The 67,425-nt window shown below is 32.5% G+C and overlaps 1 protein-coding gene and 1 long non-coding RNA gene across 3 annotated transcripts; one reads left to right on the top strand and one right to left on the bottom strand.

The window, feature by feature from the left end:
- Nucleotides 1–1,267: 1,267 nt before the first annotated feature.
- Nucleotides 1,268–4,555, top strand: LOC139775400 (uncharacterized). 2 transcript variants are annotated; one of them, XR_011718825.1, is made up of 7 exons: nucleotides 1,268–1,857; nucleotides 1,999–2,163; nucleotides 2,431–2,627; nucleotides 2,801–2,928; nucleotides 3,185–3,357; nucleotides 3,465–3,511; nucleotides 3,794–4,555. It is a non-coding gene; the product is annotated as an uncharacterized lncRNA (long non-coding RNA). The 2 variants fall into 2 exon arrangements; XR_011718824.1 differs by having other exon boundaries at nucleotides 1,271–1,857; nucleotides 3,465–4,555.
- Nucleotides 4,556–17,395: 12,840 nt separating this feature from the next.
- LOC139775404 (uncharacterized) lies at nucleotides 17,396–58,968 on the bottom strand (the record flags this gene model as incomplete). Its single annotated transcript, XM_071711334.1, has 11 exons — nucleotides 17,396–24,404; nucleotides 26,390–26,668; nucleotides 26,734–26,856; nucleotides 32,229–32,367; nucleotides 36,819–38,708; nucleotides 38,789–38,962; nucleotides 43,592–43,723; nucleotides 43,842–43,942; nucleotides 50,317–50,412; nucleotides 55,922–55,985; nucleotides 58,690–58,968. Coding segments are annotated over 11 exons (3,321 nt in total), but the record flags the coding sequence as incomplete, so codon positions are not given.
- Nucleotides 58,969–67,425: the final 8,457 nt, after the last annotated feature.

Here is a 67,425-nt window from a genome sequence, read left to right as displayed (position 1 = left end):
GAGCCTTTATGAAATTCGCACATGGGATATAACACATGTGAATAAAGTACGAGTAATATCACGCAAATGAATCAGTGCAAGGCTGTTAGCTCGAATAATGTTATATAGTAATCGGGAATCGAATACAGATAAGCGTAACGGTTGCTCACAATACAACAATTGACGCGACGAGGGGGTAAGTCAAATCAAAGGCGAGGCTGCCGACGAGAATGTAAACAACTGTAAAGATCTCGAATCGCGTCGAGGCGGCGAGATGTATCGGTCACGACAGAACATACGAAATCATTCAATCAAACGGAATAATTGCACTAACGCAATATTACTCATCAGTCATGGCCATCGCGGGCCCGATAGAATGCATACCGAATAGGATCGCACCTATCGCGAAACCGACTCAACCGAATGATGTCGAAAGAGATACAAGAGCTTGTCCGATATTGCATAGAAAATAACACGTACAGAGTACTTAGCGTTCGTAGTCTTATCGTCAAGGACGATGTCGGCAAAGGATGGAACGTCCTTTCTCCTGGATATCTCGTACGGAGAGGAAACCCGCGCACCCTCTCTTCCTCTATAGCGGGCGCGAGAATTGCACTTCGCTCTATCGCAGGTGTAATGAGGCAACGCCGAGGCCTCGCCGGCTTGCGCGCCCCAAGATCGCTCGATAAATGCCGCGCACCGTGAACGTTAACGTTAATGAGCAGCAAAAGTCACTATTCGTGTGAATTATAAGACGTTTCTGATAATACTGCCAAATAAACTTTACAACGAGAGGTTACTGAATATCGCAAGTCCGAACAAAGAAGAGAATATATCTCGCGTGTTGTCGCTTCCGCGTGCTTCGGCTGACTACGCAATTTAACGCGTTGCTACAAGAATCGTGTCGCGAGCGCGGACCGGTAAGACAAAACACGATCGGGCTCGGCCCCTCTCGCCGCGTCGCTTTCGCTGTCGCTATCCGGGGTAGCTTCGCGAGCGCGCTATTTTTCAAACACAATTATCAGAAGAAGAGTACTGAAAAGACACTGAAATTCGAAAAGATATTATATGCGTGAGCTAAAAACTGAAATAAAAACCAAACTTTCTCATCCGCCTTTGTGCATGCAAGTTTGGCGCGCGCCGACCGTCACACGTACTCGTACATTTAGTCAAATTCCAGCGATTCAAGGCATCTGATCTTTCTTTTTATTGCTCAAACCGTGTAATACTTATATATACTTACCTTGACACTGGTTTCAAAGAAAAAAAGAAAGTTTCAATCGAAGTTCTGTGAATTCGGTGACTCATATGCACAATCACTGATAATTAATATCAAGAGACACGGTAGTGTCTCGCGCCAAGTACACGCGGAGCGAGACCGACCGTGACTCTTTTACGCGACGCGACGGGTTGCGAGTACTCGAGATGTTGAGATCTCGATAAACGAGTGAACGGATCAAGTTCTAAGTAGGCTTGATCGACAGCTTGGGGTCGAAATAGGGGGGGGTTTCTCTTATAATATTCCGCTACGTGCCCTACGAGCGGAGATATTGCGACGCAAAGTCCAAATGTGAAAAATTTTATTTAAGATACTCCTCCTCCTAACGCCGCGATATCTTGATCACGTGATCAGAGAAAATGTCCCTTTCACTTTTTCGCCACTGGCGGCGCTTTCGCGCAGTGCAGATATAGTGCGTTCATATACGTGTTTGTACTGCGCTCAGTGCAGATGTACTGCGCGCAGTGCAGATAGTTAGTGCGTTCAGCGTGCTGTCACGTCACAGTCAGTTCACTTAACCTATCGAGAGATACGGTAGTGTCGGAGCGAGACCGACCGTGTGACTCTTTATTATTACGCGACGCGACGATTAATTCAAGGTAATTGTTTTATTTATATTATTATCTATTATTCTATATATTACTGTTATTTTATTTTATTATTATTACTAATACTAACTACGTTTATGCGATATTACTAACTATGCGAGTGTTTACATTTTCTTACAAATATTATTACAGAGAAACGAGTCGGATAGCTACGACGGCACATTCAATACTGTTAACGAGATGCTACCATCTACAGCCGAAGCGTTAAGCGATTCGGAAACATCAAAGATCAATTTTATATTGACGGCAGGGAGCTCTGATGCCGAGGAGTCCTCCCGTTTACGCGAAGGAATTATCGTAAGTTATTAATTAATTTATTATTGTACTACAAAAGTAACGGCTCGCGTAAAAGTAGTAATAATCAATCTTGATACGTGACGGATATCTCGTAAGTTACGACTTTGAATAGAATATTTTCTCAATACTGAATTCAACATTATGCATTGAGAATTAAAATGTCTTTGCAGATATACTTGAATCGTTTCAAGGATGTAATATTAATACTTCTGTCTGATACTTATATTAATAGCGTTACCTAATAACACATATGTCAAACTTTTACAGGAAATTCCACTTCTGCAGTTTTGGATGGCATTGCTGTATTAACAATGCTGCCAAGAGGTGAAGATTATACAATGACAATTCCTTATGCACATTGCAAAGGCATTTTTATGGGAACGTTGTCTATGGAACTCGGTGGAAAAGTCAACATAATATGTGAGAAAACCGGCTATCAAACTGAATTAGAATTTAAACTTAAGGTAACAAATAGTATATTTTGCTGCTTTTTTGCATAATTACCAAAATTTTTAATAAAATCGCGATTTAAAAGCTGATAGATCTTAATTATTTTTTACGTTACAGTAATAATGTTTAATTATGTTAATTTGATGTTAAAAATAATGTTAATTTAATTATATGATAATATTTTTAGCCGTTTCTTGGCGGTGCGGAATTAATGAACCAAGTTGTGGGACGAATACGCTTAGGAAAGGAAACTTTAGCTACTATTTCAGGATATTGGGATGGATTGATTTTTTAATAACGGACAAGCGGACAGGAGTAAGATTTTAATTTACTGTTATTTGCGCTTTAATTAACACATACGTTTACTATAATCCAGAAAACATTTGTTTAGATAGTTTGAGTACTAAAAACAGCTTCTTAGCAAAAAAGTCAAGACATAGCTTTCAAAAATTAATTTAAAAAATTTCTAGCTAATGTTAGCACCTCATATTAACCACGGATGAAGCTTTTAAAATATATCATTGTGCATATTTAAATTTGATTAATTATGTAAATTACAAAATCATTGCAGATTCTATTATTACAAGCTGAATCACGTTCCTCCTTATCAGTCCTCAAATCTTCTAAGAGGCAGCTATCAAATAACATGCCTTTGACAGAGACTCATGATTCTGGAAGCTCATCTGCAGAGGCACATACTGATTCTAGTCAATCTTTAGGAAAAAGAAGACGTTCAACTGCTAGGTAAGAATATTAAAATATAACAAAAGCATCGTGAATTAATAACTTTATAGTAATGCGCGCAAAATTTATAATCGATGATAATACATAATTAAATATATTAATTTTAGGATAATTGACATAATGAAAGAAGTAGAGCATCAAGTGATAGAACATGGTGAGAAATTGAATTGTATACAGCAGATTGTAGAACAAGTTGTGAGGAAGCAAAGAGAATCTGGTGAACAGAATCATAACATAAATATGTTCAAGAGTTTTGTGGATACTATACTCATTATTGTTATCGTTTTTTCCGTGCAATATTTTGTAAACGTATGGAATAACGATCGTACTAAGGGTTAAGAGATTTAGTAAGATTGTTCTCCATATCTTTTGTGTTATACTCATTTTTTTGAACTATATGTATCACTCGTTTTCCTATTCCCTAAAATTCTTGCAGCGTGGTGTCGGTACTTCATGATCATGGTGAAGTGGATCATTTTGCAGAAGAAATATAATGATATAATTTTTATTCCAAACACGATATATATATAATATATATGTGACGCATTCTCATTGATATATTGCAGAAGTAAGAAAATTACAGGAACTAACAATCTATATGAGTTTATACTGTATATAGGGCTTAAGTATAATACTGTAAGAGCTATAACAGTTCTCGAATTATTAATGTAATTTTTATTGCAACCAGCCAGTACCAAATTGTAATATAATCACGTTATTGTTGTAAAAATATTGTTCAGATGTTACTTTCGCAGCTAATTTATTATAAATCCCGCTATATTTAAATCTGTATTAATATATGATGTATAATAGCATATTGTAATTTGATTCTAATGTGATATCAAATTTATAATAATCTATATTAAGCTGTTTCATTTATATTTTTAAATCGATTATCTTTGTTACGACTATCAATTAATTTGTGTCGAAATATTCTACGTAATATTGATACAAATTTTCTCTAAAACTTCGGTATAGAAAGCTTATGATACTTTATATATTTTATTTATCTCTAAGCTTGTCATGTGATATCTCGATAATGTAACAATAGTATCAGACTTGTACATATAAAAGAATCTATCCAATTCGCTTGACTTACATCGGATACAACACAATTTTTTTTAAATCAATAAATAAGCATATTTATGTAATTTTTGGAAACTTTAAACTCAATAAAATAGTATAGTTTAATAAACTATTCTGTGACATGTAGTTACCTAATTATGTAGTTAAGAATTACGCGTGGATGAATTATTTAAAAATTATAAAACGTGTAATAACTCGCCAAAAAGCTTTTTGGTATATTAATTTATAATAATACTTTTTAATTGTATTAAAAAATAGTTTTTTATCTGGTCATTGTCTATCCATATATTTTTTTGTTATAATGATGTGTTTTTGGCTGTAATTTGTTTTTTGGTAAAGAGAAAGAAGCGAAGCTTTTCTTGATATATTTATATAAGCTATTATCTCTCTCTCTATCTCTATATCTCTAAGCTAATCAATAATATATGCACAAAGGAAAATACATATGTTAAAATCCAAGCTAAACGCGCATGTAAATTTCTATGTGTAATATAATTAAAATTGACCTTTTCGAAGAGACTATCATTTTAGTCAATTTATCAAAATAATGCTATTGTAGTTACAATTTGTTAAAAATAAATTACTGGTTTTATATATTTTTTGACAGAAAGTTACAATTGGGTAAGAATTTTAAGAATGTTATATACGTGACTTATTTTATACATTAAATATGATTTTATTACGAATATTTTATAAAAAAATAGTTTATTTTGCACAGTTTCCAACTTAAATCACTATCTTATTCTACGTTGAAAGTGTTACATTTTTATAAAACAGATATATTTTGCAAAGTATACAAAAGAGATTTATTATATTTTTTGACAAAAAGTTACAATTGGGTAAGATCTATCCGTACAAAATTACCTTTTTCAAAAAAAGGTAAAAAAAAGGCGCCAAGTACACGCATAGTAGTATATATGTAGTATATATGTATTATGTTGTTACCTCGAAAACAACAAAGTGGTAGTATTATACCTCGAAATAACACTCTGTACATAATGTTTATAAAATGCGTAATACTACAAAAAGGCGTGATATCCGTACAAAATTACCTTTTTTAAAAAAAGGTAAAGAAAGGCGCTAAGTACACGCATAGTAGTGTATATGTTGTTACCTAAAAAAAAAACAGTGGTAATATTATACCTCAAAAAAATCTAAGTAACAAGTGGTAGACCTAATCTTTGTATCTCGAAAAATCTCGAAAAAACCTAAGCAGTAGTATCTTTACCTAAAAAAAACCGAAGTAACAAGTGGTAGACGTAATCTTTGTATCTCGAAAAATCTCGAAAAAACCTAAGCAGTAGTATTTTTATTTCAAAAAAATTATAACTCAAGTGATACACACCTTATCAAAAATGAGTCGCGCTTCAAGTGATCTATTACAATTACAAAAAAGAAATAATATCTTTTTTTAAATTACAGCGCCAATTACAGAGAGAATATACATTGAGAATCTTTGTATTTCGAAAAATCTCGAAAAAAAACCTAAGCAGTAGTATTTTTATTTCCAAATATGTTGTTATCTAGAAAAAAAACAGTGGTAATATTATACCTCAAAAAAATCTAAGTAACAAGTGGTAGACCTAATCTTTGTATCTCGAAAAATCTCGAAAAAACCTAAGCAGTAGTATCTTTACCTAAAAAAAACCGAAGTAACAAGTGGTAGACGTAATCTTTGTATCTCGAAAAATCTCGAAAAAACCTAAGCAGTAGTATTTTTATTCCAAAAAATTATAACTCAAGTGATACACACTTTATCAAAGATGAGTCGCGCTTCAAGTGATCTATTTACAATTACAAAAAAGAAATGATATCTTTTTTTAAATTACAGCGCCAATTACAGAGAGAACATACACTGAGAAAAAAAATTTGTCAATCCCAAGAAATATTTAGTCCGATACGTTCAACTAAACATTTTAGTTAGTTAACTAAACATTAGTTGAATTAATTAATTCTTGATTAAGGAAACGAAATAAATTGTTGAAACAACTAATATTTAGTTAACTAACTAAAATGTTTAGTTGAACGTATCGGACTAAATATTTCTTGGGATTAACAATTTTTTTCTCAGTGTATTTTTCGAGATACAGACTCACAAAATTGTCTCACAAAAATTGTCTCACAAAATTATTAAATTACAAAATTGTTACTTTATTCAATCCAAGTGATATCTACCTCGAAAAAACCTAAATAACAAGTGGTATCTATTTAAAAAAAAAAATATGTGAAATCTTTTAATACTGCGCCAATTACAAAGAGAGAATATATATATTATATATATACCTTAACAAAATTATTATTATATCACGAAATTGTGTTACCAAACTCTCAATCCAAGTGATATATATATTTCAAAAAAATATATTAAATCTTTAAATTACGCCAACTACAAAGAGAATATATATATTGCTTTGAAAAATAATTGTAGTGCAACTACTCTTAAAAAATAAAACAAAATTGTGTTACCTAACTCAACCCAAGTGGTATGTATCTTTGTATTCCTGAGGATCTTTCTATCAACCCAAGTGGTAGTAGTTTTAATTCTCCTTGATAAAATTATAATATTACAAAGAATCATTTAATCATTTTAATCACAAAGAATTAAAGAGGTAACATTATAAAATAAAAATATTTAATTAAAATAAAATAAATAAATTTTTCTTGTAAAAAACTTGGCGCTGCTTTTTTAACCCTTAACTGGAACGCGGGGTGTCAAACACCCCAAAACAACTTTCGTCAAGTTTAAACATCTTTCTCGGTCGGATAATCTATGAATTTCGCTTCCAAACACAATTCGAATCTGACGTATAAAATTGATACCTTCACATGGGGTGTTGAACACCCCAAGAGCAGGAATTTTTTTGAAGCCTCAAAACTAAAAATTTCATACTTTAGGCTAATGGGTATCATTTTCCAGTGTTTAATGTATGTACTTGATTTCTTTCAAGCCTATTGGAGCCTCCATTTCGCCGTACCCAACGTTCAAAGTGTGTGGGGTGTACAACACCCCGTGTGCAGATAACGTTCGAAATCGCGGACGTGTGCCAGTTAAGGGTTAAAGTCTATCCAGACAAATTTGCATCGCGCATAAACATAAGCGTAAGAAATTGATTGGTTCAGATATATGTGCAAAAGGAAATAGACCAATCCATCTCTTTATGCATATGCTTATGCACCTATGCAAGTTTGTCTGGATAGACTTTAAAAAAGCAGCGTTAAGTTTTTTACAAGAAAAATTTATTTATTTTATTTTAATTAAATATTTTTATTTTATAATGTTACCTCTTTAATTCTTTGTGATTAAAATGATTAAATGATTCTTTGTAATATTATAATTTTATCAAGGAGAATTAAAACTACTACCACTTGGGTTGATAGAAAGATCCTCAGGAATACAAAGATACATACCACTTGGGTTGAGTTAGGTAACACAATTTTGTTTTATTTTTTAAGAGTAGTTGCACTACAATTATTTTTCAAAGCAATATATATATTCTCTTTGTAGTTGGCGTAATTTAAAGATTTAATATATTTTTTTGAAATATATATATCACTTGGATTGAGAGTTTGGTAACACAATTTCGTGATATAATAATAATTTTGTTAAGGTATATATAATATATATATTCTCTCTTTGTAATTGGCGCAGTATTAAAAGATTTCACATATTTTTTTTTTTAAATAGATACCACTTGTTATTTAGGTTTTTTCGAGGTAGATATCACTTGGATTGAATAAAGTAACAATTTTGTAATTTAATAATTTTGTGAGACAATTTTTGTGAGACAATTTTGTGAGTCTGTATCTCGAAAAATACACTGAGAAAAAAATTGTTAATCCCAAGAAATATTTAGTCCGATACGTTCAACTAAACATTTTAGTTAGTTAACTAAATATTAGTTGTTTCAACAATTTATTTCGTTTCCTTAATCAAGAATTAATTAATTCAACTAATGTTTAGTTAACTAACTAAAATGTTTAGTTGAACGTATCGGACTAAATATTTCTTGGGATTGACAAATTTTTTTTCTCAGTGTATGTTCTCTCTGTAATTGGCGCTGTAATTTAAAAAAAGATATCATTTCTTTTTTGTAATTGTAAATAGATCACTTGAAGCGCGACTCATCTTTGATAAAGTGTGTATCACTTGAGTTATAATTTTTTGGAATAAAAATACTACTGCTTAGGTTTTTTCGAGATTTTTCGAGATACAAAGATTACGTCTACCACTTGTTACTTAGATTTTTTTTAGGTATAATATTACCACTGTTTTTTTTTCTAGATAACAACATATTTGGAAATAAAAATACTACTGCTTAGGTTTTTTTTCGAGATTTTTCGAAATACAAAGATTCTCAATGTATATTCTCTCTGTAATTGGCGTTGTAATTTAAAAAGAGATATCATTTCTTTTTTGTAATTGTAATAGATCACTTGAAGCGCGACTCATTTTTGATAAGGTGTGTATCACTTGAGTTATAATTTTTTTGAAATAAAAATACTACTGCTTAGGTTTTTTCGAGATTTTTCGAGATACAAAGATTACGTCTACCACTTGTTACTTCGGTTTTTTTTAGGTAAAGATACTACTGCTTAGGTTTTTTCGAGATTTTTCGAGATACAAAGATTAGGTCTACCACTTGTTACTTAGATTTTTTTGAGGTATAATATTACCACTGTTTTTTTTTTTAGGTAAGATTATACTCGCGATCGAATCATTCGGTCATTCCGAACAACCTCGCAACGTTCGGGCGGCGTGCGAGACGACCTTCGCTCGAACATCTTCGCGCGGCTCGGCGATTTTCGTTCGGTTGGTTCGGAGGGCGGACGATTACGCGCGATCCAAACGAGAAATCGTTCTCCAAACGTTCGCCCGTCGTTCGCGTGCTGGTGGGGATGTTTTTTGATGCTCAACAACATATTCAAAGCGCATCCAAATCGGGTTTTTTCAACCAATAAACGTCGAGATAAGCAGCAAAAAAAAATACGAGTCGAATATTTTTTGATGCTCAACAACATATCCAAAGCGCATCCAAATCGGGTAGGGACACTTCCGACCGTTCCCTTGTTAGTCTTTTTGGTACTAGATTAGAGTCCGATGTCAATAAGTGTTTTCTCATAATCTCCCATCTAGCTGGTGATCCAGAAAAAAATACATATATATTTTGCACAAATAAAAAAAACCTGGTGGCTTCTGGACAACAATCAGCTCCGCAGTTTCCAACTAGATTTAAGGAATGCGCCGCGCAAGGGAAATAAAAAGCCAATTTGTTTTTCTTTGCAAGCCATGCCTGCAATCCATTATAACACCCAGACATATTTGCAGCGTTGTCGTATGATTGACCTCTGCAGTTTTGAAAATCAATATTTAAATCTTCCAAAGTTTTCAAAACTGCGACACCCATTTGCTCTCCTTTGTGTTCAACATTTGGTAAAAATACTAGAAAACGCTCTGCAGGACAACTATTGGCAGAAACATATCGAATAACAATAGTTAATTGGTCAACATTTTCGATATCTGGCGTTGAGTCGACAATTATAGAAAAATATTTCGCATTTTTTAATTCGTGAACAATAGATTTTCTAACGTGTTCTCCTAAGATCTCGATAAATTCATCGCAGATTGTATTCGATAGATATGAAACGTGTCTTTTCTTTTTGTTTCCATGCTGTGCAATATGGACCTTTAAAAAATCGTCGTATTCCGCCAATAGCTCCAAAGTTCCAAGGAAATTTCCATTGCGAGAATTAAAAAATTGCTCATTACTACCACGGAAAGCCAATCCACGTGAAGCTAAAAAAGATAAAATTCTTTTTAACACCATACACCAATAATTTTTTTCTTTGACCAATTGTATTTCGAGAGCTGTATCTATAAATCTATACGCCTTTCAATTTCAGATCTTGTCAAGAACAATCCAGCCGATTTTTGATGAGAGGAAGATATCTCGTGTTGAGCAATTCTCTCTTCATGTTTCCAATCTTTAAATCCTTTGCAGAAGCTATTTTCTTTATCACCAAAAAGCTTGCAATATATACAAAATATTTTTCCGCTTGTTCGAGAATATATCATCCAATCTCGTTTTCGAACTTCCATATTTTTTAATTTTCGAAAAAACAAACTTTTTCTTGCATATCTATTTTGAGTAGCTCCAACGATAAGCGAGGTTGAAAAATCTAATGCATCTATGTCTTGATTTGGCTGATTTTTTAATATATAAGTAATGAATGCGTGGCCTTCCTTCCATGTTTCCGGATCTTCAATGTCAATTTCATTATCATTGATTTTAATTTCTTCAGATATCTTTAATGTATCAGATGTCGTGATATCAATATTCAAAACTTTAGATTTGTTTTCAATCTCGTTTTGTCCTGTCAATTCCTCCACACTCACGCTATTAAAAATGAAAGAAATATTTTAGTTTTCGAGAGTTACCAGAAAATATATTGATCATATGATTCAACGTATAATAGTGTGAATTTCATAAAATAACAAGTCGATCTATTGATCTATAGATAGATTAATTGGATATCATAAAACAGAAATATAAAATAAATACGGACGCTTTATAAATCCAAAAGAACGGCCAGACAATACATCCACTAAATGCGAGCGTCTGATTACTCAAGAATTTAAAAATACGAGTATTGTACGATAAAAATTAAAGAGTAACTCACTTTTCAACATTATTATTTGAATTTTCGGTTTCAGACACATGTTTTTGTGTTGGCACAAAGAAATTCTTCAATTTTGGAACTTTATCAAGCACTTCTTGTTCCTTTTTAGACTTTTTAGCATTTAATTTTCTTCTTGCACTACCACTCAACTTTTTGTTAAACATTTTGTATTAGTTATCGATTAAAATTACTTTGAGGTATACCAAATGTTAGTTAAACGCAACAGAAGAATATAAAAAATCTAAATAAGTAATTGTGATCAAGACGCAACACGTTTGCCTAAAAGCTGCGCTAGCTGCGGTTTATCGTGGCAGTCTGCTACTACGTTTACGCGAGCGTTACTTCTGTAGTAACGTAGTAACTTACGATAATTCACTCGTTTACGCGGAGTAAATTATCGTAAGTTACTACAAAATCCCGTTTACGCGAAGGAATTATCATAAGTTACTACAGAAGTAACTTACGATAATTCCTTCGCGTAAACAGGATTTTTCTTCGCGTAAACGGGATTTTGTAGTAACTTACGATAATTTACTTCGCGTAAACGAGTGATTTATCGTAAGTTACTACAGAAGTAACGCTCGCGTAAACGTAGTAACAGAAACAATTGAATGTTCCGCTCGTTCATTGTTTTTCCGCTCGAATCTCTTTCGCTAGTAAAATGTTAAACAAAAGCCGCGAGTCAAACTAAAGATTCAGGAAAAAGGGCGAGTAAGAGCCAGGCGCGAAAATAAGGCGTAAAAAAACTTGTTCGTTTTTCTTTAAATTTCTTTATTCTAAAAAATGTACGTTTTGATGCTTTCTTCAGATTATCCTCAAAGCAAATTACAAAAACTATATACAAAAATATACATCATTACTTGATCCGATTCACAATTTGCTGAGGATGATCCGAAAAAAGGATCGAAACGTACATTTTTTAGAATAAAGAAATTAAAAAAAAATTTTAATTTTTAATTTTTTAAAGCTATGACGCCCTTGGCGCTTGGGCGCCCTAGGGCTCCAGCCCCAAAAGCCCATAGGTAAACGCGCTACTGACGTGACGAGTTCGCCACTCTCTCTCTACGAGGCTCTCTATTGTATAGGTACGGATAAGTTGGTTCGGCGATCATTTAATTCACGCATGCGTAACCTACAGCGCAGCCGCGTAACAGCAGACGAAATACGTGACAACTAATCCCATCTCATTTGAGACAACTTACCCCGAACGGTCATTTTGAACAAAGAATATTATATTTATAAACTATGTTACAATTACGGTTAACTAAATACAGGAAAAATTACCTAAAACTATAATGTTTCTTATGACTAAAAAAAAATTACGACTAGTAATTCCAAAAACCGACGGAATAATAAAAATAGAGGTAAGAAAAATTTACTCACAACCAATTTTTAAAAAGTGCTCGTAAATATCACATGCGATGTTTTTGAAACGAGCTATTTCGTACATCCGACTAACACGATAGGAGCAACCTACACTATAAAGAAGAATATTCCACTCAATCTATTAAGTGAGATATAAGCTTTGTGACAACTTACCCGTGTGACTTCTAGCCCCGGTCTTCCCTACATGATTACGTTCACTACTTACAATTAGTCTGAACTGTCATGACTTCCGTCGATTTATTTTCTAAAGATCGCAAGCTCTAATTCCCACTCTTTAAGTCTCACATTAATGCTGAATTAGCACAAAACAGTCAGCGAAAAAAAGTAAATCTTATTATCTGTAAAATGTCCGAATATCGAAATATACACATATTATTAATATTATGTATTATTAATATTACATATATTATATACATATATTTCTCTCTCTTTGTCCTGAAAAAGAGAATTGGCTACAAAAAATATGGAATTACATATCGATGAATGTGTTATCATTCAAGTCGAGAGATACCTGAGATCTATATAATAAGTAACAGTAGGATGAGATACCACCGCTTTTCTAATAGATCATTATCAAGATTTTCTCCCGAATAAGATAATCAATGTTTATTTATAGACTCAAGTTAAATTTTTCGAGTAGATCACAAATTGTTGAAAATCGCCTTTGATTACGTTCAAAATAAGATAAAACGTAACGTTTTAGGATATAAATTATAAATTTAATATTTTTTGATATTGAAATGAATATTATTTGACACGTATAAAATATATATTTTGAACACAGCGAAGTTCTCCATTTTTAGTTTGCATCAGTTTATTTGTATCAACTTATATTTTATCATACAATTACAGTTAATAAATATTATATAATTACATTTTAATATAAGGTTATTCAAAAGATATCTTTATTATATAATTTGATATAACACGATATGAATAAATAAATAAATAATTAAAATTTTGCAACTGCAGCAAAAAGATTGTAAACAAAAATTATAATAATAGAAAACAAAATACAAAAAACAAGAACTTAGAAATTAATTGGTAAAGAGTTAGTTTAAAAAAAAATAGACTCCCGACTGCTGCCTAAAGTAAGTTAAATAATAATAAAAAACCAAAAATTTAAAAAAGTTAAAAACAAAAACTTTATATAAAAAAATTAAATAAAAAAATTGTTTAAAAAAAAAAAAGACTCCCGACTGCTGCCTAAACTAGGTTAAATTAAATACAGAAAATAAAAATTAATAAATAAAAACAAATTTATAAAAAAAATAAATTTAATAACTAAAATTTAAAATAAAATGTAAAAACAAAAACATACAAAAAAATTTAAAAACAAAAATTTATACAAAAATAAATTTAACTAAAAACAAGTTTAAAAAGTTAAAATAATAATTTTAAAAAATTTAAAAACAAAAACTTTACCAACAAAAACAGGTTTAAAAAGTTTAAAATAATAAAAAAAATTTAAAAACAAAAACTTATACAAAAATAAATTTAACCAAAAACAGGTTTAAAAAGTTTAAATAATAAAAACAACAAGTCTTAAAAATTAATTGGTATATAAGACAGGTTTATTTGGTAATAAAAATGTAATACACATATAATAATAAGTATAAAGTACAAAATTAAAAACTTCTAAAAATTTAAAATAATATTAATTATAAAATATTAAGACAATTGACACACTATTAGGAAATATTATCTAATAACAAATATGATTGAAAATATATACAAATACTTGATTACTTACTACAATTTATTCTTCTTATTATTATATTAGGCATTACAGATATAATTATTAATTGCATATTTTAAAAAAGCAGTCGGGAGACGCCATGCCAAGTGTTTCTCAATCATGTTTTAGATGTTAAAGAAAATTCTGTATTTAAGTTGTTTAACTGCGTACAGAAAAAGAGAAGCAAAAATATATGTTGAAATATTAAGTATAAAACTTGGCGTGGCGTCTCCCGACTGCTTTTTTAAAATATGCAATTAATAATTATATCTGTAATGCCTAATATAATAATAAGAAAAATAAATTGTAGTAAGTAATCAAGTATTTGTATATATTTTCAATCATATTTGTTATTAGATAATATTTCCTAATAGTGTGTCAATTGTCTTAATATTTTATAATTAATATTATTTTAAATTTTTAGAAGTTTTTAATTTTGTACTTTATACTTATTATTATATGTGTATTACATTTTTATTACCAAATAAACCTGTCTTATATACCAATTAATTTTTAAGACTTGTTGTTTTTATTATTTAAACTTTTTAAACCTGTTTTTGGTTAAATTTATTTTTGTATAAGTTTTTGTTTTTAAATTTTTTTTATTATTTTAAACTTTTTAAACCTGTTTTTGTTGGTAAAGTTTTTGTTTTTAAATTTTTTAAAATTATTATTTTAACTTTTTAAACTTGTTTTTAGTTAAATTTATTTTTGTATAAATTTTTGTTTTTAAATTTTTTTGTATGTTTTTGTTTTTACATTTTATTTTAAATTTTAGTTATTAAATTTATTTTTTTTATAAGTTTGTTTTTATTTATTAATTTTTATTTTCTGCATTTAATTTAACCTAGTTTAGGCAGCAGTCGGGAGTCTTTTTTTTTTAAAAAAATTTTTTTATTTAATTTTTTTATATAAGTTTTTGTTTTTAACTTTTTTAAATTTTTGGTTTTTTATTATTATTTAACTTACTTTAGGCAGCAGTCGGGAGTCTATTTTTTTTTAAACTAACTCTTTACCAATTAATTTCTAAGTTCTTGTTTTTTGTATTTTGTTTTCTATTATTATAATTTTTGTTTTTATTAAATTTTTTAATTTTTAGTTTTTTTATCTGTTTTTTTACTGATTAATTTTTAAGTTTTCATTTTTTTAATTTTATTATAATTTTTGTTTACAATCTTTTTGCTGCAGTTGCAAGATTTTAATTATTTATTTATTTCATACTTTTAAAAGCAATATATATATTTCTATGCTATGCAGAAGTATATTTTATAATATATAAATAGTTGAAAATGTAGGCACTATAAGCATAATCTAAATCTTATACACAATAGTATATGAGATTAATTATGACAAGTAATTTTCTCTATCTTTTTGGCATTTTTAATGATTTTTATTTATATATACTAAATTTAAATTTACAATTATATAAACATGTATATACAGGGTGTTAGGTAATAAGCGGGCCACTTCTCGTGGACAGAAAGAGCGAATTAAACTGAATCAAATTGAGAAATTAATTAATAAAGATAAGAGAATTAATCAGTGTGCATCCACACGATTTGACGAGAAGGAGCAGCCCAACGTTTACGTTACTATGTGCATAGCGAAATATTATGAGAGGAGTGCTTTATAAACAATAACGACAATGAGTGTCACTCATGTATAGTTAATAATTTTTGTTATAAACATAGCGTTCCTCCCAATATCTCGCCACGGCCTAGCAACGTAAACATTGGGCTGCTCCTTCTCGTCGAATCGCACGAACGCATCTTGATTCGCGTATCTTTATTAATTATTTTCTTATTAATTATTGAAATACTTACAAAACAGTAAAAGACTTTTCGATTCAGTTTTACCCGCTTTAACTGCCCATCACGGGCATCACGAGCAGTGATCCGCTTATTACTTGACACCCTGTATGTATACACACATATAAGATACTTGATACCACATGGTATTTCCAAGGAAATGATTCGATAAACAAACTTGTATTAGGCAGTGTATTACTGTTTATCACACTATTTATTATATTTTTATTTAATTTTGTAAAGATTAAACCTGTATAAACAAACTTAACCTCTAACTACCGGCCAAATATGACATGTGAGCAATAGAGCAGACCAGCGCGCGCGATAACATCGTGCACGACGAGCGATATCCAATGAGCGTGCAGCAATGAACAGAACAGCTGTACGTTCTGCCGGAGCTCAATAGAGGTAACTGGAAATCACTAAAATTCCCCATGCGGATGCATGTCATTGGTTAATCAATTTCCTCTGTAACTCAGTCGATAGCCAATAAGAGAACGTATAAATGTAATATATCGTTTTTTCGCTTTTTATTTAACACAACGATTAATGATAATTATAAGCTATAAACCTTGCTTGATCAATAAGAAACTTATATACGGAAGCACATATCATAGTATGTTGTAGTTATCGAGAACTAAGGTAACAAAGGTTCGGCCCCAGTGAAACGCATACTCCCTCGTCTTCGCCAACCGAAGGTTGGCAGCAGTCGGGAGAAAAACTGATGGAAACTAAAAATAAAGGGCTTCGCAGTATCCAACATACACATTTAACTATCTAAAACATATAGGTATAAATATGTATATGTAAAAAAGGGGTGATATCTGTAAAAAACTTACCTTTTTAAAAAAAGGTAAAAATAAGCGCCAAGTGTACGCGCTCTGTATTAACTGTATTCCATTTATATTCTATACTACAAAAATAATGATATTAGGATGTTTGTGTCAAGTGATATAATAATAATATAATAATATAATAATAATATAACAATATAATAATAAATTAGAGTACATCTGATTTTATTGAAAAAATTAAATTATTAAGATTATCGTAAAACTTTGAATTTGGAATTAAAAAATCTAATAAACTTCTTTTTCTTTGATTTTTCATCTTATAACTCCAATTTTACCTAATAATGTATAATAACGCAAATTTCAATTTTTGATATATGTTATAATGTCATTAGAAATTTATTATTTATCAATTTTTCACTTAAAACTTTAATATTTAATGTCAAATCACGCAAATTTATTTTATTTATTACCATAAAAAGTTACTTAAAAGTAAAAAATTACCTATATTCACCATTCAAAATAATTATATAATACAATTTATATACATATAGATGTGTATGAAAAGTTTATTTTGTAATACAAATTTGTTTGTAATGTTCTGTAACAACGTTGACATTTTATATTTTCAATTATATTACAAAAAATTTATTTATAAAAATGACTTAAAAATCACGATATGACGTTTTTGTTCAACGTCATTGAGACGTCACAAAAGAGACGTTTTAAATTAGGTTATTATTTGATCATCTTGACAACTTTGGACCAGTAATCGCTAGTTTTTAACGTCATTTTGACATAGATACGCTACCTTGGAAGATACGAAAAGAATGCATTTTACAGGAGATGAATAATACGTTTATGAGTTCTGATTAAAGTTTCATAACTTTTAAGTCATAATTTTTTTACAAAAAAATTTTAAATATTACAAAAAAGTCATTCTTAACGCATTAAATCTGAATTATTTCAGAAACCTGACATGCTGGTGAAATTTGGCTTATGGCCAAATTGTTTTTAGCCTAAAAAAATCTATAAGAAATACTTTGTTTGGCTCAAGATAAAAAAAATTTTTTGTAAACTTGTGTGATTAACGAATTACAGTGAGGTTCTTATAAAATGTTACTTTTTTAATATAATAAAATTGAGTTGATCCCAAATCTGCTGTGTTCTTATACCAATTGATATAGTTGATAATTCAATACAAGATTTTTGTTTTACGATAAGCTCAATATATAGATCTTGCTGTACTTCGTTAGTTCCTTAAACAGTACAATATAAATACATAATGTTTAAAAATTGCCTAAGGAAAAATATTCATGAAATTTTTATTTATTAACTTTTTGTATCAAAAAACATCAATTAAATTGTAGTAGAATAAGGGGATGGTTAAGAAGGAACAAGTGTATATTTTGAACAAGGTATAAGTGTAATAAATTTTTCAAAAAGTGGCTAATACGGTCATATACTTATAGAAGTATTGAAAATTCATATTTATAAGGGTGGTCCAAATGAGACATAGACTTGGGTTGCTGCGTCGTGAATAGTGACGTCACTGGAGATGGAACATCTGCCTAAATATTAGGGGAACATTTGCCTATATACATATAACACTTTCAGCAACAGTATGGTATGTATTTTTACCTGTGTATATTCTGTTATATTTCACTCAAACAACTAGTTTATATTGTATTTGGACGACCCTTATTTTTCAGGCAAGCACTTAAGTTAATTATAGCTTTCACAAAGAATTTTTTGTCTAGTCCCATTCGATTGGTCTGTCTGGTAAAGATAAGTATCTTAAGAAGTTGTTATTAAATAAATGTTTTAATTAAACTTCTCGATTTTTACTTTGTTTTTATGGAATATTAATTGTATAACATGTATATTGTATATCTACATATTTTCTTATAAATTTTAAAGATTAGAAAATTTTATATTAATCTAGATATTAATATGCATATACGAGGTCTGACATTAAAGTTCGCGAACTCGTCATGGTACAATTGCTATGCATACCTTACTACTAATTATCACAGTCGGCCTCTTCAAAGTAGTCTCATTGGGAAACTAAGTTCTAAAACTGCTTAGAAGGGTGGACAAGAAACTGACGTCAGTGTGTAGCTTCCTAAGGGAACTACTTTGAAGAGGACAACTGTGATAATCAGTAATAAGGTATGTAGCAATTGTACCGTGATGAATTCGCGAACTTTATTGAAAGGGCACGTATTGTGGAACTTTTCGGAATGGATTTCAATCGAAATTATTCCGTTTTCCCCTAGAAAATACAATAGAAATAATTAAACAATTCCGATCGGAATCCATTCTGAAAAGTTTCATAATATCATATTCAGATCTCATATAATGTTTCAGTGTCGCGCAATATTGCAAGTATCATTACTCATGTGAAAAACATAATTAATAATTTTAAAAATTGCAGTTACAAGAAACGTTTTTATAATATTTGCTATTAAAAGAATGTGGCATTATCGAATAAGTTAGTACTGATTAAAAAAGTAAAATACATATAAAGCACTAACAGCTATTCGAATCGAGAGTTAAAAAAATCGAGGGGTCAGAGAGAAAACTACTAGCATTTACAAATATTCTTAAAAATAGATAATGTACGTATGTATCTATGATGTCGACATAGATATCAATGACTATTTTTGATTAATCGCAAAACTTACAATCGACATTCTCTATCCTTGCATTTCTGTGATTTAGTAATATTATTAATTTTATTTTCGAACAATCTGAGAAACGAAGATTAAATAATATAGCAAGTAAACTATGAGATTATAACGACAGGTTCATTTTATTCTTTATGTTTCTTATTTCAAGTGTAAATAATATTGTTATCAAAACTTTACAGATAATAATTTTAATAACATACAAGTATTATTAATAATGGTATTTCCCGATCATAATTACGCAAAGGCCTCCTCTTCCTCAGTCGTTTTGCCCAATTTCGAGCGTTGTGACCCTTCTGCATATACCTGTGTGTCACACGCAAAGGCAGTTTAATAATATCTGTATTGAAAATATGTTTGCATCAATGTAACTTCTGTAGTTGTATCTTTTGATTTATTTTAATTCACGTACCATAAATCTATGCGTCGCAATTATGGATATTAAATTAATAGTTAGAAATAGTTATAAATAATAGTTATGAACAATGTACTTTGCTAACTAATTAGAAGATGAATCGCATATGGCGCGCATATAGCTTAATCTTAAACGTTTATTTACTTTAACATCTTTATATAATTATAACAACAACGATGATGATTATGCTGATGATTATGGCATTGTAAACGATAATAAAAGTAATAATTACAATTTTATTGTTGATTCTATTGTTATTAATTTTTATGTTATTACTATTTTATTATAATTATATCATTATTATTATTATTATTTATTCGAAGTTTGTCCGTCAGATCTATCGTAAGATCCGTCTGAACTCATAAGAGGGGCATGTGGATAATAACCTCTGATAGAATTTCGCACCGTAGTTATTCCTTACATATCGCTGTCTTAATGTTGTTGTTGTTATTATTATTATTATTATTATTATTATTATTATTATTGTTATTGTTATTATTATTATTGTTATTATATTATTTAACAAATTCGTATTTTACGCATTGTATGCTATTTTTCCACGGAATGTTTAAGTTTTTAATATAACTAATGTATAATACTAAAGAATTTCTTTTTTTAAATTGAGTATATTTATTCTATGGTTAAACTCCAATAGCTTTTGTTACTTTAAATTATTACGCTTAATTTGAAAAATGTAACAAAATTCTTTGATCAGCTTTTATATGTACATTTTATATATACATTTTCGATGTAAAATGTTTATAATTCATATAAATAAAAAGCTTTAAATTTATTATTTAGTATAATAAATAACATCTACTGCAATTTGCTGTTCGGCTTGTAAATAACGTTATTCCGCCGTAAATATTTCTCAAAAAATGGAAATCTTTCTCATCTATCAAACTTTTTGTTCGATTTATATTTTTCGTTTAATCTAGATCTAACAATAAGTAAATTTAGTCTAGATCTAGATAGTGGCGGGTGCCTTCTACCAGTCTTTTCTCCATTTCTTAAGTATTGTAATAATTAAAAAATTATATTAAACCCTGTATATATTAATATATAATTTTTCTCTTCCTCTTTCTTCTCTCTTTTTGTCTCTATTTTATAATAAATTATAAATGTAATTTTTTTTGAGCTATATAATTATACAGGTTTTGTTTTCAGAATATCACACTTCAAATAATTCTCGTGTATATGGCACAAACAAATGTAATGCTTATACTTTGGCTATTTTATTTCTTCCACGCTATTATATAAAGTGCGAGGAATATAATAGTTATAAATGTATCTTAATATGTGGGACATATTCGAAAAGTAGATTTAACACAAAAAAATGTAAAAATATAAGTAAGATTATATAATAATTGGTTTGTTTATAGAAAAACTATTTTAAAAATCAGATTTAGGTCAATGATCCTAAGTGCAGTCGTTCGATAACATAATTATATTCTTTGTGTACTTCTAGTACTTTTTAATTGAGCTTTTTGTGTACTTTAAACACTTTTTAGTTGAAATTAATTTCAAATTTTACAGGTTCTCTTAAAAAAATAACCAAAAAAGAAATAAGCAGAATTGCAAGAGAGATTTACCTCTTTATAATATTTATTAAAAGTTTTCCGCTCTAATAATTATTTTTAAATAGTTTTATCATTTAATGTTTAATACTTTCTATTCTAAATTCGGTACTGCAAACTTAAACAAATCACATTCTTCTTTTTAAAAATTAGAATCACTATCAAATTTTATTATAATGGAAAAATATGCGTGGACAAATAATTCTATATCTTGGATCAAATTTAATTCCTTTTCTAATTTATATGAAACATTTCTAAAATCAGATGTTTAAAATATGACAAAAAGTTTTTTGTCATCCTTTATATCAAATCAATTTCAGAAAACATAGAAACATTTAAAGGGATTAATTTGATTAAATGTAAAGTTCTCAATCAGTTGAGCAAATATATTAAAGCATATAAAGATCCAATACAATAATACATGATGAGGAACTATGTATATAGCGTATATGACAAAATACAAAGATTGCGAAGCATCATACGTAGGCCAAACTCAGCACCAAACTCGGTTACAACAAAAGTGACTGAACATAAGAAAAATATTCTCAAAGACTCATCTGAATATTCAATTATTACAAACCATTTACGTAGCTTACGGAATATAACGCATATCGTTACAAAAAAGTTGAATACATTGCATAGGGATAAATGAAAAGAGAGAAAAAATAAGGATTTGAAAACAAGATATTGCAACAGTAAGAATCATTGAAAAAGGAACATTTTTTAGCAATCACATCTTTCACAGAAGACGTAATAAAAACTGAAAAGAGGGAATTAACAACAATGACCAGATAAAGACAATGAACTCATCAACTCAATGGTGTGCTCAGTCCGTCAATGGCCACCAATTGAAGAGGATCTCAGAAGAGATAAAAATTTTTAGAATTTATAATCAATTGTAGGAGTGTAATCAGTTGTACTATAAAATTTTATTAGTTGCACGCACAACTGCATCTCAAACTCATACTGACCATCGATTTGTATCTACTGCAGTTATGTTAACGAGTTAAACAAATAAATTTGTTTAATTATGTAAGATTTTCACGTTTTTGTTAATCAAAGTCGTAATTTATTTGTAAACTGTGATGTGTAATCTGTAATGAACGGGATATTTTTAAAGAATAGGTATTCCTTTATATTCAATTACTCTTGCTCAATTGATGCTTTACCTAGATCATGTATGACACATCGCAGGCTTTACATTTTATTTTATATATATATATATATATATATATATATATATTATGTGATTCCTCAAGAGTCATGATGTGCTGGATTATTATACATATCCTTCAATAAATCTTCTAAGCTTAAAGCATCTAACATTTATTTTGCATTATTAGATTTGTGCTTTTAAATCCAGCTTTTTAATGTTTTCTAACACGAATATGACAATTGAGATATAGATTACTCGATCATATATCTCGCCTAATTACAAGAAAATTTCACAATTCTGGTCCTTAAAAAGAAGATTGTAATTTATTCTAGATTTTCAACAATAGACCTAAGAAACGTTAAATATTGTAATAGTTACGTTATTTAGAAATAAAAAAAGGTAGATTGGAAGAAAGGAGAGCTTAACGAATATATAAAGGAGTAAGTCCATCAGTTTTGTTCAGTTTTTTTTATCATTGTGTGTGATTAAAGAGAACTTTAGTAAAAGCCAAAATTAATTTCAACTGAAGAATATTTGAGATACATGAAGAATTTAATTGAAAAATATTAAAAATGCATGTAATACAAAATGTATGTAATAATTATGTTAGCGTACAAACATTTGCATTTCTAAACTCGTATTGGCTTTGAGATTTTCGATAGTAAGCTTACACAAACATATATTATGATTTATTCTGATTCATTACCGAATTATAATTTTTAATGTTCAACATGTTTATAAGTATTTTTATATTTCATGTACATGCTAATCATTTTGGGTATCTATAATATAAGTTATTCTAATTAATTCTAGAATTTATAGTGAGAAAAACATTAGCTTGAATACTTTATAGCTTTCTAATGTTTTTTTTGTAATCAGTTTTCTAATAATTAGTGTGTGTTTCTTTATATTTTTTAAATAATAATAGAAACTTTTAATCAATATCTGAAATTAATAAATGGATAAGCTCCATATGCATAATAAATGGATATCTGTATAAACATATAACTTCAACATAATCTCGAAAGCGAGATATAGTAGATTATTTATATAAATTCTTTTTTTTAATTATTTTTCTATGTCAAATCTACAAAGGTATGTCCTATATATTAAGATGTGTTATATCTTCTCTCTTATTCCCTTTCTCTCTCTCTCTCTCTCTCTCTCTCTCTCTCTCTCTCTCTCTCTCTCTCTCTCTCTCTCTCCTCTCCGTCTTTTTCCTTCTTTTTTTGCGAAATTATTTCATCTAACGTCTCAATATTCAATAATATATTTATAGACATAACATAAATTTTGCAACATTTTGATTAACAAAAATCGATTTCAATTAATCCAAATTTTCCAATTAATTTTGATTTGTCTAGCGCATGCAAGAACATCACAATATATGTGATATCACAATCATATCGATATTAACCAAATTCGCGTGATTAAAGTACATTGATTTAACGTTGTCGTAACGATATTCAAAATTATTAAAAATATAATTACAATATACATTTGCTCACATTTAAAATTAATAAAAATAAAAATATCTTTAATATTGATAATTTTAAAAATCAGTAATCAATCGTCGCTGATGTTACTGCTGATAATTCCAGGAAAAACTGTTGTTGTGACTCGACGTTAATTGCTGGTAGCATGTGTGTGTGGACGGTCCTTATTTTTCTACAGCATACTAAAACCGCCACAGGCTAGATCTACGTGGTGCTGATGTTGATCCTATAGCAAACAATAAAAAATTTTATATAATTTAAGAACGACATTTAGTTGTTGTTATGATTTGTCACGAGTAGAATAAAACTTGTTAAAATCCTGTTGTTATTCTAACGAGAAAAAATAGATAAGAGAGATGCAATTTGTACTATAATATGACATGTATTTAGAAAATATAATAATTATACGCAATGCAGTGAAAACAATTATAGTGTTATATTCTCAAATAATTTTTCGCTTATGATAGTTTAGTGCAGACCTAAAAAAACATGTCCAAAAAGTCTAACTTAATTTTATAATGTTAAATTATGATTTATATTAGAAAATGATAAAGTAAAACAATAAAATAAATCATTAAATGAGATGCTACGTATAATCAGATATGCAAAATACGACTATGAATTCTTTCTATGTTTAATTTCTTGTTGCTTATTCCTCTTATTGTGCATGAACCCTAAAGCCGGTTCTACAATACGTTGCAAACGATGGCAACTGCTAGTTGAAAAGTGTTATTTCCACGTTGCGCTTGTCAATTGCGGTTGTCAAAAGAGAGTTGGCAAACTTTTAATTTTTTTAGCGACAGTAACTGGCAATCGGCAATCAGAACACTTTTCAACTAGCAGTTGCTATCGTTTGCGACGTATTGTAGAACCGACTTAACACTTTAAATGCCCCATCCTGTATATACAGGGTGTTCGATTGATATATTGTATGTCATGAAAGAAATTGCACATAAAAATTCCACATAAAAAGGTCAGTCGAAGAGTCCTTTACAGTTTTTGAATCTTTAATATTAAGCGAAATATTGCAAGTTGAAATTGAATAATTTTTCAAATCAAGCGTTACAATTTACTCGCCGCGCGTTCGGTAGTTCGGTCAACGGCGGGACGGCAGATTCTCTTACTTGCTCCATGCCTGCATACTTGTGTAGAATTTGCTTCACTAAGCAAAATAATGTGAACATAACAAAATTTATTCTTTATATCAGTTTATTTTAAGTAGCGTTCTTTTGGCTTTGAAGCTGTACACAAGTATTCAGTCTTGAGATTTCGAGGCAATGCTTTTCTCATTTGCGGAATATGCAGATATGCACCTCGATCATTTATAGGTGGTTGATTTGAGAAATTATTTAAACTTCAACTTGCAATATCTCGCTTAACATTAAAAATATTCTAAAACTGTAAAGCACTTTTTGATTTGTAAGTTTTTTTTATGTAGAATATGTGATTTTTTTATCACATACATCAATCGAACACTCTGTATACATATAAGCATCCTTTAAAACATTGTAAAGAATTTATCCTCAGGCCTCAGTGATTGAATTGGTAAAGACGCTCGTCGCGGATTGAAGGAAAGTCTAGGTTCGAATATCGCTGGGGTAATATTTCTCGCAATAAATTCTTTGCAGTAATTTAAAGGATGCTTATTAGCATCAAAAAGTTAAATCGATTATCGAGTTAAGTAAGTTTCGTTGAAATCTACTGTTTCAACGAAAAACTGTATTTTAATTGACAAATAATCGAGGCGTAGTTTGAATGGAAAAAAAGTACATAAATTCGCACAAAAATATTATTAAGCTACAAAAAACTCGACCGAAGATGGCGTATCTCTATTTACTTAATTTGTGAAATATTGAATTATTTGTATTTGTTATTATTAGTTCCAATGCTGTTGTAAACGAGCTGACACAACTCTCTTATGTCAAATAAAATTTGGAAGAAGAGATTATTTGTACACAGTTGTACGACTGTTTTGTCTTCCGAATGCAGCTATTCTTTGCAGAATAGAAAATAATAATCGAAAAATACGCATATTTCTGGAAAACATAAATTATACCCGCTTGTGTTACGACATCCTCCTTTATCTATGGTTGTACCGACCAGCATGTGAAACAGTCATCATCTCTATGGGCAGAGATCCCCTTCGTTTGACAAATGCCTCGGGGACAGGATCGCGCTTTCCTATTTCTCTCTTCCAATTAAGACACGTACCATTGTCGTTCCCGTCGGTAGATCCACCGATGAACATTTCTGGTCCACCACTACTTCGTCTTCTTAAAATCTTTTTGCGGTTCCTCGGCTTATTATTTACATTATTTCTACTAAACAGATCGCGACGTAATTCGGATATGTCCGCTGGTATTGATCCTCGTCTCGGAGAAAGCATTCCAGATATGGTGCTACCAAATTTACTAATGCCATTATTGTTGCTGCGATTACTGTTATTGTTATTATTGTTATTGTTGTTTATTGAAATGCTTTCATGCTCACCTAAAATAATTTAATGTAAAATTAGTTTCTGTTTTATGTGATACCTATCATTAAAATATACTTACTAGTTAAAGTGAGGACATTTTCCAAAAGATTTCCCAATGTGGTCTCTTGCGGAAGACTAGCTCTTCGTACATCCGCAAAATTGTCTCCTCGATATCCTAGAGTTAACCGGTTACAACTTCCATCTAATAAAAGAGAATGTTTTCACAATAAGTAGTTAATTATACAAATGAAAATTGCAAATTTTATTTCTTTAATAATAATATGAATTCAAAAATAACTAAAATTGATACTTTTATTTTATTTAGGATTAATATTTATTAATTTCATTATTGTTTTTCAATATTACATTATTTGTAAGATACTATTTTTTATGAATACCAATTACTAAATTTCTTTATTTAACACATTCGCTACCATATTATAGATAATGAAAATCTTATCATAGACCTAAAGTTATTATATCTAGTGTTTAGTTGAGCTAATCCAAAATATTTATTCGATATATGTGTTCAAAATCTAGAGCATGTATATAATTTATTTTAAATTAAGACGTTTTTTCTATATAAATTATTGGATACAAATATAGTTGATTTTATTTGTTCTAAGGGCATAGAATGAAAATTGTGGCTGCCATGTGCATATATTCGACGTTAATCTCTGTTATGATATTCAAGCATATTACATATTTACGAAGCTGCAAATAGCAAATAAAGGATATCTTAAAACAATTAAACTAATTAAGACACGTTGACATATAGGTACTGGGGATCCCGTAAAGACCGTAACAATGCTAAGGGACAAATTCTTGAAATTATTTTTAAATAAAAATTTTAATATCGAAATGTGAAAATTATAATAGTTAGTTTTTAATTTATAAGCATTTAAAGTTTTCGAATCAAGTGTGGCATAATTAACGCACAGTCCTAAAGACGAAGGCTAACTGCCGTTCTTTTTGTCCACATTGATATAAAGATTCGCGTAACAGTACACATGCGAAGATAATTACAGATAATATCAATGCAGATAATAACATATCTTTGCATATGTAATCTTTTTATATTGATATTAACAAAAAGAGCGACAGTCAACTTTCGCTTTTAGAATTGTGTATTGTATTAGGCATATCTGAGGGCCTATTACGTATCTTGAAATGAAGTAAAAATTCGAAAAGTGAACAGATTTACTAGATTTTCGACCAATGGAATCGTAGATACTCTAGTGAATTCTCTCCCTTTTGCATTTTCACCTCGTTTCAAGATACGTAATAGGCCCCTTGAGCGTATGACTTAATTTGCTAACTTTTTAAATACGGGGGTCGGTACGAAAATAATGCCTCCTAATTTTTTTTCTTTTAAATTTGGCGCCATAGAAAATTTTGCGTTTTACTGAGTTTATTAGAAGTGTAATGTTTCAAAAGTACGATTCTACGTGGAGACACCCAAACAGATTCCACTTTTTCTACCCAACGTTTGCCCAAACATTTTTTCTGGTTTACATTTTGTACTAAAATTGAACAAAATATATATTAAACACTTTGAATATGTGATACCGGAGGTAGGTGTCACTTATAAGCTGATCCGCAGCAAAGAATATCGTAATCAAGCATCTCACAGGCTCGCTCTTATATACTAGTGTATGACGATTTTTAATTACGAGAAATGCTAGCGCGTGGTAGCCGCGTAGCGTTACTAGCGATCGCGGAACGCTCTCGTGTCTTCTAATTGGGATCTATTCCGATTAACCAAATAAATAAAGTTACGATTTTAATGGGAAATCCATCAGACAGATTCCATTCGCTCTGCCCAACATTTTTCTAAAGTTCTTTTATAGTTGGGATAAGAATGGGATTCCTAATTGGTATCGCAATATGTTACCCTATTTGGGATATATTTGGGTAATCTGATCAGAATCTTAGCTATACTTGGGAATGTTTGGGAAATTTCTATACGGGTTGTTACTTGAAGTTTCTAGTTGCACTATGTTGAATGTGTAATCGTATAATTCCATTTAAGAAGTGGCACAGTGCCCTTTACGTGTTATTACTAGTACCTTGATAAAATTGTTTTTTTTTTTTCAAAAATTGATTTTACCATTAGGGTTAGAATGAATGGGTCTTAGTTTCTAAGAAATTTGCAATTAAAGTTGGACATCCGCCAGCTATATGTATAATAAGTACTATAATTTAGCTATGATAACACTGACTGATAAAATAAGACCTATTTTTGCCTTGACATTTTATAAGTCATTTCTGGTAGATTTTGTAGCGCTGATTACGAATCTGGCGGCAAAAATGGTGTATCACGTCAAGTTTTTGAGAAAACCTCTGTCAAAGTTGCTAAAATAGGTGTTTTTGATACTTTGCGTGAGTTACATCTTTCGATGGAGACGTGCTACAGAAAGGATCCTTTATGTATGGTCAACATTAACGAGCGACTATAGTCTGCTCATTGCTTACTGAGCAATAATGTACTAAACTATACTAATATATAGGAAAAAACGCGATCTGAATGCATTGGGAGCGTCCCGTTTGACCACGTTGTAATTTCAGATATCACGGTCCCGATTGACCATGGTCCCGATTGACCACAGTGCCGATTGACCACGGTCAAGATTGACTACAGTCCCAATTGACCACATTAATATATTGACCACATTTTAATATTGACCACTTTGTGATTGACCACGGTTTCAATTGACCACGGTTCCAGTTGATTACGGTCCCGATTGTCCATTTTGCGATTGACCACGGTTCCGATTGACCACGATCATGATTAAACACATTACCAATCGAACATGACGATATTTTCTGATCGGACAGTCCCTATCAGACACAGTCCCAGACATAGTTCTAATTTAAAAAAGGAGCACGATAAAGTTGTAGAGCAATTCATAATACAAGTAAATTAAAAAAGAAAAAATATTAAAATCGGTTAAAAATTACACTTCCAGCGATTTTTGTTCATAAAGAAAGAGTGCCTTATTTCTCACTGTGCGACGGTGCAGGGGAAAGGGCTTTGCTCAAGAATTTATTTAATTCAGCTGAATTTTTATTTCGCCGATGTTATAATTACTGTGAGCGAAAACATGCTTTTTTATATTATATGGCAAATACTGAATGTAATATGTGTCCCATATTCGAAGATATCAATAAAATAAATAATCGTACGTAATTTATTGTAATTGTCAATCGTTTTCCCTTTATTTTCTAATATAAAGTCGAAAATCTATGCGGAAATGTAAACTGTCCTACACGACGCACCAGAAAGATTTATTACATTTGATTGTTAATAACTTTAATAGACAATAATTAAAATTTCTTGAATATTATTCCGAGTCTTTGACAATATATATGTCAAGATTATTGAAATTTGGTGAGGTCGCAATATGTAGTTGCCTTTAATGCAGTTTACTAAACTCATTCGTTATTATATCTAAATGTTCGACTCGTTGTCTTTGTGGATCTTTCCTCGATCGGACTTTGGAAATCCCTAACAAGCTAATCCACCCTCGAGAAAAGTCAGGTTGTTATAAGTTATTTCTATAAAAGAAATTTATATATCTGTCCACTCATTACACATTTTAACAGCTATTTAGTTTTAGCAATTTCGCGTACGATTATTACCCTGTAGAATATGTGTATATAGAATATATATTTGATATTTCTTTTATGTTTACACAAATGTTTCTTCTAAATCTTTTGTGTTATTCCTTACATTATTAATTTTGCTATTATGTTACAATAATAATAGAGGAAAGTCCCCTATTGTGTGTGTGTGTGTGTGTGTGTGTTTGTGTGTGTGTGTGTGTGTGTGTGTGTGTATGTGCGTGTGCGTGTGCGTGTGCGTGAGAGACCACATCTATTTTGTATGATTATCGGAAGTCTATGGGCAGAATTGAAAAATGTAGTAGGTTATTTTAAAGGGAATTTAATAAGCTTTAAGATGCTGAAATGTAAAATCTAATTTAAATAATAATTTTTCTGAAAATTAGAAAAATGTAAAAAATGAGCTTTATGCAAAATCGAAAAAGTGTACTCCTAATATGAGATACCCCGAGAAATCGCTAATAAAGTGCAAAATACATCGGTATTGCAATTAGAAAACTTCATTTAATGTCTCTGAAATACAAATGTAATGGAGAAGCTTATTTGCAATAATCGCAAACCCACACTTATACTCAATATTTCCAGCGCAGCCAGTGTGCGCCCAGCATGAGCATGCGATCACCATCAGCACACTTTTATATAAGTTCGTATGAACCTTCCCTTAACTTTAACATAGTATTTTCCTTCTTTTTATTACTGTACATACAATAATCTTCATACTCTAGCAACGATCGTCACCCTGAATATCTCATATTACGGACTTCACGCCTTGCGCTTTAACTCTACAATTAAGCAACTCAACATATCCTGTATTTTCCTATTAATACGACCTTACTCTATCGCTGCATACAGAACTCATTGTCAAATATTTATTTATTATATAATAAACAAGGTTCAAAGTCTCACCGTCATGGAACTTGACAACATCCAAATTCACAATTTCGATATTTGTAACGAGTGATGCATGCACGATCGAACAATGAATTTTCTACTAAATAGGTTTTACACCAAGGGCAATAAGTTCATGGTGGAACCAACAAATAGAACCTATTAGTTTAGCAGAAACCCCGCTATCGCATATTAGGAGCTTATCTCATAATAGGAGACTTTCCTCTAATAATAATAATAATAATAATAAAAATTAAGTCAAAGGACCCTCGAAATTAAAAATAAAAATTGGAAAGGCTGTGAGAGTCAGACGCGGTTCTCTGTGCGTAATATCAGAATCACTGATTTATTACTTATTACGTTTTACATCGATCTATCCGATCCGTACGTTTCGGCTCAAGTTTGAGCCATCTTCAGCGGTATAATATTAATAAGTTCTCCGTTTCACAATGGTGAGTTGAAGATGGCTCAAACTTGAGCCGAAACGTACGGATCGGATAGATCGATGTAAAACGTAATAAGTAATAAATCAGTGATTCTGATATTACGCACAGAGAACCGCGTCTGACTCTCACAGCCTTTCCAATTTTTATTTATAATAATAATAATAATAATAAAATGCTGTATTATACATTAAATTATGTGTACTTCTTATTCATTTAAAGACGCTGAAACGCTGAAACTTATTTGTTAATAACTATTTAATAAGTAATTAAGGAATGGCTAAAATTTTTTAAAAATTATTTAAATTTATAATCTTGATAATATCTACCAACGTTAAAATCATTGAAGAAGGGGAGCTTTTAAAGTTAATAGAGTTATCTAAATTTAGGAATGACGCTTCATGTCAAAACGGTCAATTTATAGTTAGCGGGTTCTGGATTCGATTTTGATTCTCATCCCATGTACGTTTTAAATTATAATCCGTTTCAGGAATAATAAACTGATAGGAATTCTATCAGTTTGTAAAATTTATAACTATAATTTATATTTACAGCCTATATGTTTTTAAGTCTAACGTATGTGCGTCAAATATGAAAATTAAAATGCGTGTACTGATACCTTGATGTTTAGTAATATCAGTCGGTACTGATCCACGTCTACAACTATGATCAATTTTGGTAGATGTGCTCGTTGAAGTAAAATCATCCAATCTTGATAGAAGACCAACTGGTGCTGATCCGCGTCTTTTTGCCCATCCCTGAATTCAATATTATAAGAAATATTGATAATCTAGTATATGCAACTAGAAAATTTAAAGGCAAAGAGAAAGAAAAGAATAATAATCAATTTGGTAATTATTTATATTGAGAAATATGTTTTCGATAAATTTGACTTGTAAACATATACTCCGTCCAGCGAAAAAACATCCACGGTCTGCGCATAGGCGGGCAAAGTGGGGAGAGCGTGGCGCGCTACTAATTACCGTATATAATAATACGTTTATTGACTCGCCTCAGGGTTGCAAGGCGTTTTGTAGGGACGTTCCCAACCCTTTATTCAATTCTCATCCAATACTACCCTTCTCCTCTGACTTTAACCCTTTGGACCAACGGCTTAACGTCTCTTTCCGAAAGACGGAGCCCAGTTTGCTCCGCACAAGAGCCTATCTTGCACGGAGAGGCGCAGCTTTCGGAAAAACATTCCATGTTTACATGGCTCTAGTGGACTCGAACCTGGTTCCTCAGATTACGAGTCTGGCGCTCTACCACTAGACCACACTAGACCACACTGCCGCCCTCACTAATTACCGTATACGTAAATACGCTTGGTGTGGAAAGGGCATTCTTTGGGCGGAGACCTGCCTGAAACGGATGCATTTTCGTGCAATCCGTGGATGTTCTCTCACTGGACGAAGTATAGGTTGCTCCAGATTTCGCATGATTACGGCAGATTTTTCATTTTGAAAAGAAAATCCTATTACCAAAATGTCGGAGCTACAATAATTTTTAAACGAAAAGTGTTTAAAATCCAAATTATTCGAAATTTGCGCGCTCAGATACGGTATATCATACAGTAGTGAATGTATGAGAGAAACCATGGACCCCTGAAAGACGGAGCATTATAGACAAGGAGGCCTATTACGTATCTTGAAACAAGGTGAAAATGCGAAAAGAGAGAGAATTCACTAGAGTATCTATGATTTTATTGATCGAAATTTAGTAAACTAGACATTACAGGTGCGCGCTACGCGCGCGCTATTTAACTTTAATATTTCACTGTTACTATTACACTATTAACCACACAACTGTCAAAATATGCCATGATAGGGCCAGCGCATGAACGATTGCGTCTTCCGTAGCGTCTTACAGTTTACGTGAGAATCTTGCGATAGCACATATGACAGTCGTAGTCGTGGACGTAAGTAACGCACAAGTTTTGGCGTATCTTGATCTGTCAGGTCGGGGACTACGACCGTCGTATATCGCTACGCCATGTTATGTGCTTTGGCCCTTACGCGACACGCAAGCCAATCTTACGGCAACGCACGAAGAAAAGCGTAATGTAACGTACGTAACATAAGACTAATTACGTTACGTTCTTCTTTGTGCGTTGCCGTAAGATTGGCTTGCGTGTCGCGTAACGCAATATTCTCACGTAAGGCGTAAGACGCTACAGCTATGTTCGTGCGCTGGCCTATAGCCGCTCATGAAGTAAGCGCAACAAGAGAACCAATCCGCATCGCGGAAAAGCGACAACAATATTTTGATTGTATCGTCTTGACGACTATAATGACCAATATAGTAATAAATTATTGCCAGTTAGGCCGATTCATACGTCTTAAGCTTTAATATTTCGATAGATTCGAGTATCGATGACATGCCCTTTTTAGAAGAGGATCTATTATACTTTTCGCATTTTCACCTCGTTTCAAGATATACGTAATACGAACGTCCCCCTTGAGGAAAAAATTGTTTATCTTTTTAGAACTATTTGTAAAAATACAGTTACAAAAATTAATTAATTAATCAATCAGTTAATTTATAATTTACATTGCTTATATGTATATTATCTACTACTGTTTCCCAATATCGCTCATCAAAGCGATCTCTCCTCGCAGGGGCTTCATTCCCCTTGTCTAAAGTTTATGTTTATACTTCGTCCTTTAGGTCCGTGAGAGAAATGCTGGATTGTCTCTTGTCGCGATGCAAACTGATTCGTAGACCTTTATTAATTAATTTATCATTATTTATTATGTGCATGAAAATCGCAAAACGATAAAAAACTTTTCTATTAAGTTTAATCCCTCTAGGTAGACCTCATTATTATAATTTAATCTAAAACTTGCTTATTACTTTTAATATTGACATTTCTCTTCTATTGCTCATGTATACATGTAAACTATATACAGTATAACAGCAAATAATAGTCACGTTGTTGTTTGCGCTATTCACGTATTAAAATGCGTATTCATGCCCTGATTTTCGTAATTGTTGTGACTAGATAAGTTTAAATGTAACTGCACAAGCGTGCTTGAGTGCGTAAATTTCGGAAAATTTGGTTAATTTTTTTATTCGGAAACAGTTATCGCTTCTACATTTTGGCATTAAGATTTCATTTCGATAAACAAAATGGTTTCAGGAGTTTATTATCTATTGTCATGCGAAGCTTGGGAGATCCTGTATATTGTAGAAGTGTATTGATAGATATTCGTTTATATGACGTAATCTCATATGGTTTATAAGATAGATTTATATAAATGTCAAAACTTTTATTTTACATTAGTAAACATTTCTGATAATTTAGACATGTTGTCAAGGATTCGATATTGATATGATATTATAATGATATCTGAATGTTATGATAAAGATTGAAAATGTCATTTATTATTGATAAAAAGTTATAACAAATAAAGCGTACAAACAAGTATTGGATACGGTAGCTCTCCGAATATGAATATAGGTTAAATAAACATTTCTGTTATTTATTATATATGCAAGTGCGATATTATGTAGAAAAATGGCGTTTATAATTGTTGTTACACGGAATTATGTATATGCAATTGTAAGCAAAAGTCTTTATAACTCATTGGGGATAAATCTATGTTATGTTCTAAAAAGTTGTAAAGAATATATTATTATAGTATACAAAAAATTTTTAACCAAAAATTATTTTTTTCAAATTTGTACTACAACATTGCACTAACTCTAGCCAATTTCTATTTACTTTAAATTTTTTAATGATACTTGAGAGAATTTTTTGATGTTTTAAAGATTAAAAAAAAACTTTATTATTTACATATTTTAAGTTGTTAATATTAATTTTTGTAAAAAATAAGGAGAGAATTTTATTTCTAAAGAAGGCATAAATTGTAATGATAATTATAAGATTAATGTTTCAAAATAAAGATTCTTTAGTTTTTATCGCAGCTATATTAGATTATTATATTAGAAGCAAAAGAATTAGTTAAATACTCTTTACGTTACATAAAGAGATACTTGGTTCTTTGTCTAATAGGTATTTGAAGAATAAATTCGTAATTTAATAAAATGATAATAAAATATAATAAAGACTACATGCGTATATATATCTTTCCATTTCTTAGATTAATTAAATTAATAGCTTCAAGTCTTGATTAATAGATAAATGTAGAAAAATTATTTTGTAAATTTAAAATAAAAATTATAGAACACATGTATATAGATTAAATGTACAAAAGATGATTATAATTAAATTCATATACAGGCTGTTTCAGAAAGTATGGAACAAACTTTAGGAAATGGTAGGTCTCACCAAAAGAATCAATTTTTGTTGAAGGACTCGTATCCTCCGTCGCGTCCTTGTTCGATCACCTAAATGGTGTACATAATTTCAGTTGACATTAGGGAGAAGCTAATGAAAGGCTTATGGGAGTTTTTAATTAAATCAGGAACAATATTATTACCCTTATGTGAGTGACAAGATACTGGAGTACTTTTTGCGTTTTGACAACATAAAAGAACTAAAATTTTTTATGTTCTAGTCGCATTGGAGGGCTGCAAATTTATGAGAATTCTTAAATCGATAAATATATTATTTTAGCATTATTTTTGGACAGATTGATCCAACAGGGAAGACGGAGGGGACTAAAAGTTGTTTAACCATCTTAATTACCCGAGTACCCGGGTACCCCGTCACTCACATAAGAGTTAAAATGTTCCAAGCAGTAAGAAACTCAATGCTACCCAAATATAATAAATGTCATCAGGTGCAATGTAGGCACTCTTTGAGCATTTTCTATAATAAAAGATGTAAAAAAAAATTTAAAAAAAACAAAAAACAAAAAAAATACAAAAATAAAATGAAAAACGTGTATTGTCAAACGTCATGCGCAATGCTATTATGCGAGTTGCCTACTTCACAGGCGATCCGAACAAGGACGCATAACTTCTTAAGAATACGTCAGAGAGGACACGGGTTTCTTAATAAAAATTGATTCTTTCGATGACATCTACCATCCCCTAATTAAAGTTTGTCCTATATCTTCTGAAACACCCTGTATATCACAAATACAAATTGTTGAAATATTGAAGTACTGAAAATGAGTACAAAAAACTCAATTTATTTCGGTGCATAGTGTCGGAAAAAATGATATCTTTTACGTATTTACATTATAATCGAATATAATTACAATGAAAAATTAGCTTTAGAAATAAATTATTTCTAGCTTACCTGATTGCCTCTACGAGATAATACTTTAGCGAAGTCGTCATTTGTACGGGGATCAACATTTTCTTTCATTTGCACATCGGAATTGAACTTTGTGATCTTCGAATTCTTTTCTTTCACATGATCCAATTCTTTTCTATTGCCAATGAGAACAATAGCTTCTTTATTCGAATCATTGATACTTCTTTTTGGTTCACTACTACTGTCACTCGATGAAGACACACTATGATTAGCAGGCGGCGAATCGGGAGGACTACCGATAAAGAACACTTTGTGAGTGCTAAGCTCAGAAGACACGGGTATTGTGGTATAACGTCTACCTGCGTGGTCAACTGTTATTGTTCTACGTTCTGTAATAGAAGTCGAATATCTTCGCGGCTCTTGTGCAGAATATGCGCTCTTAGCCGATGAAGTATATTGGTCTAATTTTTTGGACAACAATGTAGTTTGCAATTCTTGAACCGTTAATTTCGCACCACGACATTTATATTCGATATTGCAATCTAAATTCGACTTACATTCAGCAATACACATGTCCGGAACACATTTGTTTTTGTCACTATAAGAGCCCGTTAACGTAGCATAAAACATTTCTGTGTAATCTGGATCTTGAGCGGAAGAAGGCCTTTTATACCTATGCTTAGAAAAAGAGTCGTCGGTACGAACAGTTTGTATAGAATGGCGACGATCCGAGTTAACAGTATGTTTCTGTTTTGTTGTTTCCAACAAAGTTGAGCTTTGTTTTTTGATAGATGTGTCCACCATCAGTAATTCCTTCGGAAGAGCACTCGACACGTTAGATTTTTTTTGGTGACGTGAATTAAGATCGTGCGACGGCGAACAATACCGACTACTCGAACACGATTTTTCCTTTGAGCAACTAAAAGAATTGTCGGATTCCATCAAGATTTGAGTGTAACACTGCGACATCTCTACGGTTGCAGACATATACCTCATTCTCGCACATGGTTGCAACGGAGGAAAAGTCTGTTGCCGCGTAAGTTGTTTAGTTTGCGCATTATATTGATTATCCAATTGTAGAACCGTATTTAATCTCGATGCCTCAGTGCTGCTGGTAATACTGGCGATACTTGTCTCTGGTAAGAGATTTTCTGCGCTAACTGGTCTCTCGACAACGCTAACATTCGGTGACTCAGTCATATGACTTTTGGAAGACAATAGAGATAACGAGCTCGGCTCCAATAAACTTTGATTTTCTATTTTCCAGAATGAATCTTTCGTTTTGACCTGTTCGCTCGGCAAACTTTCTCTTCTACTGGTCTGCTTTAAAGGTAACTGCAATGATTTCGACATACTTAAAGGTACGGAATGACGTCTACCAATGCGATCGAGTCCAACTCGTCCTGGCAATGTTGGCATTCGCGCTGTTTGCACGTATGCTGCCGGTATTAGCAGATCGATGCTGCCCGAATCTTCATCGGCGGCCGTTTCTTCGCCCGAACTAATGACTCCTTCAGGTTCATCCAGTTCAGAAATCTCGGCTTCTCTTTCTTCAGTTGCCTCTTGATTGATCAATGTCTCCCATTTTTTCTGATTTATCTTCAAATATTCCATTAATGACACACTCAGACCGTCACAGAGGAAACGATGCCATTCCATGTAGAGAGGAGTAACGACATGTTTGAAAAAACCAGCTTGGATTTTTGGGATGCTAGTGGTATGTCGATCGCACAATGGTGTTACTGGAAGATTTAAACGACGCTCGTAGTCGCCCTGCCTGAAGAACTCTTCGCAAACTTTGTAAGACCATTTTCTAGATATATCCCATGGTCTACACGGGTTGGAAATATCCGCGCATTTTAGGGCAATTTGCAGAATAAAATGACGATCCTCTGCACGTTTCATCTCAAGTGAATTGTTGCTCAAATAATCCTGCAATATGAGAGATAAAGAACAGTTGCCATTAATTTATTAGGTAATCAAAAGACGGAAATTAATATAATGAGATGTACCCTGAAACGTGTGAGAAACTCTTGTTGTCTTGTAATATCTGTCGCCAAGATCAATGAACTGATATGCCGTTGAAGTTCTGGTCTTACGTCGGCCGGTAGTTGTGCCGATACACCGCTTTCTAAAAGGCATCCTATTGCCGATCTCCAGTGATGATTTTCCAGAACGGAAGTATTCTGAAAATTGTTAATCTTTAATTTTATTTACACACAGACATATTGCTTAACTTACAAGTCATTTATGAATTGTATGTCAAAAAAATAATATTGTAGATTCTATCGTTTACACATACCTACGCACAGAGTGTTAAGAATTACATAGAAACCAAAAATATAATAAGATAAATTATAAATTAAACAATAATAAAAGATAATTTTTAAGGGAGCATTTTTAAAAAAATGTGACATAATTTGTACAAGTTTTATTTTCTGAATAATAAATTGAAGAAAGGTATTTGAAGCATTTTTTTTTTCATTAATCTATACATATGTACTTGTAATCTGATCAAAATATTTACAAATGATCTCATTTTATCTATGCAGTAAAAATATCAAGCGTTAATAAATAATCGATTCACGTTAAGCTATGATGTTCTTAAAGTGATATACTAACAAAGGACATGTTAAAACTGTGGGAATTGATTTGATTCTTTTTGAAATAAGTTGTTAATAAGTTGTTAGCATAAAAATTTAAGAGGTATGTGTTGCTTTATATTTTTCATAAAATTATAAATACAAATTTATCACCTCTGTAAAGTTAGCCACACTTTTTCAAAATTTGAGAAAAATAAGCAGAATTTTGGTTATCCCCGAAGAACTGTAGAGCTCATTCCGCATTCGTTTTAGAAAGAGTTCTATTGATTAAAGCGGTAAAAGCACCATATGACGAAATGGGGGGGCTAATTCACAATTCCATAACTTCAAAGGGCCGTAACTTTCTTGTTTTCAATTTTAGAATTGTCTATTGTTAAGGATAATCGATAGAACTCTTCGAGTGGCTACTAGAACTCTCAAGAGATTGTCAGATTTCCGAAAATATTTTTTGACTTATATGGATTTACGTGTCGTACGCAGAAATATTTTCAAAGCTAGAACTTTTATGATATAGGTATATATATATATATATTAGGGTGATCCTTATTTATTCGACAAAAAAATTTTTAAAAAAATTTTTTGCGGCACCCCCCAGAATGTTTCCAATTCACAAAAAAATAATCCCTGCCAAAGCTCAGCTCGATCGAATAACGGAAAAACCCGTGCCCCCGAATTTTTAAACATTTGAGTTCTCTTGTATTAAACTGTTTATTCCATTAACATTGGTTTTTAAAGCGTATTTTCCACAAAAATCCGACCTAAAGGACTTTTCTTTTTTTAACATGTGTGTCTTGCTTTTCTGCATCGTTTGAGACCTTATACGTCTCATTTAAACAATTAGGTAAATTGTTAATAACTAAAAAATAAAAATAAATAGTTATTGCATTTATTGCTTGATCAGCTGGAAAAAATTATGTATGGGCTACAAAAGTTATAGTAGTATGTTTAGAGCCAAAAGAAGAACAAAAATTAAAAGATTTCATGGTTTTATTAAAAACAATCAATTTTTTGTGGCTAACGTTACCTAATAATATTTATACTTAAGTCCTGAAGCTGTTGCGCTTACGTTCTTTGATCAGAAAGTATCCGCAGATACGAAAAAGTAATAGATGATTGAAGCTATCAATCCAGAAAAAATATCGACAAATGAAAGTGTTAAGCGCGTAGTTATAAAAGCACACAATATTCCTGAAGTGCTAGAAAAAGATATTGAACATTTCGTAACTGCGAAAACAGCTGATTTTTTCGACAGATTTAATATTAGTCGGGATTTTATGCAGACTGACCCGTCAACCTGGTCAGAAAACGACACTTTTAAAAAAGGTTTTCAAATTGTATCCAAATTAAAAGTTGTTAACGATACAGCGGAAAGAGGCGTTAAGTTAATGGAGGATTACAGTAAATTAATTACTAGAAACAAAGATCAAAAACAGTATTTATTACAAGTTGTAAAAGATTACCGTCGCCGCTTCCCTGATTCGACAAAGGAAACCTTATTATTGCAATAAATATTATTAGGTAACGTTAGCCACAAAAAATTGATTGTTTTTAATAAAGACATAAAATCTTTTAATTTTTGTTCTTCTTTTGGCTCTAAACATACTATTATAACTTTTGTAGCTCATACATAATTTTTTCCAGCTGATCAAGCAATATATGCAATAACTATTTATTTTTATTTTTTAGTTATTAAAAATTTACTTAATTGTTTAAATGAGACGTATAAGGTCTCAAACGATGCAGAAAAGCAAGACACACATGTTAAAAAAAGAAAAGTGCTTTAGGCCGATTTTTGTGGAAAATACGCTTTAAAAACCAACGTTGATGGAATAAACAGTTTAATACAAGAGAACTCAAATGTTTAAAAATCCGGGGGCACGGGTTTCCGTTATCCGATCGAGCTGAGCTTTGGCAGGGATTATTTTTTTGCGAATTGAAAACATTTTGGGGGGTGCCGCAGAATAAATTTAAAAGTCGAAAAATATAAGGACTACCCTAATATATATATATATATATATATATATATATATATATATATATAAAGGTTTTAAACGTCGCTTGTTGTTTATTAAAAAGTTATTAACAACAAAGTTTAAAAAATATGACAGTTTGTGTCAGTGCTAAGGGAAGTAATTTGCTAATATGTGTGAAGACCTCATTTCGCTTTGTAAGCAGGGGTGGGGTAAGGTGGATCTCGCTTCGCGTGGATGGTTCTCTGGACAGCATTGTACTTTCAACGCAAATCGAGATCCATCCCACCCCACTCCACCCTTGCTTATAAGGCGAAACGAGATCTATCATTGTACGGTTGGGGTTTTCAACTTTCCACGCGAACCGAGGTCCATCTCCACCCACCCCTGCCTGCGAAAGAGGGTAGCCCTTCCCCCGCCTACATGAGTACTGTATCTATACACACATATTAGCAAATTACTTCCCTTATAGATTTCGTTCTGCATACACGTGTGTACGAATGTGAATAATAAAACACGTATCATATAAGAAATTGTCAATAATCTCCACAGTGCATCGAAAGTGATGATAATGAATAAGTTTGATTAAAAGTCTTCCAGAAAGAAACGATTCTATGTAATAACATCACATATATATATTTATACGTTTTTGTTCTTGTCCATTTATTTAATAATATTAAAAAGAGTAACGTACGTGTTTTATTATTTCAAACGTGCTGCAATTTAATCATTACCTTCATTTATAACATTTCAAGCAGCGAGTAATAACTATTATTCGATAATAATAGTTATTATAATATGAAAGTTAATTACAAACATTTTTTATAGATAAGGTAAGCGTTTCCTTTTATTTTATTTTTTATTTTTTGTTATAGAATTATTAAATTTATTTAAATAAAGAAATTGTGTTTAAATTTAACTGGTCAAGCTCTTAGTTGCCTTGCTACGCCGCTTCGACAAAAATCTGCGCTCGCGAACCGGTATATACTTTGTCGCCTATTTTTCAAGAGCGTGTTTCTCGAAAACGGCTGAGCGTTGCGCGCTAGTGCTTCACTATGTTTTACTACTAGTGAAGGACTATTACAGGAATAAGTTTAGTTAAAATCCGTTTCCCAGTCCTCCCCTTGTGAGTAAAAAAATGTGACAATTAGTAAACATAGGTTGAAAACTAAATCTATAGTTTGAAATAGTATACTGAAATAACATCTTATTTTGACTTTTGAACGCTCATAGCGCTTAAACGATTGCAGATTATTGTGAATCTTGCTCATTGTGACCTTTGATCAGCATCATATAAACTATCCACTTCCAAAGTTTCAGCCAATTTCACCGAAATCCAATTTCCATAAGAACTGTGCGGAGTCCTTTAACAAGTCCAACCATATATCTATTTATGAAAGATAAGTTAAAGATAAAAAGTTACGATTTTAATGGTTTTTGTTAAATAAAAACAAACTCGTTATTTGACCAAAATTCTTTATTAACTTTTAGGTACTGATCGTAGATCAGCTTTATTAATAACCTTTAATAGATGCTTCATCGTATTGTCGTGAAGACATCTTCTTTGTTGTGTTAATACGGAACTTCCAACGCTGAATAAGCGCTCTACCGAAGCACTACTTGGAAGTAGTGTGTTGCATTTAATAAAGTTTTTTAATATTTGGATAGTCATTTCGACATTACAAAGTTTAGATTTTAACAATTGTTGAAATTCCTCTAGTTCGGGTCAAAACGGCTTTGTTTCTCAGTTAAAAGCAAAAAATCATCATTATTATCGGGTACTTTATCGCTCATTGGGGGACTTTCTTTCGATCCTGATATTTAATAGATCTTGTAGACTCGGTTTAAAGTAACGATTAAAGTAACTGTTCGATTCGTTACCCAAAAAATGTAACTGCGTTACCGTTACAGTTATTACCGAGAGAAATAACGCCGTTACCGCAAATTGTTACTGGAAAAAAGTAACTTGTAACGGTAACGCGTTACTTCCCAACCCTGCTATATACACACACACAAACTTGTATTTTATGAGATATTTAAAAAAGATCTAATTGATGTATTTTTGATCTATTCGGCAATGTTAAAGTCTTTTCTTAATCTTTATAATTTGTGCATTCAATAATACATATAACTGAATATATTCAAATAAATAACAAAATGGTTGTAATATAATGAAAGTTATTCGATTATCATGTTTAATTTTTCAATTATTTAATCAATAATTTAACAGAGATGTTCCTACCTGATAAAGCGCAGCTAAATGATTACTCGTTGCGACCAAAAACGGTTGATTGACACCCGGATGATCTAAATCATGCGTTACAGCCGCTATCAAAGAAGCCATAATTTCTAAATTCGTTAGATGCGTTTTAATCTGCAAATTTATAACTCGGTCATTCTTTTTCGCTGAGAAAATAAAGTTATTACATGCCGTCTAAATAATTGAAAATTCTACATTTATCTATAAAACTGCAAAATAAATATATAGTTACCTTTTTTTCTTGAAGGAAGCAATGCATTGCCTGAGTGACATCCGTAGCATGTATACTGTTGTGGTAAGGATTTGTACTGTGATAACCCTCCTCGATAAAAGCTTCAATTAAATATATACATGAATTATTTGATCATGATATTCAGATTGACAATTTTTAAAAAATTTTTATTTATTTTTATTTTCTTATTTTTTATTGAAAGTAATAATTTATTGCATATCCCCGTAGGGTTCACAATCTAGTACCTCCTCTTTCTCCTCTCACTTAACCCTTTGGACCAACTGCTTAACGTCTCTTTTCGAAAGACGGAGCCCAGTTTGCTCCGCACAAGGGGCCTAATCTTGCACGGAGGGGCGCAGCTTTCGGAAAAACATTCCATGGCTCTAGTGGACTCGAAACTGGTTCCTCAGATTACGAGTCTGGCGCTCTACCACTATACCACACTGCCGCCCTTTCTTATTTTTTATATTCTATACTATTTTATTTCTCCTATATCTTTCTATATGTATAATAAAATCAAAATAATATAAATCTCTCTTCCTCTTTCTTTTCCCATCCCTCTCCCTCTTTCTCTAAAAAAAAACATGATTACATTACTTGATAAGATATGTCAAAAAAACATCAAATACCTAGAATTATCTACGCAAAGCATTAACTTGTTTTCTCGGAAATTATTAAGTACAGCTATGAAATATTTTGTACAGATTTTTCGTCAGATAAATGGAATATAATGAAATAAAAGGGATACATTTATAATTTTTTGCACCTAATTGTATCAACGTACACAATGCAATAAGCAGTTACATTTATTCTGTAAATACAACATACATTATGCATTTTTTATGTCAATTTTAATTTTTCTTTTATTAATCTAAATATGAAGTATTTAGGTAAAATCATCAGAAAATGAACGCTTTATAAAGTATTTCATACTTTTATTAGAACATTGGACTAAAACGCGAAATATATCTCAAAATAATTATAATAATAAGTGAAACACGACCGCTATGATATACAATTTAGAGGAAACACCAATTCGGTTAGGACTGGATTTGGTAGCCTAATAATATTATTCGCGTACGTTTCTTTGTCTTAGCTCGACTAAAATAATTATTTTTGATGATTTCATAATCAAATTAATAAACATGCAAAATAATAAGAAGAATTGAGTTATATAATAAGAAGAAATATACATTTATTTTAAAAACTAAAAAAATTTTATTTTAAATAAGATGAGCTATCCGCCTACTTCTTGAAAAGATTTAGCAGCAAAATCCCATTTATAACAGAAAGATTTCCAACAAACTTTAAAATACTATAAAAAATTTATTTATTATTATGCTTACTTTATCAACTTTTTAATTTTTAACAACACTACCTGCTATCAAGCAAATTCTTTTGTGCCCATTACTGTTTTACATTATAAATTAATGTAGAATAAATAAATAGAATAAATAATTATTAACTTATTTATAAGAAATCTAAAATAAATCAAATCTGGGCCAATATGAGTTTATAAGCTATTCTTGCAATAATGTAATTATACAATATTTTTTATTTGTTCTTATAATAAATTTGTAATTGAATTTAGGGTAAGTCGGGGAAAGATGCCATAGTTAAGAAATAATAAAGAAATATAAAGAAACCAATAGTCACAACCACTTCGGAATTCTTACAAAATGATACTTAAGCTTTCACATAGCAGTGCTGAAAATAGCCACCCTAAAATTTATCACTAAAATATTGTAATTTGATTATATGTTTCCCTGCAAAACTGGTATTTTACCCTTATGCTTCTATCTACAGGTGGCATCTTATTCAGGGGTAATGGAGGAAGATACTGATACTGTGAGAGACATTCAGCACTCAATAAATGAAGTGTAATACGTATACAAAAATATAGTTATTTATTTTAAATAATAAACTTGTTTAACGATTAATAATTAGTAAACACAATTTCAAAAAAATTAATACTTTTGTTTTAGATATACATTTATCGGAATATTGTAGCATTCACGATATTTAAAAAAACTAAAATCTATATATATAAAAACAAATGTCCTGACTGACTGACTCATCAACGTCCAGCCCAAATCCCTAAACCTAGAAACATGAAATTCGAGGAGTACATTCCTTCCATGACGTGAGCACCCACTAAGAAGAAATTTTTAGAAACTCGACCTCTAAGGGAGTGAAAAGGGGTAAAATATGTATTGCTGTAGCGAAGCACGGGTATCAAGCTAGTCTAATATAAGAATACAAAAATTGTACGTCAGTATTCATGTAAATAGTCTGTCACATTAATGATGTTTTTCCTAAAGTGGCATTTTACTCCAATGACGATGAGGAGAAGATACTACCTCTGATTCTTTACACATTGACATCATAGAAGAAATGGCTATTCGGGTCAATAGACAGCCATTTCATATGGTTTCAAAAGAATATGTTAAATAAATCCACTTTCAATGAAAAGAAATTAACGAATAATCTTAAAAAAAGTGTACACTATTATAAGAAGCCTATTCACCACTTGATTTGAACAGATCTTCTCAGATTTTTCGGATTTAACACGATAAAATTGGAGAAGCCTGCATGTGATGTTACTCATTGTATGAAAAATCTCACGTTAACGACTAGAAAATATTACCATCTATCGGATAATAAATGAAATATTAACAAAGTGGCATCTTTGACCTATTGGCATCTTTTCCCGACTTACCCTATATATTTCAAATATTCTTCAATTTATATTAATTTTTACTTTTTTCCTAATGTTCTTGTCACAATCAATGATATTGATATATGAATTCTAGTTTCAGTCAAGCAGTTTATATTTGACTGAGAAGGATTTTAATAAAGATCAAAACTAGTATCAACTAAAGAATATTTAGAACAAAATATTTCAAATAAAATATTTAAAATAAAAAGTTAAAAAAAGTAGAGAAATATTGTATTACATGACCATATTTTGTAAATGTATGTATACTAAATTGTGTTATCGTACGAACTTCTGGATTTGATTCTTTATAATTTCCTATAAATGAGTTAATTATTATTATTTTTTAATATAGTTTACTAGATTTAGAAAATAAATGTTTAAATTTGCCTTATTTTTAGGTTTATTTCAGATATATGACTGACAGCTCCTAAATAAAACTGCATAAATTCATTACAATCTTTATAGTCAGTACATTTCGGGACGCGCCAGTTATTGGGCCATCTCAATATTGGGAAAATTTTAGGAAAACTTGAATTTTGCTGATCTATGCAAATGAGTATAAAAATTTACCGTTTTGTACTATTCAATACATTCAATGCGAGTAATCAAGCAGAGATGCTATTAACAATCGATATAAAAGGATAGAGTATTTTTTATATCCAGGCGTTTTTGGTTCGATTTCTATCTTGATTAATCTAATCGGGACTGTATATAGAGACCGATAGAAAAAGAAGTACAGATTTTTTGTGTATCCCGATTAGTCTCGGCATTTAGTAACTGTAAAGTAATACCTGATATCACAATTAATTATCATAGAACTGGAATGTAGTTGCAATTTTGGTCGACGTCCACTGTCCTCCTCTTATCAGCCACGTTTTAGTAATGAGCTGCTGCACAGTATCTTTATATATCCCGAAACATTTAAACGTGGCCAAAAGATCTATATGCACATTTAATATTGTAGTATTTCTATGTCTTCGTGAGCGTCAGGCGCGACAGTGTAAGAATCCAGAGTACTCTATTATATCCCCCGTTAGCTCTTTATTACTCGCAGTCTAATACAACTCTCCCTCGCCCGCTTTCACGACTCACACTTACACTCTCCCGCACTCACACTCCATCTCGAGTCATTACCGAGATCAGTCATCACCATCAACCAATCACACACCGCATTTATTATGTTCCGCCGCGTGCCCTACAGTTCTGTCATTCTTGACCAGAGCAAATGGTCCCAAAACTTGCAAGGAATAACATAAGATATGATAAGCAGGTCCACCAATTTATCGTTTTATAACTGATCGGTCAGAACACATTGTCGCTATAGAGTAAAACATAGAACGCAGGTCAAATCTTCTGAAAGACTTTGTGGAACATGTTGTATGATACGGCGATCGTCTAACGGATTGCGAGGAGTCGCACTTATAACTAACAGTACAAATATACTTATATGTACAGGGTTTGGTAAAAGTATGGCAACCCTTAAATTTAACGAAAATTATGCATTTTCGGGGGGGGGGGGGGAGAAGTTACACACGCGGAGCAGAGGATTTTTAGTCATTAAAAAGAGAAGGAGTGACCGTCCTCAGTCTTTATTTGTTCCGCAACCAATCACCACACATCCACACCCACACTTTCAAACACACATATATGTATGTACACGCACACGCACGCACGCACAGAGGTGTAAATCCGACCGTGCAACCTCCTTGCGATATACCTTGTATAATGCTGATGCCAGCGATACTGTAACTTTCAAGCTCCATAACTTGAAAAGTATTTAATAAAAAAATACTTCGTTATAGTGTTTGGAAAAGCTTTCGAGATAAGCTACAAGAATATGTAATAAAAAATTGGAGTTTTCATTAAAAAATTTCAGGGTGATCTTTACGTAACTTTGGCAACACTCTTCAAAGTCATACTAATATTGCTACGTAATGCGTTACTTGAAAGCCTACAACATCTAAAACATTTTTTCGAAAATGTATAGTACGTTTTTGTAAAATTTATTTGCCATACTTTTGCCAAACCCTGTATATACAGTGTTTCAAAAGGTATAGGATAAACTTTAGGGGTTGCTAGATATCAACGAAAGAATCAATTTTTGTTCAGGAACCTGTGTCCTCCGACGCGTTCTTCAGGAGCTGCGCGTCCTCATTCGGATCGCCTGTTATGTAGGCAACTCGCACGATAGCATTGACGTCTAACAATAATAGTTTACACGTTCTTTAATTTTTTTGTTGGTTTCTTTAACTTTTATTTACGTATTTTATTACAGGAGATACTCAAAGTGCCTGCCTTGCACTTAATTATATTTATCATATCTGTAGCATTGAATTTTCTTACTGATTGGAACATCTGGTAAATATTTTATACCCTTATAAACCCCCTCTCAATGACCTAATTCTCCTTCACATATACATTTTATTATAGAGGTACCCTCCTGAGTAACCTTCAGAAGGTTTTAGCCGTCGCTTGTTGTTTATTAAAAAGTTATGAACAAAAAAGTTTAAGAAATATAATAGTGTCAGTGATAAGGGAAGTAATTTGCTGATATATGTGTATAGACTGTACTCATATAGGCGGGAGAGAAGCTACCGCTCCTCCGCCGCAAGCAGGGGTTGGTGGGGGTTCGCGTGGAAAGTTGAAAACCCGAATTGTATAATGATATACCTCGTTTCGCCCTATAAGCAGGGGTGGGGTGGGATGAGGTGAATCTCGCTTTGCGTGAAAAGTACAATGCTGTCTAGAGAACCATCCACGCGAAGCGAGGTTCACCCCATCCCATTCCACCTCACCTCTGCTTACAGGACGAAAGGTCTATCATTGTACGGTTCGGGTTTTCAACTTTTCAGGCGAAACAAGGTCCACCCCTATCCACCCCTGTCTGCTACCGCCCCTCCTACATGTGTACTGTCTATACACACATATCAGCAAAATACTTTCTTTAGTACTGACACAAACTATTTCTCAGTTATATTTGTTCATAACTTTTTAATAAACAATGAGCGATGGCTAAAACCTTCTAAAAGTTATTCAGGAGAGTGCTCTTTGCAACATATGTAAAGGAGAAGGTCATTGAGGGGGGTTCGTAAGGGTAAATATTTACCGGACACTTCAATATTGTTCTTGATTTGATCAAAAGCTTTCATGATCCTTTCAATTATCTCCTTTCTAGTGTCGAGTGATGTACACCATTTAGGTGATTGGACAAGGTCGCGTAATTCCTTAAGGATGTGTCAGAGGACACGGGTTTCTTAACAAAAATTGAGATTTTAAATGAGACCTACCATTCCCTAGTTTGTCCCATATTTTTTGAAACACTCAGTATATAAAACAAACAAAATTCTTATTTTGAATATTTTAATGTTTACATTTGATAATCATAAACAGACATTTATTTTGTATTTGATTCATATTTGAATATTATTTGACTTTTCGAAATATGATATATGAAATATATCATACTATAAATATCATACGTTCTATTCGCGATTATATGAATACTAAAATATATAACAAGTTTGTTAACAAAATAAATCTGTCAATAAAATGCAAAAACATAATAAAAAATCGACTGAAAAATATGAAAATATGTGATGATGACGTTTACGATTTTGTGTTGTATCTTCATAAACGCATAATACTTTTATACACTTTTTATTTATCGTATATGCTTCTTCCAAATTAATTAGCACAAAAATTACAGAAAAAATTAAAAAATTTCCGAACTTAAAAAATTTGAAAGTATATGCTTACTGAATAGCTTCCACACTGTTACGACATCCAAGCTAAAGTGTTGAAAAAGTCCATACCAATGGAAGAGATGGACACATAATACTGGCAGCGAACGACCTGGAAATTAAACATAACATTATATATGGCAATTATTTAAATACAAATTAACGATTACGTTTTATCCCTTTGTGTATTTTACTCATATTTGAATCTACAAGTATACACAAACCTCTGCTAATAAAGTTAAAAATTATTCCAGGAATGCAAATATTATATTGGCAAAAATTTGAATTTTTTCTTGGTATAGTAAAAGATATAACCTTACTTTTGAGACGTTTTCGAATCACTTATCATGTTTCACATTGAAAAGTTACAGTTGACCAAAAATAGACAAAAAAGTGGTTTTTGGAGATTTCAATCCTTTATATTATCGAATCTAGAGCTAATTAAAAATTTTCACTAACATATTTGGATTTAGCGATCCCAAATTAGTAAAGATTAACTGATTTCGTTTCCAAAGTATTTTCGTTGTTGACCAGTGAAATCTGACAGCGAGATTCATCGGAGAAGAGTTACGGTTTCATCCGAAGGAAGAAGAGAATGCTGTGGCTTTCAAGGTAATTCAAAAGAAATGCAACAAATGTAATAAATTAAATTGGTCACTTGGTGAAGTTCTGCAAAAAAGCTTACATCAAAAGATAAGAAGCAAGTACGTTGTTTTAAATGCAATAAAAATGAACATATTGTAAAATATTGTAATGAAGAAGATAATTCTAGCAAAAGGGGGTGTAATGTAAGAAGAACAATCATATGGAAAAAGATTGTTATTTCAAGAACAAGAAGCAAGACAAGAATAAAGATGCTAAAAAGATTGCACTTCCTACAAGTGAGATGTATATGTGAGGAAGATACCTGGATAGTTGACTCGGGAAGCACGTCAAATATGACAAACAACAGAAGTTTTTTTCTAAGAACTGAAAAAGTCTTAAAGCCGTTTGTTCCAACCTGTTGGTAACTAACTAATAGTTAAGTCATATACATATATGTCTTTGTTTATCCTTTACATTAGACAAAGATAGACATATGATTTAACTATTAGTTATAGCTTACCAACAGGTTGGAACAACCGGCCCTTATAGATAAATAAATGTTACAAAGTCGAAAGAGACAATGCTGGCAGAAAATATGGGTAGCATTGAGTTTAGTAAGTGCAAATTAAAACCGGTTATTGCGATAAATATTACCACATGTCTCGGTAGTCGAATTGGTACGACACCCTTCACGGAATGAGGGAGGTTTCAGGTTCGAATCCTGGCTGAGGTAATATTTTTCGCAATAAATTCTTTACAGTTTTTAGATAATTAAATCGAGTCGATTTAATTCCGGGGAGGGACGGGTTTTAATTCCAACAATAACTGTGTTTCAAGTCCGACAAATAATCGGCGCGCAGTTAAATAAGTTGGAAAAATATATGTATATATATTAGGGTGGTCCTTATATTTACTCGACAAAAAATTTTTTTTTTAATTTTTTTTGCGGCACCCCCCAGAATGTTTCCAATTCGCAAAAAAATAATCCCTGCCAAAGCTCAGCTCGATCGGATAACGGAAACCCGTGCCCCGAATTTTTAAACATTTGAGTTCTCTTGTATTAAACTGTTTATTCCATTAACATTGGTTTTTAAAGCGTATTTTCCACAAAAATCCGACCTAAAGGACTTTTCTTTTTTTAACATGTGTGTCTTGCTTTTCTGCATCGTTTGAGACCTTATACGTCTCATTTAAACAATTAGGTAAATTGTTAATAACTAAAAAATAAAAATAAATAGTTATTGCATTTATTGCTTGATCAGCTGGAAAAAATTATGTATGGGCTACAAAAGTTATAGTAGTATGTTCAGAGCCAAAAGAAGAACAAAAATTAAAAGATTTCATGTTTTTATTAAAAACAATCAATTTTTTGTGGCTAACGTTACCTAATAATATTTATACTTAAGTCCTGAAGCTGTTGCGCTTGCGTTCTTTGATCAGAAAGTATCCGCAGATACGAAAAAGTAATAGATGATTGAAGCTATCAATCCAGAAAAAATATCGACAAATGAAAGTGTTAAGCGCGTAGTTATAAAAGCACACAATATTCCTGAAGTGCTAGAAACAGATATTGAACATTTCGTAACTGCAAAAACAGCTGATTTTTTCGACAGATTTAATATTAGTCGGGATTTTATGCAGACTGACCCGTCAACCTGGTCAGAAAACGACACTTTTAAAAAAGGTTTTCAAATTGTATCCAAATTAAAAGTTATTAACGATACAGCGGAAAGAGGCGTTAAGTTAATGGAGGATTACAGTAAATTAATTACTAGAAACGAAGATAAAAAACAGTATTTATTACGAGTTGTAAAAGATTACCGCCGCCGCTTCTCTGATTCGACAAAAAAAACCTTATTATTGCAATAAATATTATTAGGTAACGTTAGCCACAAAAAATTGATTGTTTTTAATAAAAACATGAAATCTTTTAATTTTTGTTCTTCTTTTGGCTCTAAACATACTACTATAACTTTTGTAGCCCATACATAATTTTTTCCATCTGATCAAGCAATATATGCAATAACTATTTATTTTTATTTTTTAGTTATTAACAATTTACCTAATTGTTTAAATGAGACGTATAAGGTCTCAAACGATGCAGAAAAGCAAGACACACATGTTAAAAAATGAAAAGTGCTTTAGGCCGGATTTTTGTGGAAAATACGCTTTAAAAACCAATGTTAATGGAATAAACAGTTTAATACGAGAGAACTCAAATGTTTAAAAATCCGGGGGCACGGGTTTTCGTTATCCGATCGAGCTGAGCTTTGGCAGGGATTATTTTTTTGCGAATTGAAAACATTCTGGGGGGTGCCGCAGAATAAATTTAAAAGTCGAAAAATAAGGCCCACCCTAATATATATATATATATATATATATATATATATATATATACATATATATATATACACAGAAACTAATATAAGGCTGTCAAAGATCTAAGCTTGGATCGTATGTCGTATGGCTTTTGATTCTAATTTGATTGTATATCGTAACGGTCCTATTTCTCTTATTATTATATAAATATAAAATATAAACTATAAATAATAAGAGAAAACAAGATCGCTATGATATACAATCGAATAAGAATAAAAGCCATTTTCGGTCCGAGCTTAGATTTTTGGCATGCAGCTCAATATTAATTTCCGTGTATATGTATTATTTATAATATACAGGGTGAGGAAAAAGTCTGGAACCGGTGAAGACATTTTAGGAAAAAATGTTTTATACATAAGTTGTAGAGCTTCAACAAATGCTAAATGTATCAAACGGTGGTACTTATTTGACCTTGAGCGTAAGTATGGAGGAGCTTTCAAGGTCAACTTTAAAATTTTAAATGGAAACCCCCACTTTTTATTTAATATTCTTGTAGCTGACATCGAGAGCTTTTCAAAACACTGTCAATAAACTTCTTTCGGTTGAGTACTTTTCGAGATATGTTGACAAAGTTCAAGTACCACCAGCATTGCATTAGCCAAGGTGTACCGCGTGGAGATTGCACGGTCGGATTTACACCTTATTGTGTGTGTGTGTGTGTGTGTGTGTGTGTGTGTGTGTGTGTGTGTGTGTGTGTGCGCGCGCGCGCGCGCGCACATATCACATATCAACATATCAAAACGGTTATTAAACTCATTTCATCAGTTATTCTCTGCTTCTCAATTCTTCGACGCTCGCAGGTTTTGTTTTATAAACATGGTCTTTTAAAAAGCCCCATAAACTCACGCTAGCAAGCGCCGGCAACACGCTGTTAATAGGGATACGCTAGCAAGCGTCGGCATCTCTGGCGATAAGCAGCTGAACTCCACGCTCAGGGGCTCTTTCTCTTTCAAGCTTTTGTAGTTTAATAACCGTTGATATGTTGATAACACACACACACACAATGAGATGTAAATCCGACTGTGCAACCTCCACGCGGTACAACTTGGCTAATGCTAATGCCGGCGGTACTTGAACTTTGTCAACTCATATCTCGAAAAGTACTCAACCGAAAGAAGTTTATTGATAGTGTTTTAAAAAGCTCTTGATGTTAGCTACAAGAATATTAAATAAAAAGTGGGGGTTTCCATTTAAAATTTTAAAGTTGACCTTGAAAGCTCCTCCATACTTACGCTCAAGGTCAAATAAGTACCACCGTTTGATGCATTTGTTGAAGCCGTATAACTTATGTATAAAACATTTTTTCCTAAAATGTCTTGTTTTCGAAATATTTCACCGGTTCCAGACTTTTTCCTCACCCTGTATGTATATACGTATATATTCCAACTTATTAAACTGCGCGCCGATCACAGACGGACTTGAAACACAGTTATTGTTGGAACAATGTTAACTGAATTGTTGGAACAAGGTTAAATTGAATTGAATTAATGACGGGTAGAGATTGTTCCAACAATAACTGTGTTAATTACTGTGTTAAATTAATATTGAGCTGTAAAAAATCTAAGCTCGTATTGAAAATGGCTTTTATTCTTATTCGATTATCTATATATATATCTCTTCTCTATATATATAAAAATAAATGTATGTATGTTTGTATGTTTGTCCGCTATGCAAATCTACAGTTTTCAAATTAGAACAACCAAATTTGGTATACTATCTCATGATACTCTAACTTAGACCGTAGACGTATTTTGAGAACCGCATCATTACCGATTTTTTGGAAAACCGGTTCGAAAATTTTTCTAATGTCTGTCTGTCTGATCGCGAACTACTCATTCATTAATGGACCGATTTTCTGGAAACCGGTACCAAAATTTGTCTAATTTTTCGGGGATGGTGTCGATGAAGAATAAATTAATATAAGAAAATAAAAATAAAAATAAAAAAAAATAAAAAAAGGACCTTCATACAAAATTGTCTGAAAAAGGTCCCTTTTTTCAAAAAAAATTTTTTTGGGCGTAAATATTACTATTCGGGGAAAAAACATCGTCTATTATACTGTCTAATAAATTAGCCGTAGAGGGTTTTGGGAAGGGGTCAAAGTGAGGGAAAAAGGTCTGCTGGGAAAGAATGTTTATTAGCATCAGTTGCGTTTAGAATTTGATGATCAATTTAATTTGTGATATTATTATTCTACTCTCACAGTTTTCAAATTAGAACAACCAAATTTAGTATATTATCTCATGATACTCTAACTTAGACCGTAGAGGGTTTTGGGAAGGGGTCTGAGCCCGGGGACAAAGGGCCCTCATACAAAATTGTCTAAAAAAGGTCCCTTTTTTGAAAAAAAAAATTTTTTTTGGTGGTAAATATTACTATTCGGGGAAAAGAAGGAAGAGCTTTTGAGCCCGCACGAAGCGCGGGCGAAAAAGCTTAAACTATAAATATAAAATATAATAAATAAATAATTATTTAATTATTAATGTAGTCGCGATCATGATATGCGTATGAAAGTGTTATAATGTTTTAGTATTTTATGTGTACAATATAGTTGTGTATGCAATATGTTTGTATGCAATATAATCGTATGTGCAAACAATACTGTTGGCAATCGTTTTATAGGTAAACGGGATCGTCCCAATTTCACATATACTTACCACCTGTGACTGTTTCCAAAGTGAAAGCATTAAATCTCCAGTTTCCAACTCTTTGTAACACGCACTGTAATACATATAAATGAAATATGGTAATATAAGCATGATATGAAGTATTATTAGTAAAAAGAATAAAAATGTGAATTTAGCAAAAGAACATAACGATTAACAAATGTCATCTTATTCTGATAAAAAAATTTGTAATTTATAAATTCAAGAACTTTTCAATTTTTATTTATTGTAATCCAAATATATAGGGTAGTCTTCATTAAATATTCTTTCTCCATTATAGAATTATTTATTTATTTATATTAATTGTTTCTCGAAAGTGTTGTGTTACGTATGATTCATAAATGTGTAAAGGGCTCATTCCTGAGTAATTTTGCTTTAACAATTCGCGACAGTCTCTCGTAGTTTCTGACAATGAGATATTTTAAGTTAAAGTTCAGTAATTTTTAAACTACATTGAGAGTATATAAGAAGTAGATAGAAGATATGACCTTGACCTTAATACATTAATTTTAATATTATATAAAATAGTCAAGATAATGATTCTAACAAGGGGATCTCACGAACTCGAAAATTCTGATTTTAATAAAACTTCCCACATATGTAGGAGGGGTAAAAAGATGAATTTAGAAATTTTTTGTTGCTGCCTAAAAACGATTTTAAGGGGTGAAACCACCACTCATATGTAGAGCGGCTTTTACTTTTCTCGATATATCTAAAAAAATATTTGAGATATCAAAAAATGTTTCTTATAAAAGTTTTATAGTAAAATCTCCTCTATTCAACAACATTAATAATATTTTTAAAAAACAATTTTTTAAATAAAATTGTGATTAAAAATTAAAAAAAAATTTTTTTTTCAAAATTTTATTAATGTGGTTAAATAGAGATGTTTTTACCATAAAACTTTTATTTGAAACATTTTTTGATATTTCGAGTAGGGGAGAGTTGGATATTACACCGCGCGGTTGACAATTCCGCGCCACTGTTTAACTTAATAACTATTTGTATTACGCGCCTACAATGATCTTAATATCATAGACTAACACGGAATACCCCCCGCAAATGCGCTGTCAGTTCGTTCCGGCCGTCCATGTGAAGACACTGCGCTCTGCAAGATTTTCTGCTTATTCACTGTAATTTTGCTGGTAGTTTCGATAAGAGGTGAGTAATAGAATATTTACATTACAGAATTAAATTTGACGCATTTGATAGGCTAAAACACTATAAAATTAGGTTGCAAAAAAAACATTTTGTTATTGTCTTCTACTTCATGTCACTGGCTGAAGCCAGAGTAATTTTTATAGGCACGATATTATCAGACCAGTTCGGTAATACCGCGTTTTCTCATTTTTTGGAAAATTGTTAATATTTTAGTTTGTGTTTAACTTTGAAGATTATTACTATTATATATGGATAGCCAAATAAATTACCTATCTAAAACTGCACATTTTGTTTTTTTGAAACATTTCTAAGCTTAGATATACGCTTCAATTCTTAGGGGCTCGGTAATATCCAACTCTCCCCTACCTTATGAGTAATTTTAAAAAGATTTTAGTCGGCGCTCATTATTTATTAACCCTTAGCTGGCACTGTGAGGTATTAAACGCCCCAGCCTAGTTCAGCTCTAATTTAAGCCCCCCTATAGTACGAAAATGGTACTAAAAAATGGAAGAATTTTGAATTTTTGAGTGAAAACAGTCATTTTTTCGTTTTCTTTTACATTCTCCAATTTTTTCATACTTAATATTAGATTTTATCAAAATAACCTATGACATCTGTTAAAACAACATTCGAAGACTATCTTGGAATTTTTTTAAGTAAAAAAAATCAATAGCTTCCTCGCAGCAAGCATTTTAGTGGCGGAGTCTGAAACTCATTCTATCCTTGTTTACATCTAATGAATGAGAAAGATAGAATGATGCAAATCACCACGGCCGAGGTTTTCAACGAATAATACATGTACTTAGCGATTAGATGAATAGATCATGCCTGACCTAACCTAAATCGAGTCCAACCGCACTATTGTGATATTTTTTTAATTAGTAAATAATTAAATACGATTAAATCGTGCGTGTAAAATCATATTTTATATTATTATAATTATTGGGATGTTGCAATGTTTGTTTTCAATTACCTCATGACGGACTGTTACTTGACTAAGTGCGTAGGTGAAAGGACTACCTTAAGAAAGAATGTTGAAGTAATAACTTAGAGCTCGGAAAAAGAATCAGATACCCGGATATCACGTATTTGAGAATTTGTTTTATTACTCTGTATATATGCGTCTCCGTGTAATACGTAGATATCCGTAGCATACTCATTGTATTCGGATTTGGACCGATTCAATATACAACAAGTAACGGGCGAGCGGGCGGGGTATCCGGATACCCGGATATTCTAAGCTTTAGTAATAATTGTGAATTTCGAGCCAGAATGGTACATTCTCTCATGCCTCCCGTCTGATTATCGTGCAGATTTTGTTTTTGGATCATTGCTAACCACGTTGGAGTTACGTAGAACTTTCCGCGTACCGAAATCATAAGCGCGCGACAAAGATTATGCGCCACGCAGCCGCCGATCATAGGATCACCTGCTGCCAGCACTCGCAAGTGCGGTCTTAACTTAAAGATTAAAAGTAAAATCGTAATATAAAATATTGCTATAAATATTAATAGAGGGGGGGGGGGGGGAAGAAAATGATTTTAATTTGGTACGAGTATTATAATTTAAAAAAAATTTATTTTTTGTGTATAAATTACCTGCACTAGTCCGTGGAAAATATCGTCCAAGATACCTGGTTCCTGATTCAAGGATCTGGTAATAAGCTTCTTACGACGTCTCTTATGTATCGTCAGAAATCGACCGATATGCCTGGGTCTATATCGATCGATGTCCAGACTCTCCAGCAGAATTTGTTCCGCGTCCGATAAACGCCTAAATGATGCTTCCGTAGCAGATGATTCATCATGGACTTCCAGTAACGTACCCGATGCATCGGAATCACGAAATATGCCGTTATCTATAAAATAGAAACGTTTTTAATATGTCATAAACAATACATTATTTTTTTCAAATATTAAACGAGGAAGAAATAATTTTTTGACATAAAATCAGTCCTATTTATTAATAATTTAATAACATTTCAAGTTGGCAATTACATATAAAATTATTTTAAAAAAAGAGAAGTGTCATGACCTTTATTTTTAATCTTTAATGTTTAGAAAATATAAAATGAAATAAAAACTAAAAACAATAAAAAGTACAAAAATGATATTCAATAATATACTTAAAAATTTGATACTGAAACGCATAAATAAAGATTAACAATTATTAAGTACTAGCTGATTACACGGGCTTCGCCCCGGAGAACATATGTAATAAGACACACAAATAGTCTCTCTCTCTCTCTCTCTCTCTCTCTCTCTCTCTCTCTCTCTCTCTCTCTCTCTCTCTCTCTCTCTCTCTCTCTCTCTCTCTCTCTCTCTCTCTCTCTCTCTCTCCTCTCTCTCTCTCTCTCCCTCTCTCTCTCTCTCCCTCTCCTCTCTCCCTCTCTCCCTCCTCTCTCCCTCTCCCTCTCCCTCTCCTCTCTCTCTCTCTCTCTCCCTCTCTATCTCTCCCTCTCTCCCTCTCCTCCTCTCCCTCTCCACCCCCTCTCTCTCCCTCTCCCTCTCTCCCCTCTCCCCCCCCCTCTCTCTCTCTCTCTCTCTCCCTCTCTCTCCCTCTCTCTCCTCTCTCCCTCTCCCTCTCCCTCTCTCCCTCTCCTCTCCCTCTCCCTCTCTCCTCTCTCTCTCTCTCTCCCTCTCTCCTCTCTCCCTCTCTCTCCCTCTCTCTCTCTCTCTCTCTCTCTCTCTCCTCTCTCTCTCTCTCCCTCTACCCCTACTACATGTATAATTCTTTGAAATTCAATCAATTATTTCCCAAAAAATTGGAAAAATTATAAAAACCGGTTTCCAAAAAGATCAATAACAAAAATAGTACACTTTATAGCACTTCCCGAGAAATTCTACCCCTACTTCATATACAATTCTTTAAGATTCGGTCAATTAATTCCCGAAAAATTGAAAAAATTTTGGTACCGGCTTCCAAAAAGATCGGTAACGAAAAATTATACACTTTATAGCACTCCCCGGAAAATTCTACCCCTGTTTAATCTATAATTCTTTGAGATTCGGTCAATTATTTCCCGAAAAATTAGAAGAATTGGAAAAACCGGTTTCCAGAAAATCGGTAACAAAAAACTATACACATAGTGGCACTCCCCGGAAAATTCTACCCCTATTTCATATACTTTTGGTAGAAATTTGATCTATAATTCTTTGAGATTCGGTCAATTATTTCTCAAAAAATTAGAAAAATTAAAAAAACCGGTTTCCAGGAAATCGGTAACGAAAAACTATACACTCTATAACACTCCCCGGGAAATTCTACCCCTATTTCATATACTTTTGGTAAAAATTCGGTCGAATAGTTCAAGAGTGTATAAAGGACATACATGCATACATACATACATACATACATTCATTTTTATATATATAGATTTGTCACAAACGAATATTCTAATAATAAATTTTTGAATTAAATTTTAAATTTAATTTGAAATAATTTTTTATTTAAATTTAATATATTTGATTTAAAACTTTTTATTATATTGTATTAAAGAAGGTATAAATTTTAAAAGTCATTATAATCAGGCTTTCGTTATCGAGTAATAGTTTGATTTGGTCGACAATAGTGGACCAACGGCCTCAGTCTGGCACTGGTCAATAATATATCGATTGTTATACCTAATATTTTATTGTGGATAAGAAGTTACCCTTTCTAAAAAATACATTTCTATAGTAGAAAGTGGTGAGAAGTTCGCGTTTTTAACCTCTGGATATAAATAAAAGAGAGAAACAATCAGAGTTAAAAAAAATAAAATACCGTTTATTATTTGAGTATTAACAACTGTCGAATATTAGCAACTCCGTTAGCAAATACTGATAACAATAAAATATCATTCAGAACCGTAACTTTGAATCAATATTTAATTATCTAATTGTAAACTGAAAAACAGATAATAACAGAGGAAATTTAAATTCTAATTTTTTGGATTTAATCGTCGAAATCTTACTTGATTAAATTTGAGAGTTGTTTATTGCTGTTAAAGGCAGACAATCAAAAAATTATTTTTTTTTAAATCCGAAATTCAGTTAATAAATATTGTTTGCTGCCAAAAAGCAATCAATAGCTGTCGATCGAGGAGTAGCAACAGATGCTATTAATTGAACTTCGAAAAAAAAGAAATTTTAATAATTCTTTATTACATGCCTAAAGAGGGTAACAGTCGTGTTCAGATTAAGGACGTTCTCCGGTCCTTATACTAGAGAAAATCGATTTTCTTAGGATTTTCTTGAAACTGTGAATATACGTTAATTTAGGTGTGCTTTATGCGTGGTATAAATTTCAGTACCTCTTCCGGTATAAAAAATAAAGATACTGAGCTTCAAAGTTTCAACTTTTACTAATGAAAAGGTTTTCCAGGCCAAACGGTAAGAGATACAAGGTTGGCCAAGAGGACCAAAGTTGCTCCTCTCGTCGAGTTCTATAAGGAAAAAATGCCAAAACTAAAAAAAATTAAAATTAAATTTTTTTTTTGAAACTTTGAGGCTCAGTATCTTTATTTTTTATACCGGAAGAGGTACTGAAATTTATACCACGCATAAAGCACACCTAAATTGACGTATATTCACAGTTTCAAGAAAATCCTAAGAAAATCGATTTTCTCTAGTATAAGGACCGGAGAACGTCCTTAAGAGGATTAGACATTAAATCAAACAAGTTTTAGTTATTAAAGAAAATTCTTTTCTACTCCTTATATATATATTACAAGAATTTTGAAAATCTTTCTGAATTACTTTTAAAATAAATAAAATCTTAAATTATAAATTAATTCCCTATCTTGAGGTTAACTTTCGAATTTTAAAATAATAAAAAAACTGTTTTGAGTTGTAAAACATAAATTGTGTTATCGGAATCTGTTGGGTTTTGACACAGGATGAAAAGATATTCTACGGATTCACAGAACAATATATCTCATAAGAACTCGTAACAAAGGTTATATCGACAAGAAGTAGAAAAGGCGCGCGATAGAACTGGAAGCAACTGGAAGCGCTATTATACGACTTGTACAGACTTAAAAAAATATATATATACATAGAGAGCACATTGAGAGCATATAACCAAAAGACAGTCACATTGAGCATAGATTACAAACTAAATAATCAAAAACGGCCAAATTTTGAGCAAATAAAGGATGTTGAAAATAAATTTAATAACTTCAATAAAAATATACAATCATGTTAACGTTTCGAGCCTTACTTGGCCTTCTTCAGAACCATAAATAACGATGAATAACACATTAAAAATATCTCAATGTTATTTAAAGGCTAATTTAATTTTTCTAAATGGAAACAGGTATTCTTTATTGAAAAATCGGAAAGAACGTTTAATTATACATAAATAAGTATTAAACACTTTTGGTCTAAACTCATTACCGAAGGAGATATTTTATGACTGACGAATGACGCCTACTCGGGTACCTTATTTTTATACACAAAGGCAATTTAAAGTTCATGCACGATTACGCGGTTATGATTGTCGAAGGATGCGATCATAGGCGCGTTAAATAACATGGCACGAGAATTACTCATTAATTGTTAAATTCGGCACTCCCGATACTTGTTTGTACACGACACTCGATCTCGATCACAAAAGGACACGGAGACAATGCGATGCGATCTTAAGTCACTAATCGATAACAATTATCCGCGTTGTCAATTGATAACGATTATCCGACGCGGCACACGACATTCCCGATTGCAATCGATGCAAAATACGAAATCACGGCATCAACTTAAATTCAGACCAATGCGCGACCTGTTGCCTTGCAACAACGCGAGACTTATTAGTCCTGCAAAACGAAATATCGCAAAAAATCAATTATTTTTAATTATACGTACTTGAATTGATCCGAAAAATCTGATAGGCAGTTGTGTTAGAATACATACGTAAGCGTAATGCGATTCGGACGAATGTATGGTATAGCACGTTGTGTGTTTTATCATACAGAATATGTCGACATATTGCTATTTCGTAATTAAATAATTTAAGACACGATTACGAGTGTCGATTAATGGCGATTATTCGCGTTAAATAACATGCCACAACAATCGCTCATTACTAATTTAAGTCAGCACTTCTGACTTTCATTCGTATATGACACTTTTAGATTGGATAACGCGGAGCGCAATCTCATTGTTGTGCGAAACGATATGGGTCGATGACATATCATAGAATTTAGTACACGGAATTTATAGAATTATAAAACAAATTACATATTTCATATCTCTTCAAGCTTTTCTTCTAGCATAAAATTGATTCCTTTTTTGGTACGGTTTAAAAATTTTGCAAGCTTAAATTGTTTAATAATTTTTTAGTATTTTTATGTAGGCATTTTTTTTTAAATAATAAATTACGATCGACTATTCTTGAAACAAAATCAATATTTTCTTGATATCGACGAGGTAAATATTGACGTAATTATCATTGAAAGACTAAATAAGGCATCCGAATAGATGTCATCCGTCATTCTAGGTGATTCGGATCATATTAGAAAGTTAGACAAATGAATATATTCATCGAGTCAGAATGCGTTATATCTAATAAAAATCATTTAGACGCATTTACTGTAGTCATGTTCATATGTTTTAGCCATGGTTCATATAAACAAAAAATTCGAGAATAAATAGAGTATAAATTAGGAGTGCCACGATCAACAGCATACAGAATTCTAAGATCCTGCGGTACCACTCTTATCATATTACATTACTTCAGGCTTTAATGAAGATGATCGAAGATAAAGATCGAAGATATTGAATTCTGTCCATGGGACAACAAAAGTACAGAGTAAATTCTTGGTTTCTTTAATGTAGTTATGTTTAATAATAATGAGCAACGACATATTAAATCTACGCAATAGTCACTACTATAGTCGATGCAAAATTCAAAGTGGTGCCGATAAGTTGACAATCAACATTGCTGGTCTTTAAATGTGTGTAATTTTAAATAGACAGATCATTGGTTCTTATTTCGTTAGAGATAAAAATTTATGATTTACATTTGATTCAAACAAAATAAATTGCTGGTGTTGCAAAATGTTGACCTCAGCATACGACTAAGGATATAGATTCAAGATGACACACGTGACGCCACCATAATATTCCCGCATTGTAAAGAACTTGTTAAATGTATGTTGTATACATCTATAGATTGGTCATGATGAATACGTCGCCTGGCCTCCGAAATTTCTAGATCTTACATATGTAGATTTTTTATTTGTGGTGCTGTATTAAAAATACTGTTTTTCAAAATCCATCATCGACGAGCGATGAGAATAAGAAATGCTTGTCGCAGTATTCCACAATAATTTTATTGTCATTGGATGAACAATTCATTGGAGAATTAGGTTATACCCATACGCACTATTACTCCACTTTCCCCTATATACAGAAATTAATTTTGGGCTGCCAAAGATCTAAGCTCGGATCGTAAATGGCGTTTTACTCTAATTTGATTGTATATCGTAACGGTCTTGTTTCTCTTATTATTATTAATAAATCAACTTACAAATTCTGATGAAGGACAAAGAAGATATGCTTTTTATTGAACGATAACGCGCTTCTTGTATAGTTCGAGTTCATGTAAGCGACTACTCGATAATAAGTGTGGGTATATAAATGTATCGATGACATTAAAAGTAAGGAGTAAACAGATATTAAATACTGCACATAAATTGTCGGGATTTTTGATGTATGTTGCACTCCTGACCTACGCTATAGACAATCGTCGCCAGATGGTAGCGGCCCGGGAACAGCGGTTGTCTTTTGTCTCGTCGCGACTGTCGCGAGTCGCGCCTCGCCTACCGTGTTTAGTTTACGTTCGGCTTCGCATGCGTGCAAGCACGAGTCATTTTTGCTAGATTCAATTAACCACGAATTTCACTTGCGTTACGAATTCTGCCACAGGTTATGGGCCCAGGCCGTTCGTGCGTGATTGTGTCGAGCAAGTCTTAATTTCGTGTGGCGTTCGCGAAGTGTGATCACGCGGTGTTCGCATTACGAAATAGTACGTGACTATTTTTCGTCGTTGTGTCGCGAATAGATCGAAATAATGGAAAAGACTGTGCTACCGAAGTTCGGTGGTGATGATTTCGCCGTGTGGCGATGTCAGATCGAAGCGTATCTAGCGTATCACGATCTGGTGGAGATCGTGGACGGAACGTTGAAGTGTCCCGAGGAAGACGCGAAGAAGATCGCCGATTGGACGAAATTGGATCGCAAGGCTCGGCTCTTCATCATTAGTGCTCTTGAAACGAATATTGTTCGTCAAGTCATGAGTTTTAAGACCTCACACGAGGTGTGGTCTCGGTTGTCGGCGCTATACGAGCTCAAGGACGCCACCACGAGGCAGTTAGCGTTACAGCGATTTTTCGACTACAGAATGCCGGAGGGTTCGACCATCGGTCAGCACGTCGCGCGAATCGAAGAAATGGCAAGGCAGCTCGAAGATCTCGGTGAAAAATAGAGCGACGCGTCGTTAGTTACGAAGACGTTGCACAGTCTGCCGCCGCAGTACTTGCACGTCATAGCGGCATGGGACTCGATGGCTGCCGAAAGCCAGACGATGGCAAACCTCATCCCGCGTTTGCTCAAGTTCGAGGCATTGTCGGCTTCAATGTCAGGATTGTCGATCGACGACAATGCGGCGCCGGCGGCGCTGTATCATAAGAATACCGGAAGTCAGCAAGCGAAGACGACAGCAAAGAAGGGCGACGGGAAGCAGAAGTCGAAGAAACCAAAATCGAAGAACGAGAAGAAGCCGTTTAGTGGCGAGTGCTTCAATTGTGGCAAGACCGGCCATCGCAAGGCCGAGTGTCCAACGCTCAAGTCGGATGGCGCGAGTGCAGAAGCATCGTCGATGGCTTCCACGAGTGGCGACCTGTTGATGGTGTCGCAAGACGACAAAAATTTGGCTAATGTGTGGTTCGCGGATACCGGCGCGTCGCATCACATGACGCCTCGGCGTGAGTTGATCAAAGATTTCGTGGCGATTAACGATGACTCAGTACCAATCATAGTCGGTAACAAAGAGGTAGTGTACGCGCGCGGACGCGGAGTGATTGTCGCTGATTTCGATGTCGGTAACGAGACGATAACACACACACTCGCTAACGTGTTGTACGTCCCTGACCTGGGGAAGAACTTGTTCGCTATCGGCTCGTCGACGGATCGCGGGGCGGTCGCGACATACGGCAAATTCGAAATGACGCTCAAGAAAGGACATCGGGTTCTCGCGACGGGTCATCGACCGGGAAGTGGCCTTTATCGAATGAGAATGCGAGCGCTCTGGAGTGCGGAAGCCAACATCGCAAGCTCGAAAACGGTTCCGGCCAACGTATGGCACGAGCGGTTCGGGCACACTAATTACCGAATGATAAACAAATTGATTCGAGGTGACGCTGTCACCGGTATGGAAGTTCCGTCGAATTCAAAGAGTGGAAGCGACTCAGTGTGCGAAGGTTGCGTGTTGGGCAAGATGTCGCGGAAGCCATTCAAGGAGTCGACTAACTGAGCGAAGGAACCTGCCGAGCTCATTCATTATGACATCTGCGGCCCAATGTCGGTTGAAGGAATCGACAAGTCGAGGATTATGGCGGTCTTCGTCGACGACTATAGTGGTGCTGTCATCGTGTTCCCGATTCGACACAAGTCGGAAATCGTAGAAAAGGTCGAAGTCATCGCGTATGCGAAGTCGCATGGTCACGTGGTAAAACGCCTACGATCCGACAACGCAAAAGAGTTCCTGTCAGCGGAAATGAAGAAGGTATGCCAGAAGGACCGGATTCACCACGAGCACTCGACAGCGTATTGCCCGGAACAGAACGGTCGTGTGGAACGACAAAATCGAACCATAATCGAGATGGCTCGATCAATGCTTGCAGCGGCGGAAGTGCCGCGTTCTCTGTGGCCGGAAGCTGTACGCACAGCCGCGCATATTCGGAATCGAGTACCGCTCGAGCGTCTAAACGGCAAAACGCCTTATGAGGCCTTTACCGGTAGGAAGCCAGACGTGTCACATCTGCGAATTTTCGGGAGTCAAGCGTTCATGCACATCGACAAGTCACAGCGACAGAAGCTCGACAACAAGAGCCGTGAGGTTGTCTTGGTCGGTTACGCAATTGAGCAGAAGGCCTACCGCGTTTGGGAACGCGGCACGAACAAAGTTCACGTATCAAGAGATGTCATTATCGCCGAGTCGAAGCCTAAACTTATTGAAGCAATTTCGAGTGATATAGAGGAATTGGACGAGGACATCGAGGAGACGCCAACCAAGGTCGACGATAGCAGCGACGGCAGTGAGTCGCAGGAAACCTGCAGCAAGCCCGCGGACAAACG

The sequence above is a fragment of the Temnothorax nylanderi genome, unplaced genomic scaffold, assembly GCF_030848795.1.
Source record: "Temnothorax nylanderi isolate EJ_2023f unplaced genomic scaffold, tnyl_v1.0 TNYL_tig0098_pilon, whole genome shotgun sequence".
Lineage (NCBI taxonomy): Eukaryota > Metazoa > Arthropoda > Insecta > Hymenoptera > Formicidae > Temnothorax > Temnothorax nylanderi.
This window is presented reverse-complemented; position numbering and strand designations above follow the sequence as displayed.